The 72,089-nt window shown below is 35.8% G+C and overlaps 2 protein-coding genes across 15 annotated transcripts; one reads left to right on the forward strand and one right to left on the reverse strand.

The window, feature by feature from the left end:
* The first annotated feature begins 3,336 nt into the window (after positions 1 to 3,336).
* On the forward strand, positions 3,337 to 45,605 carry LOC131144136 (DExH-box ATP-dependent RNA helicase DExH15 chloroplastic). Of its 10 annotated transcripts, none has more exons than XR_009133718.1 (18): positions 3,337 to 3,921; positions 4,023 to 4,198; positions 4,404 to 4,517; positions 19,015 to 19,123; positions 19,202 to 19,288; positions 20,602 to 20,720; positions 30,454 to 30,634; positions 30,783 to 31,382; positions 31,465 to 31,743; positions 32,108 to 32,314; positions 40,912 to 41,277; positions 42,608 to 42,838; positions 43,224 to 43,444; positions 44,134 to 44,233; positions 44,326 to 44,472; positions 44,575 to 44,695; positions 44,784 to 45,011; positions 45,210 to 45,605. XR_009133718.1 is itself a non-coding variant. In XM_058092551.1 (18 exons), exons 1-16 carry the CDS (start codon positions 3,424 to 3,426, stop codon positions 44,671 to 44,673), a joined length of 3,534 nt encoding a protein of 1,177 aa, XP_057948534.1. In that variant the 5' UTR covers positions 3,360 to 3,423; the 3' UTR covers positions 44,674 to 44,695; positions 44,784 to 44,802; positions 44,904 to 45,203. The 10 variants fall into 10 exon arrangements, 4 of the variants coding, with proteins under 4 accessions (XP_057948533.1, XP_057948534.1, XP_057948536.1 ...); XR_009133715.1 differs by having other exon boundaries at positions 3,360 to 3,921; positions 44,784 to 45,025; XR_009133719.1 differs by having other exon boundaries at positions 3,360 to 3,921; positions 44,784 to 45,025; positions 45,342 to 45,605.
* Positions 45,606 to 57,339: 11,734 nt separating this feature from the next.
* LOC131144137 (paired amphipathic helix protein Sin3-like 4) lies at positions 57,340 to 70,177 on the reverse strand. Of its 5 annotated transcripts, none has more exons than XM_058092554.1 (24): positions 69,857 to 70,177; positions 69,436 to 69,560; positions 68,901 to 69,056; positions 68,623 to 68,809; positions 68,440 to 68,538; positions 68,128 to 68,295; positions 67,690 to 68,038; positions 66,753 to 66,889; positions 66,292 to 66,367; positions 66,177 to 66,206; positions 65,561 to 65,832; positions 65,310 to 65,464; positions 64,884 to 65,011; positions 64,536 to 64,790; positions 63,674 to 64,348; positions 63,449 to 63,540; positions 61,928 to 62,566; positions 61,715 to 61,815; positions 61,485 to 61,623; positions 58,761 to 58,913; positions 58,395 to 58,558; positions 58,206 to 58,317; positions 57,856 to 58,045; positions 57,340 to 57,662 (listed from the first exon to the last, which is right to left on the reverse strand). In XM_058092554.1, the coding sequence occupies exons 2-23, from the start codon at positions 69,507 to 69,509 to the stop codon at positions 57,890 to 57,892; spliced, it is 4,317 nt and encodes a 1,438-aa protein (XP_057948537.1). In that variant the 5' UTR covers positions 69,510 to 69,560; positions 69,857 to 70,177; the 3' UTR covers positions 57,340 to 57,662; positions 57,856 to 57,889. The 5 variants fall into 5 exon arrangements, with proteins under 5 accessions (XP_057948537.1, XP_057948541.1, XP_057948539.1 ...); XM_058092558.1 differs by having other exon boundaries at positions 68,901 to 69,053; positions 69,857 to 70,175; XM_058092556.1 differs by having other exon boundaries at positions 69,721 to 70,149.
* Positions 70,178 to 72,089: the final 1,912 nt, after the last annotated feature.

Below are 72,089 nucleotides of genomic sequence, written 5' to 3' on the forward strand. Positions count from 1 at the left end.
AAGGAAAAGCGGGTGCCATTGGGAGTTGCAGGAGGCAAAACTTCTCCATTTTTTTTCTTTTCTCTCTAGCTTTCTCCCACTCTCCCACGACCTCTGCTCTTTGCCCAACAACCATCACCGCAGCTCACTCCCACTCTCTCGCAGCCACTCTCTCCATCTCCTCACTTTCTTCTTTTATCACTCTCCCGCCAACCACCTCGGCAGCCTCACAACCTCCTGCCGCCCTCTGCAGCTTCGGGCCGACCCACCAAACATGAACAACCCCCCCTCACATCCTCTCCACCTCGGATCACCAACCCTCAGGCATGGCTTACGGCCACCACGCTCAACTCGCAACCCCCGTTATATAGATCCTCCCTCGTAGATTCGTCGCCCTCGCCAATCTTCTCTTAAAACCGTGACCTCACCTCAATCTCTTGGCCGTGAACTTGCACCAGCTACCCCTGTCATCACACATTGCCGTCACAATCCTTCATCTCTTTTCCATCTGTCTCAGACCCATCGCTAGAACCACCCTAGGCTGTGAAGCCACCACACCGCCACTTCTGCCTCCCTCACAACTTCCATCCGAGCCTCACAGTTGATGGAATAGAGTATGAGTTCAGATCTCTTGGTTGGAATTTTATTTGAGGATCGAGGGTGTTGTTTGGTTTTCTCAGTGGATTTAGATCTTAGTAGTGAGACAAACTCTCACTCCGACATTGGGATTGGTTCGGGTCTCACCACGTCTTCATCATAATTTGCGGTTGCTTGGGTGAGGATGTAACGACCTGCTACTTATATAAGATTTATTTTTCTGTATATCATAAATACCATCTGTCTGGAATACTACTGAAACTATCTCAGACTCAAAGGAGCATTGAGAAACTTCTGAATGTCATACACACCTAAGCGGCAATATACAAAAACTGGGAACTGTCATATACAATACCAAAAAACTATAATATTTTGAAGTATATTTATAGTACAAAAATACCCAGTGACATCACCAAATTTGGAAATTACCCCAAAACTCTGACACCAAAGAAACACCTACCCTATCAATAAGGGTAGTGTAGGCTGTCCCCTACCTGCGAGCCTGATCTGCTCGCCTAGCCGGAGCTCATGAAAAATAGTAAGTCACTGGGACGAGACAACGCTCAGAAGTGGAAATATGCTATTACTAGCGTGTGGTGTTTGAGTTACACATTTAACATACTGAAATAATACTGATATTGTAAAATGAATAAGCTGATAAACTGTATAAAGCACATGTAATGTAGTTTAAAATATAACTGTGTATCTGAGCTTACTATCTATTCATACTGCTAATGTAATAATATAACTATTGCTGTGTGGTATATCTATACATAGAAACTTCTGCTATACCCTGAGATTTGTATCATAATATATCCCCTCATGATAAGGTTGTGCGGCCCGTAGGCTGGACTTACTCTGGTTGGCCTACCAGGCAAGTCAATCTGTATCTCTAACATCCGCCAATCTGTATCAATCTGGCCCACTGCAATTTCTCCGGGCAATCTCCAACTCTATCTCATCTAACTGGCTACCTCAGCTCAGCATGTTGGGGAGGCTGCAATCTCTCATTACATGGTTAGACGGAATCCACATACTATCTAAGTTATATGGTTGCACGTGTTTGTAATAGCAACAGTACTGTGCTCTGCTGTATATCTTTGTTTGTAATATCCACAAGGATTTGATATTGTGTAACACTATATATATAAATATACTTATCTTGCTGTTTTAACATGATTTCAAAGCATTCATAACACTATAAATCTGAACTATAATAGCTGTATTTTCTGTCTGGTATATCTGTAATATCTATACTATTTATCTGAAATCTCTGTAATGTCTGTCTGAGATATTTGTATATCTGTTCGAGTGTTATGATTTAGAAATCATGTTATTTTGAAAAGTACTGTAAATCATATCTCCTACAAACAATCTGTATAACTGAATATCTGTAAAGTTATATAGAGAAATCATACTGAACTATAATAAACTCAAGCCACACAACTTATCAACCCTACTCACTTTGATTCTTAATAAAACACATACATCAATTTGAAACCAATAATTTCAATCGGTCAAAATGTTCAGAATATCCAGTACTTCAATCCAATAATCTCATATTTAAATTTAATCAGTTGGTTTCAAAAATAATATTTATTAACCGAACCCTAGGCTTGAAAACCTTAGTTTGAACGACTGGATTGGAAACTAAAAGCCGTAATCATATGTACGTAAACATATATTGCATTTTAATTGGTCCATAATTCAAAAACAACTGACATAATATAATCCCCTTAACTGTTTTCCCGAAAATGACCGGAAACGAACGAACACCCAAAACCCTAGCTTTCTGAATCGACCAAAAACGAGATCCTACGAGCCGAAAGAAGGGAGAGAGGATCGAAGAGCACCCAAAGATGATCCGGGAGGCCTAGGAGAGAGAGAGATGAGAGAGAACCTTCCAAAACCTAGGTCAGAGAGAGAGAGGAGTTGTGAGAGTTATGAAATAAAACACATAACTTAACCCTTAAGTAAACAAACCCATAGGAAAATCGTCGCCGGTTTTTTTGGGCTTGACCAAACTGGCGACGATTTGGCCTTAAACCTGCTCTCGGTTGTTTACTTGCAAGAAAATCGTCAACATTTTTTCTGATCCTTACAAAAACCAGTGCCAATTTTCTCTTGGCCAAACCGGCGATGTTTTTTCATATATCAAATGGAATTTGTAATTTAGTATTGTTATTATTATTTTTTTATATCAAAATTATAGATTTACATTTGTAAATGTTCAACTTGGTATAAAACTTGGCCTAAAAATAAAGATCAACTTCCTTATTAGTCTTTGGATTTGTGAACAAAGAAAAGAAAATAACATTAAAAGAAATAAAGTGAGAAAAGAGAGGTAAACTGATATTTTATGATAGGGCAATCAAATTTTAAAATTATAAAATTGAATTAAATCAAATATATTCCACATGAATAGAATTGAACACAGTCATTTTTTGGAATTTTATTCTCCACTAGTGTAATAGAATTGATAAAAGTAGATTTGTGCGTGAATAGTACAAGTATAATTTTTTTATTTATGTTTATTTTCTTATCTTATTATAATTTCACTCTAATTAATAATGGAATATAATAGATAAATAATAAAAAAAGAAAAAAAAGGTAATTAATAATGGAATATAATAGACAAATCATAAAAAAAGAGAGAAAAAAAAGGTGATAATCTCCCAAAGCGCTCTGTTTTGCTTACGCCATTTGCGTCCAATTTGAAATACGGTTGGCTTAATATTTTCTTTAGACGACGTCGTACAAAGGGTCCTGTGGACCTGGCCGACCAATTGCTTCGGATAATTGCAAATTTGTGAATGCTCCACGGCCCTGGTGCGAAGCTCTCCCGCCATGAATGTTCTCACAATCTCCCTCTCTCCAACGGAAGTAGCCTCGCTCATCTCTCCGGCCTGTCCCAAACGCATCTCCCTTCTGCTTTTCCAAGCGAACACTCGTATCCGATACCTAGGGTTTTGTTGTCCGAAAGCACTTCGCAAATCAGCGACAGGTTCATCTCAGTTTCAAGTCTCCTACAAGCCTTCAGGGTCACTCTTTCCGGTAGAACCTCAACTTTCTGATGCCGAAGAAGATGACTACGATGAAGACGACGACGACGACGAAGCTGCTGACGAGTACGATGACGTGTCAGCGGGGGTTTCGGACGGACTTGAAGAGAGCGAGGATGAAATTGAAGCGTCGATGGCTGCTGAGAACGTACCGTATCGACTTGAGGAATTCAGATGGCAGAGAGTCGAGAAACTTCTCAACGAAGTCAGAGAGTTCGGTGAAGAAATCATTGACGTGGATGAACTCGCTTCCGTTTACGATTTCCGCATCGATAAATTTCAGGTTTGATTTCTTTGCAGTCGTATAATTCAAGTTTCAATTTGAATCGTAAAGGTTTTCAGTTTTGCAAATTTCTTTTGGTTGGGCTTTATCTCTGTGTTTAGCGGCTGGCGATACAAGCGTTTTTGAGAGGTTCATCCGTTGTGGTCTCTGCACCTACGAGCAGTGGAAAGACTTTGATAGCTGAAGCTGCAGCTGTTGCCACAGTAGCCAGGGGAAGGAGAATATTCTACACAACGCCGCTTAAGGCACTATCAAATCAGAAATTCCGCGAGTTCCGGTAATGTAGTTTATTACTTACGATTTTGACACATCTATTATTTATTTTAGCAAGATTCTATATTCTTCAAGGCTAACTCAAATTGTACTGTTAATATTAAGTGGTTCAAGTCTTCCATAAAAAGGTTAGGTAGTTCAAATTTTTTGTTTTGTCTTGCTTTTTTTTTATTGACACATGTAACTTAGGGATTTTTTGGTTATTCCAGGGAGACCTTCGGTGATAGCCTTGTTGGCCTTCTTACAGGAGATTCTGCAGTCAACAGAGATGCTCAGGTCTTAATTATGACCACAGAGATTCTACGGAACATGATGTATCAGAGGTACTTTGTTAAGTGATTTAGGGCCTGTGCAGTTGTGGGAACAGTCTCATTTCAAACTTCCCTAAAAATTGTTTAAAATGTTACCTTAGTTTCCAATTTTCTTACATTTGTACGAAAAATCTTAGAAAGCAATAGAATGACGTTTTTCAACTTTTCTATACAAATGTTTAAAAACTAGAAAGTGGCATTTTTCCAATTATTTGTAAATCTGAAACTGAAGAATGTAAATTGTTTTCTATAATTAAGCAAGCTGTTAGTTTCTGATTGTTATGATTATTAGTTGTAGTGCTTCTAACTTGTTATTTGTATGTCATTTGTGTTCCATGTTTGCTATACTGAGAATTGAGCTGTTATGTTATTAAAAAGCTATGACATAAAAGCATGGGTGCTAAAATAGAAATCCATGGTCATATTTGAAGTGCAGAATGTTAAACATCATACAAATCTTGATCAAATAATGTTTAAATTCCAAATAATATAATTCTAATTTAGAACCCATAGAACGATACACACACAATCAGATGCTAAATAAAGTACAACATTTTGTTTTGATAGAATAAGCAGATTTACTAAAATGAGAGCAAAGAGGCAAGGAAGTAGACAACACATCTTCCAGAGAGTTGGATCTTAAAATTTCCAGAGGGGGTCAAAATATGTGTATTGTATTATATTCTTAAATTTCAAATTTATCTTTATGCTACAACATAAAGGAAATGCAAGGAAATGAAAAATTCATTAGGCTTTCAAAAATTTTTCTATATACATTTTTGGCCAAAGTTGATGTGGCAACCTACTAAAGAGGCATCTCTTCAAGTATATTTACATTTAAAATCTTTCATTGCCATTGAAGTGGGGCTTGTTATTCAACATAAAATTTCTATGAGGACATATATTGATTAAATCTTTTTGGGGGCAGTTATTTAAAGATGGCTGCTAATAGGGCAATGTTAAAGGATTTTTTAATTGATAAAAGGATTGTTTAGAATTGAGGGGTCACTGACCCTATGGGGATCTCCTGGTCCCACAACTGATCCTCCACACACAAAGAACAAAAATTACAAAAGTTTTGCCCTCCCATCCTGTTGCCATTCAAGAAATGCTCCGAGAAGCACCTGAGAAGAAGCCTAAACAGAAGCTAAGAAGCTGATATTGTCCCAACGTAAAGCCGAAACAGTGAACCAGTCTTGAAAAATCCTAGCATTGTGATTCACCCACAAAACCCAAACAAAAGTAAAGCAAATATTCCTGCCAACCCCCCTTAAGTTTGTAATGAAAAAGCCTCTCATGTAGAACTTCTTGTAAAAGAAGTATTGTCAATATTTTCTAATGAAATAATGCTTACAAATACATGAACAATGAGAGTACTGACAAAAATATTAGGAAGCAAGGCTGTTAAAATTGGTTTAATAAATAAAAATAGCAAACATGAGTAGCCGCCCCCTGAACTTATATGGTGCATGCAGATACATCTGTAGATGTTGGATGGTCATCAATCTCATTGACTATTCCTTCTTTTCACCACCAAACAATTGCTTCCTTGCCATATATTAGCAAGTAACAGTTAAGATGTACTCTTCAAAGAAAGTTTCAGGCTAACTGTGAATTCTAGTTGGTCAAAGAAAGCCAAATGGTACCTGATGAAATTAATAACTTGCTTAAAAGTACAATTTTTTTTGACATAAAAAAGAAAGAGATACTACAAAGAGGACAAGGAATCCTCATACACAGGGAAAACGAAAAAAGAAATACGATAAGCTTAATAAAGCCTTCCTATTGCGCTTAACATCCTCAAAGTACCTTTAAAATAGCCTGCACTAAAAATGCAAAGACATGCCACATACTGTTTCTTATCCCAAAAGACAATTTCTTAGCAGAAAAGATATGGAGCTTATAGGAAATGGATGATCCTGAAAAGGAATGAATGGAGAAAGCAACATGTCATATCAATAGAGAATTTTGAGAATATTTTGTTCTTATGGATCGGCACAAAACGCTGTTTGAGAATGGACAAAACATAATGAATAGTTGGGTCTATTGAATAAATGGGTAGAGTCTTGTGGTTCCAATTCCATTACAGGGAAGGAACACTCAATTCCGATCAAATCCTTAGCAAAACAGCCAATAGAACATACCACCACAAATTATCAGTATACTTACTCTTCGAGAATCCTGTAGCTCCTCCACCTGCTTTTTACACACTCAAACCTAACCAAATAACCCAAATAATCTATTCCACGTGCCCCAAGTAATGAACAATGCAAAGATGAATGGGAAACAGTCTCTGAACAGTTTTCCCCCCCCTTCAACATAGAAAAAGAAGAGCTTTTATTGTAGAAAAAAGAGAGTACAAAAGGAGCATAAGAAATCTTCTCTAGAGGATATAAGAACAAAAAAGATAAGATATTAAATAGCACTGCCTTCTAATGACACTGTAAGTCTGAAAAAGACAATCCTCTAAAACAACTAGCTGCAAAAGCCCTGAACAAGGGCACGTATTGAATCCTATCCCAGAGCATAGGCGAAGACATCTTCTTTTCCATGAACAATGTGCATTATTCTCTTACGGTAGTGATGATTAATAAATGAATTGCTTTGATAAAACATGGAATCTTGTCAAGGAAAAGGATAAAAATAAAGTGAAATAAACTAGTAAGAGGGGAAAACTTTATCTAATGTTCAAATCATCTAAAAAAATAAAATGATAATCAAACAGATCATTTGATTGAAATATATTCAAAACTAACGTAACGGATTTCTTCATAGCTAATCATAAATGCAAATGGAAAAGAAAGAAAGAAATAAATGGGCATGATCTGATATAAAGAAACAAATGTTTTGTTGAGGAAAGAGTGATCTTGATCATGCGAATCTGTGCCTATGATTTTTCCATCCAATGCTCAGTTTGCTTAACAATTGCATATATTTGGTTTATTTGGTGGGGAAATGGTTATGTTTCTTTCTTTTAGAATCTAATTCTCTTTGGCACAGGGTAATTTGCAGTAAATTTGGTCTACTACAAAATGATTGGGATGCTAAAGTGGGGGTTAAAATTATTTATTCAAGTCCTTGGGAGTTTGTTTCTCAGATTTATGATTATTTCCTTCCAAAATTCCAGTTTATGGCGGGTATTGGGGAATGAATCTTTTTGGGGAGGTTCATTAGGTGGGGATATGCCTTTGGTTATTACTTTTCCTTATCTTTTTTGAGTACCTATTCATCATGATACCCCTGTTTCTGCTTTTTTTATTTTGCGAGGGGATGATCTTTTTTGGAACTTCCATTTTGGGAGAAATCTTAGTGTGTGTGTGTTTGTGTGAGAAAGAGAGAGAGAGAGAGATTAATTAATGAGTTAACTCTCTTAACTTGTTTGCTTGACTCATTGCATGTTCATTTGGGGAATGATAAAAGGGTTTGGAGTTTAGACCCTTTTGGGGAATTCTTTTGTATATCTTTTTCCTTCTACTATTTGTGACCCTAATGTGGAACCTTTTGGTTTGAATTCTTTGATCTGGAAAGCTAAAGCTCCCTAGAAAATAGAAGCTTTTATTTAGACTGGCAATACTTGAAAGAATCATCACCAATGATTTGCTACAAAAAAAAAAAGGCTTAATAAGGCCCTGTCACCTGATGTCTGTGCCCTTTGTTTGAGTGTAGAGACTTGTTCACATCTGTTTCTTCACTGCCCTTTCACTTGGGTTGTTTGGAACAAATTATTTGGTATATTTGGCAAATACTTTGTTTGCTCCCCCACTTTGAAGGTTTTTTGTGCTATCACTTTTTGGGGTTTTAGCAAGGGAAAGGATAGGAAAGCCTTGTGGCGATGCACTGTTATGGCTATTATTTGGTGCGCTTGGTTGGAGAGAACGCTAGAATTTTCAAAGGTGTGGATACTGCTAGTAACTTGCCTTGAAGAAGAGTGGTTTATCTTGTGTCACTGTGGCTGTTGGCTAATGGCTTTTTTCGTTATATTTCTTTAGAAGACCTGCAATGGGATTGGTTGGCTTTGCTTCATTGAGTTGGTTTTTTGTTTATGCTGTTTTTCCTTTGTAACTTATTGCTATTATGTAAAGGGAGGACTCTGTATTCTCCCTAATCTTTATTTTTTATTTTTTATTTTTTATTTTTTCCCGCTGCTATACATTCTTCTCTCCTCTAATAAAAGTCTTTCTTTATGAAAAAAAGAAAAGAAAAAAGAATTAGTCACATTTCTTCCAAAATCATGCCTGCGAAATCAGAAATTAAATGTGTAAGCAAAGTCATAACAACTACAAAATTTTCGAATAGAAATGCTATGTTAACTGTTAATTGTTAATTGTTAATTTAGGTGTAATCTCAAGAGGGGCGGTGAATTGGGTATTTTTAAATTCTTTCAGATTAATTACCACTTAATCCCGATTTCTATGTTTAACAAATTAAATGCAGGAGTTTGAGGTTGTTTTAAATTTATTTTATCAATGAATTCTTTTTACCCAATTAAGTGCGTGTGAGGTTATTCAAACATACACACATGAAATACAAGTAATAAAATGCAGTGCGGAAAATAAAAAGATAAGGGAAGAGAGAAGGCAAACACGATTTTACGAGGTTCAGCCAACCCGGCCTACGTCCTCGCTTTAAGCAACCTCCTCAAGGATTCTACTATATCCCTGCTCCTTTAATCGGGACGGAGTTTCCCTTACATCCGCTGCTTACAAAAGGCACAACTTCCTCCTCACTCGGTTCACAACCTGAACTGTGATTACAATATAATATCAAATCTGCAAAACAACTCAAGATTCGCTTCTAACAAAGCTAGTGAGTACAATTGAAACCTATCACATATACATATGATGAAACTTGAAGTTCAGTATGTATGAGACGATACAATCGTTATATGAATGAAATGCTTCAACCAATTTCCCTTTTATCAAATCTACCAAATAATGATATAAGTAAAAGTTTTGGAGAAAATTAGGGTTCTAGTTCACTTTGCAAAAATGCACGAATATAAAATGTGAACTTATCAGAAGCTTTGTCTTGAATATTATGTCGATCAAAATCAAAAAGTTTTCTATCAAATATTCAACCACAATTCTATCTTTGTAATATACAAAATTATATATATATATATATATATAATATGATTTCCAAAGATAAAAAACTGAATATAATGTTTTCCATAAAATATCCCTAAATAAAATATATAGTTATGAACACTAAGGATATTTAATCAAGTGGTTTTAAGATATCTAAAATATAGAGCATTTAACTGAATACACACTTGAATCAAAACTGTTTAACCAATGGCGAAAACCTTTCTTAAGTAGTGATCTTATCTAGATAATCTATAAGTAAACACACTCAAGTTCAATCACTCAGCTTATATTCAATAATGGATTTTGAGATGAAAAGTTCTTTGAAAAATATATATCAAGAAGTAAATCAGTTTAGATGAAAAACTCTATGAGAATAAATATTAACGTGTAGATTGATTTACCAAACCTCAATACCAAAATGATTCCACAATGATTGCTAGATTGTCTTTTGAAAATTGAGATAGCCTTAGCTAAGATTCGACGTAAAAATTTCTAAATCCCAGGCAAAAGTTTCAGCATTGTGTTCAAAGTTTTGCTAACCGTGTAATCTCTTCAATCGTATGCCAAAGGTTTGTTCTCTTCTCTTCTCTTCTCATTTGGCACTAGGGTTTAGATGTTCATTATATGGGCATCTTGCCCTTAGAATGAATCTTAACCGTTGGATCAAAAATGAACTCACGTGTTCTCTCATTAAAAATTAAATTTTTTAAACTTTCTTGCAGGTTCAAACGTCTGAGGGTTAAGGCTCAGACGACTGAAGTTCCTTGGAACTTCGAAAAATTAACCTGGACACAGGGTTGGACGATTGAAGTTGAGATTCAGTCTTCTGAAGTGACGGGTTCAGACGACTGAAGTCTGAGTTCAGTCTTCTCAGGTGTTTCTGCCAAGTTCTATGTTTCACCATAAATTCATCAGACGACTGAACTTAATCTTCGATCTTTAGAAGAAATTCTTTAGACGACTGAACTTAACTTCGGTCTTTTGAAGTTCAATCTTCAGACGACTAAACGTGGAGTTCAGTCTTCTGAACTAACCAATTCCTGGATTTTTTATTTTTAATTTAAAAAATCTATTTTGCTCTCTTTCTTGACTCTTTTATAAAACATTTTCCAGGGTTTTAAAAATATCTCTAAGTCCATGAATGTCCCCTAATGATGTTTTTGAGATGCATGAGTCCTAAGGTTAGTTTAGAGTATGATTTGAGGCTCAAATTAAATCATATGAAAGATGCGAGTACATTTAATTCTAAATACCCATTCCCATGATGATCTTGAACTTGCCACTTGCATCTTCATTCTTCAACTCTTTTAGTTCCATGGATTTTGCCAAGATGTGTATGCTTTAATTTTCATGGCTTCCATGACTTGTTATCCTTCCGTGCATGCTAAATATTGTTCCTGTTCACAATTTTAATGCACAGATCAAATACCAAGTGATTTGTCATTATCAAAACCGGATTGGACTCATAGAGTCAACATTTATGAAGAGTGGTACCTTAGCATTTGATGGGGGAAGGACACGAGGAGCCAAAAAAACCCTTTGCATGTCGCTTTCTTCAAATCATTTTCCCTTGAATTGCAATCCAGGCTTTTACAACTTGTGATGGAACTACTTGCAACCTGGCCACTAGTGCAACAAACCCTAGTACTCATTAGATCCATTTTGTTTAATGAGTAAGATGTTTTGTATAACTGGCCACCAAGGTGTGCCAACCCCAAGTACAGATATGGAACTATTAACAGACTATCCTTTCAAAGAAATTCCATCCGAGAGAGGAAGTCTGGCGCAAAAATACCAGAGCTTCAAAAGAAAAGGGTCTGTTCTAATTTCTAAATAATCCTTCAGAGCCTGAGTAGGAAGCTCTTTCCTCTTGAAAGCCTTCCTATAACTCATTAGGAAACCTGACCTCAAATAATCCTTAGTATTTTTGGTTAACCAAAAATAGAAATGACAAGAAGCGAAAGGCCCATTCATAAAAAACCATGCTCAATTGATATCCTTCCATACTCAGATAATTGGGACTGGCATTAGAGAGCTTGGCAAAGAGTGACAACCTCTTGACGACGACGGCGTCAGAGATCTGTTGGTTGTGAAAGGGAGAGACGGATTTGCCGTCCCCATTGCAACGAGAGACGACGACGACGGCATCGGAGCTTTGTTGGTTGTGAAAGGGAGAATCGGGACGTATTGGGTGGAGTGAGGACTTTGGCGAGGAGAGTTTTTGTGAAACCCTATCGCCGGCGTGACGAGAGACGATGAGAGCGAGGACTTAGGCGAGGGGAGTCACTGGTTGCGTTGCCGTTGCCGCTGTCCGTCGCCCTAGACGGCGTTGGGAGGTTGTGTTTTGGTAGCCAGTGGTGGCGTTGGGACTGGTCTCGTCCAAGGAGGAGGTCTGTCTTCTCCAGCCCTGCATCCACCGCGTCGAAGAACTTGTCTCCAGTGCGCCATCTAGCAGTGGCAGTGTTGCTCGTCGGGGAGCAGCAGCGTTTTTCGCCTTCGGTGTTGGCAGCGATCGGCTCTGGCATTGCTGCGAGGAGGGTTGGGGAAAATACGAAGTGGTGGCAGCGTTGCTTGTTGAGGAGCAGAAGCATTTTCGCCTCCGGCATTGGCAGCGATCAGCTCCGGCGTTGCTGCGAGGAGGGTTGGGGAAAAGACGAAGTGGTGACGGCGAATCCGCGTGAGCGACATATGGTGACGGCAGACTTAGGTCTACGGGACTGCAGGTTTGGTTTTTTTTTTTTTTATTTATTATTTATTATTTTTATTTGCTTTTTGGTGGTCAATATGGAAAACAAGTAATTTTTTTAGACATGACTGAGCCATCTTTGGTAGCTGTTACCGGAGGGTTGAGGGGAGGTGTCGATGCTAGTATACGGGAGACAGGGAGTGGTTCGGGGGATGTTAAGGTTGAAAAGGGGGAAGGTTTCGCTGGGGGAAAATCGTTTGCGGAAGCCTTGAAGAGGCCAATTCCATCTTCAAAATTCAAAATCCCATTGAGGAAACCGGAACTAATTAATGGGGAATTAGGTTTTGTTTTCTTAGATGTGGAGATGGAAAAGGCTACGGAAGATCTGAAGTTCGCATTGGTGCTTAAATTTCTTTCTGCAAGGCCGTCTATCGATGTCCTTTGGAGGCATATTATCCAATCCTGGGGCCTCTCTGAAGTTCCCATGATAAGTTTTATGGATAACTACCATGTTCTGTTGCATTTGGTAAACGAAAAGGACTACATTCATGCATGGGCACGAGAAGGAAGATGGGTGGCAGGGTGCCAATTTCGGATTTTTAACTGGTTCGTTAATTTTGATGTCAACAAGGAGCCATCAATCGCACCTCAGTGAATTTTCTTACCAGGTTTGCCTTTACATTTATATAGAATGGACTGTTTACAGAGTTTGACCACTAGATTTGGTAGATTCTTGGGAACGGATAATGCCACGTTATATAGAACACGAGCCACAGGTGCGAGATTATGTGTTGAAGTGGATTTGCAGAAGGATCCTGTGGAGGGTTTTCCGTTGGTGGTAGGACAAAAACAGAATTGGCAAAGGGTAATATATGTGAAGAGGAGTTTCTATTGTAACAAATGTTGTAGACAAGGTTACACTGAAGTAGTATGCCGGTTTGGAGTTAAGCCTAAGGATAAAAGGAAGGTAGGTATGAGGAAGGAGGTAGATGGGATGGTTTGGAAAGAAGTGGGTAGAATAGAGAATAGGATAGTTGAAGATGAAGGTCCTGTTTTGAAGAGTCAGGAACAACGAGTGGAGGAGAAGAAGGATGGAAACGTGAATGGTCCGTCGAAAGTGATTGAGAAAAATAAAGAAATTGTGAATAAGGTTAATAATGTGGGTACTAAAAAAGTGGAGGAAGTTAATTTAGTAGAGAAGAATAGTGGAGAGAAAGCCGATCGTTGTAAAGACCAGAAGTCAGGGGTGGTAGGGGTGCAGGTTGAACTGGGAGATTGTTCTAGGTCTGCTCAGGAAATCGGAGTTGTTTATGAAGGGGGGAGGGGAAAAGTTGAAAAGGATAAGGATGGAGAGTTGATTTTAGTGGAGGAGGTGGATGAGAGAGAGGGGGAAGTGGAAGGTGGAGTGTGGAGGGATAATTATGATATGTTATCTGAGAGAGATTTGGAGGTTTGCATTGATACTCAAAAAGAATATTATTCTGATCCAGGTAATGTGACAGTGGTTGAATCGGAAGGAAGAAATAAAGATGATGGACAAGTGAGAAAGTCTAAGAGGTCTAAGGCAGTCCCTCAAAAGTTGAACCTATGATTGACAAAATTATGTTTTGGAATATAAGAGGGTTGGGCATGTCGAAGAGAAGATTGAAACAAATTGTGAAGGATCAGAAAGTTTCGATTTTGGCAGTCTCAGAACCTTTTCAAGATATAGAAAAGATACGAAGGTGGGTGATGTATTTGCAATTTACCAACTTTTGCTCTAATGTAGAGGAAGGTGGGAAGATTTGGTTGTTCTGGAAAGATGATGTTCAAGTAGATTAGGTGGGTACCTTAAATCAATATGTGACAGTTTTGTTAACAGAGGATAGAAGCTCCCTGCTTCTTACTTTTGTATATGCTAAATGTTATCATATTGAGAGAAGAGATTTATGGGAACAACTTCAGGGGATGTCGAGTGTTGATGTGACTTGGGTTGTTATGGGAGATTTTAATGTAATTCGGTCAGATGAGGAAAGGGTGGGAAGTAGACCTCGCTTGGGTTCGTCTATGGCTGAATTCAATGGTTGTATTAATAGTTGTGGGTTATGGGACCTCAAATTCGAAGGAAGCCAATTTTCATGGTGTAACGGCTAACAAGGTTTGAGAAGAAGTTGGGCGAAACTGGACAGGGTGCTAATTAATAATGTTTTTTCTATAAAATACGGTGAAGCTAAGACTTCTTTGTTGAAAAGAAATACTTCAGATCATTCTCCTATCTTATTACAACTGTGTGCGAGTATGGAGAGGTATGAGCCAGCGCCTTTTAGGTTTCAAAACATGTGGATGTCACATGGGGATTTTTTGGAAATGGTTGAATCATCTTGGAGAGAACACATTGTGGCGGATTCAGGATTGTGTAAATTGGCGGGTAAATTAAAAAGGCTAAAACAAAGGTTTAGGGTGTGGAATAAATAGACTTTCGGTCGTGTTGGTAGTTTTATTCGAGAGTTGGAGGAAAGGATGGAAAAATATGAGAATTTACTGCAGACAGAATACTCGAAATCAGTTGAAGAAGAGTTCCTTGTTTCTAAGGTTGAATTGGAGGTTTGGTATAGAAGGGAAGAGACTAGATTGGCGCAACAAGCAAAGATGAAATGGTTGATAGATGGGGATCAGAATTCAAAGTTTTTCCATACTGTGATTACGCAAAAAAGGCGAAATTCTTGTGTAAATTCAATAACGCTTCCTAATGGTTCGGTGTTGGAAAATATGCAGATGGTCCATGATGAGGCTATGAAGTATTTTGAGCAATTCTTGGGGCAAAATAGTTCAATGCAAAGGTCAAAATTGGAAGATATCATCCATTCGGTAGTTTCTGAGGAGTCTATAGGTCAGCTGAGGGAAGAACCAACCGAGGAGGAGGTTTATGAAGCTGTTTCGTCTATTTTTGTGAATAGTAGCCCGGGATTGGATGGGTTTGAGTCTTCTTTCTATATTACCTATTAGAAGATTATTAAAAATGATGTGATGGATGCGGTAAGAGAATTCTTCAGAGGTGATATGTTGCCTCGGTATTTTTGTTCCTCTTACATAGTGCTTATTCCTAAGGTAAATGATCCTTAGTCTTTTGATAAATTTCGGCTGCTAAGCCTTTGTAACGTAATCTATAAAATTTTCTCCAAAATCCTTGTTGGTAAGCTTTCGTTGGTGATGGGTGATTTAATATCTTTAGAACAAGGTGCTTTTGTGAGAGGGAGGAGTATTTTTGAAAATATAACGCTTACTCAAGAGAAGACAAAATTATTACATAGGTGAGTGAGAGGAGGTAATATAATGCTAAAGCTTGATATTAGCAAAGCGTATGATCGAGTGGAGTGGCAGGTGGTAGATCAGATTTTTCGGGCTCTTGATTTTCCAGATTGGTTTTGTAAGTTGATTTAGAATTGGATTTCCACTCTATGGTTTTCTGTCATGATGCATGGCACTTATAAAGGTTTCTTCAAGTCAAAAAGGGGCTTGAGGCAAGGGGATTCATTATCGCCGTATATTTTCATCATCATGGAAGAAATTCTTTCTAAATTAATTCAAAAAAAGTTGTCTGAGAAGCGGATTTTACCATTTGCACACCTGTGTGGTACATCTATTATATCGCTTTTAATGTACGTGGATGATGTTGTCATTTTTGCTAATGCTGGAAAAAAATTTGTTAGTCAGTTAATGGAGGTGATTAAGGAGTATGAAAACTGGACTGGCCAAAGGGTGAATAAAGATAAATCAGTTATTTCTCAAACAAGTTGGGTGTTCAGAGGAAAGGAGAAATTCTTCAAGAGACTGGTTTTATTGAGGGTAAATTTCCTTTTACGTATTTGGGGGTGCAGTTAGTGGGTGGTAAATTGAAAGGCTGTCATTTTGATCCTTTAATCCAAAAAATCAGTAATAGAATTGAGGGCTTGAAAAGTAGACTGTTGTCTCAAGGATGTCGTATTGTTTTGTTGAGACATGTGCTTTCAAGTATGTCATTGTATCTGTTAGCTGTTCTAAATGTACCGAAACTGGTGATTAAAAAGATACAAGGTATGTTTGCTTCTTTTTTCTGGGGATTTAAGGATGGAAAAGAAAAAAATGAAATGGAGGGCTTGGAAGAAATTGTGTGTTCTTGTGGAGGAGGGGGGCATAGGAGTAAGGGACATTTTGGAAGTGCAACGGTCTTTGTTCATGAAGTTTGGTTGACATTTATTAATGCAAAATTCTTTATGGGCTAGATTTTTTAAAGTTAAATATGTGAAAGGAGGACATATTGCTCTTTGCAGATCGCATGGATCGGATTCTTCCCTTTGGAGGAAAGTTCTGCAGGATATACCTGAACTGTTAAGTAAATCTAAGTAGAAGGTTAGAGAAGGAGATGTAAAATTGTGGTATGATAAGTTTCTAGATTCGGGACCTTTGTTTGCTGATTGTCCAAATGGTGCACAATCTTATATCAAATTAAAAGATTTGGTTATCAATAATGCGTGGGATGTGGAAAATTTGCAGAGGATTCTGGGGTTTGGTAAAGCGGATGAAGTGATGGAAAATGTGGGAAATCTTAGAAATTCTTCGGACATTCTGTTATGGCTCCCGAAAAAGAATGGTTGCTTTAATACAAAATCCGCATGGGATGTTATCAGAGTTAGAGCCCCAATATTTGATTGGGCTAAGTGGTTTGGAACAAATGGTTACCGAAGAAAATTTCTATCTATATGTGGGAGGCTGCTTTTGAGTGCCTAAGTGTTGATGAAAAGGTGAGAAAGGTGGGGGTTTCACTTGTTTCGGCGTGTAATTGTTGTGAGATGAGGCAATCAGAATATTTAGAGCATGTGTTAAATAAGGGAGACCTTGCGTCTGAGGTTTGGAGGAAGGTTTCGGTGGAGGTAGGTGTTCCTTTCCTTAGGCAACAAAGTTGGAAAAAAAGAGTCCAAATGTGGTTTAACAGAGCTTCCAGGTTCTCTCAACTGGGTTCATTGATGGGTTTGATTCCTTGTTTAGTAGTTTGGAGGCTGTGGAGAAGGAGATGTGTGGCTAGAATGAGAGGAAAATTAGAGAGTAGTACTGATGTGTGGCTCTCCATTAAGTATTGGGTGGGGGTTTTGAGTAGGAACATGATAGAAATGGTTCAGTTAAAGGATGCTGATTTTCGGGTATTGCAGAATCTGGAAGTGCAAATTGTGAATAAAAGAATTAAAACTATGTAAAGTGTGAGATGGCTAAAATCGAGGCAAGGGAGGTTGAAACTAAATTTGGATGGGAGCAGCCTGGGGAACCCAGGGCCGATGGGTGGTGGTGGCATCCTTAGAGACCATACAAGTTCTTTTGTGATTGGTTTTTCAAAATATTTTGGTTCTTGTTCAAATAATGAAGCTGAATTGAGAGTTGTGTTGGAGGGAATAAAGATTTGCAAACATTTGGGCCATACCTGTATCGATATTGAATGTGATTCGAATATTGTAGTTAATTGGATAAGAGCCAGGAAGTGCTCCTTGTGGTATTTGTGGGATTTTTGGGAGCAGCTTATTGGTTTATTGGAGGGAGTAGATTTTTCGATAAATCATTGGTATAGCGAAGAAAACAAAGTGGCAGAGGCCTTGGTTCGACAAGGTACTATGGGGAGGAATAGTTTGTTTACAAATAGTAGTCAACTCCCTAGAGTTAGCAATGGTTTGTACAAATTGGAGAAGATTGGTACGGCTTATATGAGGTATGTTTAGCTGATTTCCTTTTGGTTTAGCTTATGCTTTATGTTGTTTATCTTTTGTTTTGTTTTGTCACGTGAGGTTTGTTTTGTAGGTCCTGTTTTGTTTTGTTTTGTTTGGATTTGTAACTCGATTTTTGGCTGGATGTTGGTGTTGTTCTTTGGAAGGTTTTTAACGTTTGTCTTTTGTTATCTCCCATTTATTGTCTTGTAACCATGGTTTTTCTCCGCCAAAAGTGAGGGGTTATCAATAAATAAATGGAGGTGCCACCCTTCTTTAAAAAAAAAAAAGAAAAAGAAAAGAAAAAGAGAAAAGCTGGCTGAGAAAGGTTCAAATCAAAAGTTTGTCAAGCTGATCAATCAAATATTAAAAGATCAGATACATGTGATGTGGTTGTTCAAATATTAAAAGTATGACTGCACGTGGATCAAATATGATTTTGTTGCATCACAGGCAAACCCATTAACGTTTAACTTGGTCGGGTAAAAAATTATCTTTAAGGGCATCGAAGAAAGCCCTTGTCTGATGAGGCAATGAAGACATGCCTCTTCTGTTGTGGAATATAGATGTGGTTCAGAGACTATTTTTGCATAAAAAAAGGATAAAAGATTTGATATAGAATTAAATTATAATTATTTACAGCAAATAACTTCATTTAGGAGGCTAATAGATGTATAGAAATTTTCATTAGAAATAATAATGAAGTTTATTTTTAACAACAGTACTGGTTTTTTGTACCACAGTTGGCATCCCTTTGATGCATTCCTAATATAATTTTCTTTTGCTGATCATTAAAAAAAAAAAAAAAACAGTACTGGTTATTAGTTGGCAGATAACCGCATCAAATGGACAAAAATAAAAATAAAAATTTCTCTCTATTTATAATACAGGGTGGAGCTATTTTGAAAGAAGAAATTTATTTTTATTTAATTTTCATTTGATGCCTCTATGACTTTATGATGTCTATGTTTTCTTTATCATTGGTTAAATTGATGGTCTAGACGAAGACTACTGGTTTGCTCTTGCAGTGTTGGAATGCCTTCATCTGGGAATGGACTTCTCCACGTTGATGTTGTAGTCTTGGATGAAGTGCATTATCTTAGTGACATATGTCGTGGTACAGTTTGGGAGGAGATAGTATGTACTTTCTTCCATCCTGATTCACACTTATTGTTTCCTAAAACATAATCTGATTTTTTTTGCCACTGTGTATAGGTTATTTACTGCCCTAAAGAAGTTCAACTCATATGTTTGTCAGCAACAGTTGCAAATCCAGATGAGTTGGCTGGTTGGATTGGTCAGGTATTATTTATTTATTTTTATCAGTGGACTGGTCAGGTATTATGTTTTTATCTTATATGATATGGTGCTATACAATGCTTGAACATTCCTTGAAATTGTAGATTTTAATGCTTGCATGATTTAAATTCTTTTTCATAGAAAGTTTTTCGTTCCAACTTATCTTTTTGGTCTTATTACTAGTTTTTGCTGTCTATATTATTGCTGAAGTTGTTGGGTATTTGTTTTTCAAGAACTCAATCAATTGAACCCACTGGTTTGTCAGTTGGCTTGTTACATAATGCTTCCCCTTATTATTGTTATTATTAGTCTAATTTCAGGGTTTCCTTCTATTGTCATATCTAACAAAAACTTCCAAAATTTTTTCTTTCTTAGAGGACAGGATGAGATATATTAAATTGTGTTGATGGCAGTGGTGATTGAAGCAATTGCTCACCATTTAAAATAATGTGCTTAAAAATTACCAGAATAAGAATATTTCTATCTCTTTCAAGATAAATAAAATGTTTTAATTTATATTAACTTCAGTCATTAAAATTTAACATGACAGAAGAATTTTCTTTGTAGTTTTTAGGGGATAACATATCATTGTAAAGAATAAGCTTAATTAGAGTATTTGATAGACATTATCCCTCATTATGGGGCCATCTTTGTTTTTTTTTAATACAATGAATATTCGTGTTTAATTATTGTTTTAATGGTAGCTTTTGGCTTTGGGAAACTCTCAAGCAAAACAGGTCTTTGGTTTAACTTTTACTCCTGAAGGCAGAACCATCAGTTTCACCTTTCCTGTACTCTTTGTTTGTTGGGATTTTGATTCACCAAAATTTAGCACTTTTTGTTGCTAATATTGAAGCATTCTTTGAGTGGTTGTTTTGCACATGGTTAACCATAACATTCAGGTTCATTCTCGTGCACGATGCTGGCTTTGATTTGTTTAGATCTCTTCTTGTTTTTCAGTCATGGTTTTAACCCTCCATTCTGTGTTCTATATTGTTCTGGGATTCCTTTGGAAATCATGGCAGATTTATTTATCCTCATTGATTATGTTGAGCGACAAAATTAAATCCTTCTACTTTGATAGCTCAAGGGCATGTTGTGTTGGATTTAGTATAAATGCTAATTTCCCCTTCAATTTTTCAAAAGGAGTAGATCGTTGGACCTATAATAGCTATGATTATCACCATTTGTTATCTTTTAGTTTTGCTCATTTACAATTGCAGCGTTATGAATTGTCTTGGTATGGTGAGCTCAGATTATCAATTGGATGACATATACGTATCATTATTTTTTTTTGGCTTTCATCTGACTTCTAGATTCATGGTAAGACTGAGTTGGTAACATCATCAAAGCGTCCAGTTCCATTGAATTGGCACTTCTCTACAAGGAGATCTTTGTTACCTTTACTTGATGAGAAAGGAACAGGCATGAATAGGTATTCCATCTTGGCCTTTGGGTTATCCTTATTTAGTTTAATTCTTTAGTCTTCCTAATATTAAACCTTAAAGATTGTAGATGCTTTTAGTGATTTGGTTCTCTATACCTGGACATAGCTGCATAAAACGTTAATCTTGCTGTCATGTAATTTTGTTTAGGGCAAAAGACACTAACCTCCCTTTAGGTTTGACAAAAAAGACAAGGACCTCCCCTGAGGTAAAAATGCCTCAAACCTCCTCTAAGATTTGCCAAAAAGACGCAAACCTTGCCTATAAAGACTTGTTTTTTTTGGCAAAATACGAGGGGAGATTTATGTCTTTTTTGACAAACCTCAGGAGAGGTTCTTGGAAGTTTTGAAATCTCAAGGGGAGGTCAGTGTCTTTCTGCCAAACCTTTGGGAGGTTAGTGTCTTTTGCCCTTTCATTTATCTCGATGGTGATAATACCCGAGAGTTTTATCATAGGGGAACTGGGGAAATTTAAAGGTGGAAAATAGAAAGAGAAAATATGGTTGATCACTTTGAGGTGATTTGCCTCCAAATTAGCCAAAGGCTATGATTATGTTATTGGTTGAATGAAAAATCCCCATAGGGTTACATATACAGGGTAGGAACCCTACTCCTATTAGGAATGTAAAATATCCCAATCTAAGTCTCTAATGGACTCAATTCTAATTGATTTGGGAATTCTAACACATTAAATAAAAATCCCAACATTAAATAGATTCCCAATTGATTTGGGAATCATAACATATTAACTAGAAGTCCTAATTGATTTGGGAATCTTAACATTAAATAGAACCCCCAATTGATTTGGGAATCCTAACATATTAATTAGAAATCCTAATTGATCGAGAATTCTAACATGACCTTCTTGAAAACCCTACAAAAGCTAAAAAGTAGCCCTACTCTCCTTTTCCCATTAATGCCCCCACACGGCCAACTCAGCGCATGCCTCTTCACTCACATGCACACGGCTCCAGGTTCATGAAGCCCAGCTCACATTCCTTCAAGGCACATATGCATGGGCCGGTCTTGTCACATGCAGGCTCCAACACGGCCGCCTAGCCTCCTCTTCACGTGTGGGCCCCTCTCATGCATGCCTTCTACATGCATGCATGGGTCAGCCTTCCTTCAAGAAGCACACGGTCTCCCCTTCAACAGTCCATTTGTTTTCCTTTTTTCTTGCTTTCCCAACTGGCCTCTAGCCTTTTACAATGGGCTCCTTATTGTGGCACATGGGACCTACGGCCTTTTCAATAAAATGCATGGTCCTCTCTCCAAGTATTGCACATTTAATGCTCACGCATGCATGGCCCGGTCTCTTCAAATTCACACACGCACACAGCTTCAAGCAAATAATTCCTCCCATGCTCACGTGCTCCAATTCCGGGCTCTCCTCATGTGTGTGGCCTTCATCTTTAATTCCCAAAAATGCCGAAAGCTTTGATATGCATTTTAATTTCAACCTTAATTTCTGAAAAATTACTTGCAATAATAAAACATGGATATATGTAAGTTTACGGCAAAAATAGGATAATTATCTTAAAATTATCAAATGAGCTCAATGATTAAAATATTGGACATAATTAAGTATTTAATTAAAATGGTAACATTTAATTAATGCATTTAAATACTTAATTACTCAACTTTGATGCGTAATCACTCTCCTAAACTAACGTTTCACTAATCTCTAACAAATAATGTGAATGTATTCATACCAAGGGAGTAGCTATCATAATTCCAATACTCATGAAAATTACATGCCATGAAATATGCTTAATGTGTTGAGGAACATAGGAAACAGATTAACCCAAGTTGAGCATCAACTGAGAGATTTATGCACCATTTAGTAAATCAACCAAGGTAATGGAGTGTAACAAAGCTCATGTGCATGAGAATAAGGCTAGAATTCCCAGATTGACTACCAATAGACATCAATGGTTTCAATCACAACAATTAATCTGAGACAACCGCTCGTTCTTACTCTAATTCAAAACCATTGTAGTGACGACTTTCACGCTATTACACTTTAAAAGGCACCCACTTTTTTTTGTTTAGTTAGGACTCTAGTAGTAGGTAGTCGTTTCCAGCAGTGTTTTAAAAGGCGTAAGGCGTAAGGCGAGGTTTTTTACCCTCCGTGAGGCAAGGCATAAGCCTTAAGGCGTTGAAACGTAAGCCTTTTGGGACTGTATTTTTTAAAATAAGTAATAAATAAAAAATTATATATATAATATTAAAATGAGAAAAATGTTAGAATAATGGAGAATCTTTTATGTATTTACTATTTCCAAACAAAATCTTTTTTTTTTTGCCCCTTGAATCAGCTTCAGACATTTCAGCAGGCGCAACAAGATTAAATTTAAACAATTAAAATATGAAACAAAAACCTGAGAGACGAATAAAGAACTCAGACACGTGAGACTTCGAAAGAGAGAGAGCAGATGCTGAGAGAGAGAGAGAGAGAGAGAGAGAGAGAGAGAGAGAGAGAGAGAGAGAGAGAGCACAAGCTTCGAGAGAGAGAGAGAGTAGATGCTGAGAGAGAGAGCCGAGGCTTCGAGAGAAAGAGAGAGAGCGGATGCGAGAGGCTTCGAGAGAGAGAGAGCCGAGGCTTCGAGAGAAAGAGAGAGAGCGGATGCGAGAGGCTTCGAGAGAGAGAGAGAGAGCATATGCGAGAGGCTTCGAGAGAGAGCAGAGGCTTCGTCGAGCTTCGTCCAGGCTTCGAAAGAGAGAGCAAAGGGTTCACCAAGCTTCGTCCAGGCTTCGAAAGAGAGAGCAGAGGGTTCGCCGAGCTTCGTCGAGTCTTTGAAAAAGAGAGTAGAGGCTTCCTCGAGCTTTGTCCAAGCTTCAAAGAGAGAGCAAAGGCTTCATCAGGCTTCGGCGACAGAGTAGAGGAGAAGAAGCTTCATGGGAGACTGAAAGGCGTACGCATGGCTTATGAGGCGAAAAAATTGTGGTTTTTTGGCTGAGGCGTACACTTTGTTGGCTGAAGCGAACACTTTCTTGGATTTACGCCTTTACACATACGCCTTGAGGCGCGCCTCAAAAAGGCCTTTCGAAACACTGGTTTCCAGTACATGAATGTACAATGGTAGTTTTCACGCTACTACACTTTAGAAGGCATCCACTTTTTTATTTAGTTAGGACCCCTGAATAGGTAGCCCTTTTCAAAACACAATTGTTTCCTTTTCGTATTTCTTTTCTTGTTCTTTTCTTTCTTTTTCTTCTTTTCTTTTTGCAATTGATCCCTAACTTGTTTCTTATTTTCATTTGCTTCAAAATTTTTTTTTTTCCTCTTTTTCCTCAGCCATTAGGATATGGTTCATTAGAGTTCTAAACAATTGAAGTATACATCAACCAAAAATGATCTAAGGTAGTCCTTGTAAGTCTTCTGACTTGTGTAGTGTGTGTAGCTCAACATCCTTCCCTTGGTTGCAACTAAGTGAAATGAATAAAGTTCTCTTTTGATTTAAACTCGGGTTTGCACTACATTCTACATGTTCCATATCCTCAAAAAGAAAAGAAAATTTTTTTTGGCATGTAACGTTCAAAAATAAGGAATTCAGCATGCTCTGAGTTCAATAACACTACTTTCCCAAAAAGGACCAAACTGACATGCAAACATCATATGCAAATAACACATTAAGACTCATCAAATGGCATCACACAATTGCACACAATATCACATACAAATGCTCTGCCCCAAACTAAAATGTAGCATTGTCCTCAATGATTGAAAAGAGAAGCAAAAGAATGATACTGAGGGAAGTAGAGGCATACTTGGGTAGAGAAGTAAGGGAAAAGAAAAATTGAAACTAAAGGAAAATATACCTGCCAATAAACTAAATATAAGACAAAATAAAACAAAATGAAAAGAAAGGAAAGAAAAACATCGCAGTATGTCTGGAGGAGGCTCGGGAGGAATTTCATCTGGTGGGTGCAGGTTTATAAATTGAATTGGCGGGTCTCCAAATTTGAGTCGCCACAATGAATCAGTTTTGTTACCTGCACAAAAGTTAGCCTCAAATAAATCTTTGCTCTTCAAAGTCGCAGACAAAACAAATGTAGATTGACTTCCTTGTTTTAACAAGAAAGGATCTTTATTCAGTATGTTTTCCAGGGAATTCAATTCTTTAAGAACCGGTCTTTAAGGCAAAGGTATCGGAATAGTTACCTTTGGTTCTTCAGAAATATCAACATTAAAATTTTTACCTAGTTCTTTGAAAATGGAACTCTCACCATTCTGCTCAACCTCCCTATTTGGTGTACTAGTCACCTTACCACTATGGAGATTTGTTTCGGCATTGCAATCCTTGACATTTACTTTAGTAAAGGATGACTCCACGATTGCAGACTGCACTTAAGTATCTGGCTGGGCTTGAAATGTTGAAATATCTATCTCTAATGCACTCAATGTTGTGTTCATCCTAGTCAAATCAGTCATAATCTCGTTGATGGCTTGAGAAGTCTGCATATTGGTTATGGTCAGACTTTGCATAAATTGCTGAAGTGTATTTGCCATTTGTGCCATACTATCCTCAAGGGACTTCTTCGGTGGAGCGGGTGCCGCTAAAGAATATATCTGAGAAATCTGATGTGGTTGATACTGATGATGAAAGACAACGTGATGATATGTCGGTTGAGAAGGTGGTGCATAGGACTGGGGAGGTTGATTCCAAGGTTGCTCTGTACTATTCCCCTTTTCCATCTCCATAGCATCCAGTCTTTTGGTGATTGCAGCCATACGTGCCTGAACATCAACATCATCCTTCAGTTCATATCACCCTCCACCAGGTATTGCTCTCAATGGTTGAGCTGCAATTGATCTTCTGTCAATCCTAGTGTTCCACTGTTGAGCATTTTCAGTTAAATAATCTAGAAAATCTAGTGCGTCATCAGGCTCCTTGTCGAAGAAATCTCCTGAACACATCGTATGGACGAACTGTTTCGATTCAGGAGTCAACGCAGTGTACAAATAGTTGACCAGGCTCCATGATTCAAATCTATGGCAGGAACACATGTTAACCAAATCTCTAATCTTTCCCAACTTGCATGAAGTGTCTTATCAGCTCTTTGCATGAATCGATTGATCTGCTCTTGCACAAATTGAGTTCTCTGAAAAGGGAAAAAATTACGTAAGAATTTACGTTCCATACTAGTCCAATTAGAGATAGAATTAGGCTTCAAAGGATTAAACTACATCTTTGCTTTATCCTGTAAAGAGAAAGGAAATAAATGAAGTTTAGTAAACTCATCAGTGTCAGCTCTAGTAATAAGTGTAGTGCAAGCCAACTCAAAGTCCGTCAGGTGCTAGTAAGGGCTCTCAAAATCCTTCTCGTAGAATTGAGGTATCACTGATAACCTCCCATGCTTAATCGTGAAATTAGGTGCATCATTAGGTGAAACAATGCATGATGGTGTAGTGGTTCGTGTGAGCTGCAAAAAATACATAAGAGTGCGTGGTGCAGGTGCAGTTATATTTTCTTCAAAACTATTTTTTTTTTCATGGGAAAAATTAAAAATAACGGGAAAAAACACTAGTTTGAAACTAAATCAGACATTCCCTGGCAATAGCGCCAAAAACTTGACTCACTCTAAAAATGAGCAGCGCAAAGGCTATCTCAAGTATAGGAGTTATGTTATGTAATAATTAGCCCAGAATACCAGATCATTTCCTCAGGGAATGCAGATCGGTTTCAGACTCACGTAAAATAGAAAGAAGAAAATGAGGAAACAATTTACTGAACATAGTTCAGATTTGTATTTCTGGATTTTTGAGAGTTTGTGACTAAATTAAAATAGCGTGAAACATAAACTAAGAACCTAACACGCATAAAATAAATGACAAGAAAAGAATAACGATAAATAAACGCCTGTAAGTAAACGACAAAAACTCAATAACTAGACTCAACAACAATAATAAACTAATTCAACACAATAATAGCTTAAATAAAATAAATAGATCCAACAATATCTAAACATAAACTGAACTTAACAATGGCTCAACTAAATGAAAATAAACTAAACTTAAAAATAAATAAAACTCAACTAAATAAATAAATTAAACTTAACGATAAATAAACTCAACAAATTCTTAAATAAAAATAACTGAATTTAAACTAATGAAAAGCTCCAACAAGATATTTAAATGCATTAAAGTAGAATAATCAATAACAAAGTTCCAGCAGAGTATTTAAAATGACATTAAATTAAAATAAAACAAAATAACAATAAAAGAAAGAGAGAGATTGAAAGAGAGAGAGAGAGATGGAGAGAAATCTGTAGGTAGCTGCTGTGCAGAGGAGAAGAAGACACCCTCCTGCCGCGGCGCGCTCCCCAAGAGACCACCCTGCTCTGGCTGCTTTTTCAATCTCTCCAAAAAAAAGACCTTCCTGAAAACCCTACAAAAGCTAGCTAAAAGCAGCCCTACTCCCCTTTTTCCCATTAATGCCCCCACACGGCCAACTCAGCGCATGCCTCTTCACTCACATGCGCATGGCTCGAGGTTCATGAAGCCCAGCTCACATTCCTTCAAGGCACGTATGCATGGGCCGGTCTTGTCACATGCGGGCTCCAACACGTCCGCCTAGCCTCCTCTTCACGTGTGGGCCTCTCTCACGCATGCCTTCTACGTGCATGCATGGGCCGGCCATCCTTCAAGAAGCACACGGTCTCCCTTTTAACTGCCCATTTGTTTTCCTTTTTTCTTGCTTTCCCAACCGGCCTCTAGCCTTTTACAATGGTAGTTGCCAGCTCCTTATTGTGGCGCATGGGACCTACAGCCTTTTCAATAAAATGCATGGTCCTCTCTCTAAGTATTGCACGTGGCGCGGCCCAGCTGTGCTCTTTAATGCTCACGCATGCATGGCCCGGTCTCTTCAATTTCACACATGCACACAGCTTCAAGCAAATAATTCCTCCCATGCTCACGTGCTCCAATTCCGGGCTCTCCTCATGTGTGTGGCCTTCATCTTTAATTCCTGAAAATGCCGAAAGCTTTCATATGCATTTTAATTTCAACCTTAATTTCTGCAAAATTACCTGCAATAATAAAACATGAATATATGTAAGTTTGCGGCGAAAATAGGATAATTATCTTAAAATTGTCAAATGAGCTCAATGATTAAAATATTGGACATAATTAAGTATTTAATTAAAATGGTAACACTTAATTAATGCATTTAAATACTTAGTTACGCAACTTTGATGCGTAATCATGCCCTTTATGCCACTTCTCATCACGATGCCAGCACAAACCCATTGTCGTTCGCTTTTTAAGTTCCTCCTGAGTCAATTGTTTGGCAGGAGGATTATGAGGAGCAAGTGATGTGATGGTGCTGTTAACATTTTGCTTGCTAATGGTCTTGCTGGAGAGATGTTGTTCTTCTCCCAACTTCTCTTCCTTTAACCTTGCAAAAAGGAAATTGCAGCGGTCATTGCCCGTGGCCAACGCACTTTGACCTCCTGCCAAATGTCAGGCAGGTGACCTTCAATAAAAGTACCAACAAGTTGGCCTTCATTCCAATCTTTAGTCCTATTTGATAGCCGCTCAAATCGTGTCTGGTACTCCAAGACACTGTTGGTTTGGCTTATTTTGGCAAGCTATCAATATTCTCATATCCAGTGAGCCCAAATCAGACAATTAATCCAGAAACAAATTCTGCCTATGAAGGCATCCCATAACAAGCTTTAAACCCGTCATACCATTGAATAGCATCGCCATCTAGATTAATAGCAGCAATCTCAACTTTAGGTGTTTCTGGAGTATGGTGAAAGCAAAAGTATTTTTTAGCCCTAAAAACCAACCAATAGGGTCATCATTGTCCCACCAAGGAAATTCCACTGTTATATGAGAAGGACCATGATCGCACTCTCCTTGGTAATCTCCTTTGCACACGCACGACTGCTCCCTTTGATTAGCTAACTTAGAGGCATCATTTTCTCTCTCTTTATAGGAAGATGCAATGAGCAGTTTAGAGTGGATCTCTTCAAATTGAGGCTCAAACATATTGCTAAGTTCAACTTTTAGCGTAGCTTCTATCTGGGGCTTGACTGAATTTTCTGAGGCAATTGTGTATGAGTGAAGATCAAAATTCCAAGATCTTGCTTTTGTTGGTGGATTAATGGCATTCACAAGAACCTAGCTCTGATACCAAATGATAAGACCCTAGGGTTTTATCATAGAGAAATTGGGGAAATTGATAAGTGGAAAATATAAAGAGAAAATAGGGTTGATCACCTTCGAGGGAATTTGCCTCTAGATTTGCCAAAGGCTTGAATTATGTTATTTCTTGAATGAAAAAGCCCCATAGGGTTACGTATAAAGGGTAGAGAACCCTATTCTTATTAGGAATGTAAAATATCCCAATCCAAGTCCTTAATGGACTCAATTCCTAATTGATTTAGGAATTCTAACACATTAAATAAAAATCGCAACATTAAATAGAATCCCAATTGATTTGGGAATCATAACACATTAATTAGAAATCGCAATTGATATGGGAATCTTAACAATAAATAGAAATCCCAATTGATTTGAGAACCCTAACACTTTAATTAGAATCCTAATTGAGTTGGGAATCCTAACGTATGCGTGATATACGGTTGCTGTAGAAATGCATAGCTGATCTTTTAGTGACTAATAATATAGAGTCCTTGGTCTTTGTCATATTGCAACATTATTGTTTTGTAAATGTTTATATAGATGTAGTCTTCAAAAGCATACTTGACTCAGTGCCTTGGTGCATGCTATACAAATGCTTCCTTACATGGCTTGCTTTTGTAGCAGTTACGTAGCTATTACACACAGCAGAATTTCCATATATGTTACATTTGGCATACACATACATATGCATGTTTTGCATGCATACATGTGTACATTTTTTTTTAAAAAAAATTTAAATTTAAGACTTTCTGGCTGTAAGTTTGAAAAAAATCTTCAGATAATAGTGTATATGTATACATACATCCATTTATTAGAGAGAGCTTTCTTGCAGCTACTGGAAAACACACATCCAATGTCTAGTTTGTCGTATATATGTTGATATGGCACATGCATACATATATAGAAAGAGTTGGGTATGATCTTGCTACCAGTAGGAATAGACAATCAATATTTGACTGATGTTTTCGAATCAGGAAATTAAACCTTAAAAGATCCTTCTCATGGATTGGGTAGTTCAATTTTTTGGATCATCAACAAGCTCAAACTAGCTTAATCCGATTACTTGGGATCTGCTGCACGAATCCTTTTCCCTCCTTTTTGTGTTATAAAGAGCCTCATTTTTATTTATGAAAAAAGTAATTTAGGAAATTGAATAATAAAATTTAAAATAAGCAATTAAAAGTTAAGCAGTGCTATTTAATGGTAGAGTAATCTTAAATATTAATATAATGGCTGCCCAGGAGGCTTCCAAGATGAGACGCAAAAAACCAGAATAGTGTCTGGCAGATGGTTTGGAAGTATCAACCTTTTCCTTGAGTTTGTTTTCAAAACAACTTGCTTAATATATCTTGTGGGAGTACCATGTGCATTAATTCAAAATGTCGCCGACTCGCCATACATATCTGCTGTACCCGAAAGGATGAGTCACAGGCTTGTGAACATTGTTGCTTTTTGTTAACTTTTTTTCTTTATTATTTAAATGATTGATTATACAGGTTTCCTCTCTCTGTGTTTTTACTCAGAACATACAGTGAGTTATATTGACGTCTGTCTCTCGCACTGGAACAGGAAGCTGTCACTCAAATATTTACAACTTCATGCTTCGGGAGCTAAATCTTACAAGGATGATAAATCTAGACGAAGAAATTTTAAAAAACGTGATTATGAGTTGAACTACAGCAGTAATGATAGCTTGTCTGGACAATCTCCTCTTTCAAAAAATGACGTTAATACAATTCGCCGTTCACAAGTATGGACCTAAATTAGCTTTCCTCAGTTAACTATTTTTGTTCATGAATTGATTGCCTATATGTTGTTTCTCTTTACCCCTGATCCGTATCCTCCTTAAATAAGGGGAAAAGTCATGTAATTGTAAGTTTTGATGTTTTTATTTTCAGGTTCCTCAGGTTAGGGATACATTGTGGCACCTCAAGGCAGGGGATATGCTGCCGGCGATATGGTTTATTTTTAGCAGGAAAGGATGTGATGCTGCTGTTCAATATCTTGAAGATAGCAACCTCCTAGATGAGTGTGAGAAGAGTGAGGTTGAGCTTGCATTGAAGAGGTTTCGTATTCAGTACCCTGACGCTGTCAGGGATTCTGCTCTTAAAAGCCTTCTGCAGGGGGTTGCAGCACATCATGCTGGCTGTTTACCTCTATGGAAATCCTTTATTGAAGAACTGTTTCAAAAAGGACTTGTCAAGATTGTCTTCGCTACAGAAACACTTGCTGCAGGAATCAACATGCCTGCTAGGACAGCTGTTATTGCATCTCTTAGCAAAAGGGGTGAAAGTGGTCACATTTGTTTAAGCCCAAATGAACTGCTTCAAATGGCTGGGCGTGCTGGACGTAGAGGCACTGATGAAAGGGGAAATGTAGTGCTTGTTCAAACTCCTTTTGAAGGTGCTGAACAGTGTTGTAAGCTTCTGTTTGCTGGGGTTGAACCTCTTGTTTCACAATTCACTGCTTCATATGGAATGGTGCTGAATCTTCTTGCGGTATGCTCCTTCATTTATCACTTCATGTGATTTTCTTGATGCTGATGTATTGCACTAAATTATTAGTTTTAGGACTCCACAGGGTGCAAAAGTAACTTGCAGGTCTAATGAACCAGATGACAAGGATGTTTTTCGAGCTCGACGAACACTGGAAGAAGCTAGGAAGTTGGTTGATCAAAGTTTTGGAAACTATGTTGGAAGCAATGTTTTGCTTGCTTCAAAAGAGGAGCTAAATAAAATACAGAAAGAGGTTGAGTTGCTGACTATGGAGGTTGGTGATGATGCAATTGATAGGAAGAGCCGGAAGCTATTATCAGGTAAGGCATACAAGGAGATTGCTGATCTGCAGGAAGAATTAAGGGTGGGTACTTTGCTAATCTTTACTTTTAGCTGGTCCATTGACTTTGGCAATATAAATAGGAATCCTTTTTGGTTGGTATGAAACTTTATATCCTTCATGGTTGTCTGTGGTTCATAATTTTATGTCTACCTGAGGTACTCATGCAATTATTTTATTGTCTGCATGAGGTAGTTATGTACTCTTTATCTGCTTAAAAAACCCTGGAGTTTCGTTAAGTTAACTGCTTGTACCAGTCCTGTTATTCTACCATTTACAAGTCAAGTTAATTAGAAATTATGTTCATCTGATTACAACTTCTTGTATATTAACACTCTCCTTCTGCGTGCATGCTTGTGAAAATAATCTATTTTGAAATTTTTCTCAGGCAGAAAAGCGATTACGGAGTGAAATGCGAAGGAGGATGGAATTGATGAGAATATCTACTTTGAAACCTTTGTTGAATGAATTGGAAAATGGGAATTTACCTTTTGTATGCTTGCAATATAGAGATACAAAAGGAGTTCAACACAAAGTCGCTGCTGTATATTTGGGCAAGGTTGATTCATTCAATGGTTCAAAAGTCAAGAAAATGGTGAGGTTTCTATGCCTTTCTTTGTTGGTGCAAGCTGCCAAAGGTGTTGAATATGTTGCTTAAAATGATTATTAGTTCTTATAATTTTAGAAGTGCTACTATTTTGGGTTGACTTCTCTGCTTGATTAAAAAAGGGCCTCATCACAAATTGCACAGTGCTGAGGATGCTATCTTCAAACCTAGAGGCAGTCGTTGATCTAAGTATTTGTGAAATAGGGGGAGGGGGATTAGAGTTGTTCAAAAAAAATTATAATGTCTAATGTTTATATTTTTCTTGCATTTCATTTGCAATTTAGTGATTTAATAAATATTTTATGCTAATCTTAAATTTCATTTATTAAAAATATAAATATGACTATAAATGACAAAGAGTTGTATTATATCACTTATTTTTGTATGTATGTGTACTATTTTTTTCATTTGCAATAATTTGGAGACACTTCATCCTTGTGAAATTGATGTTTGAACGCCTAATTTTTTTTTAAGAAAAAGCCTTTATATCCCAAAAGAGAAATGAATATATTTATTACACACACAAAAGGAATGTATATATAAAATAAAATAAAATAAAATAAAAAATATTTAATAAAGAAAAAATTACATCAAAGCGTTGAGCAAAATATCATCAAAATATAGCTTTATCAATGTTATAACCAATTTCTAGAATGAGAGGAAGGCATCACTATGAGATATCTGGAGTTTGCTTCTTTACCCCGTCTAATTATAGGCATGATACAACTTGACAGAATTGGTCTTTCTAATTTAAGAGTCTAATGTGTTGTTTTGTCTTTGTTTCATTTTCGTTTCGTTAAGTTTCTATCTGTTTGTAGTTTGTTTTGTTGGAACCACGGTATTCCTCTGCCATAAGTGAGGGGTTTTCTAATAAAGAAAGGAGGTGCCGCCCTCTTTTAGGGAAAAAAAAAAAAAAAAAACCAGTTTCTAGAATCCAGTCTTTGATTAGGAAGAAAAAGAAAGTTGAATATTTATTAGAAATTATCCTTTAAGTGTTGGATTTTCATCTGTTTAATTGTAGTGTATGGTGATGACATTATAGTGTGTTTTTTTGGAAAAAGAGGTTAACTGAAGTATTAAAGTTTAGGTAAATGAGAAGTTCAAGCATATTTCAAAGTTCGTAGAAGGATTTGGGTTTTTGTATTGAATGTAAGACATGAGTACAAGATATTTTAAATGATTTTTGTAAGATACTGTAGTCATATCCTTCCCTTATAATTTAGTGGAGCCTAGAGGAACAGCACGCACCCATTGATCGTTAGAGGCTTTTAGAATTTAGTAGGATAGGATATGGAGCGATTTTAAAAGGAAGATAAACTTCTATTGTACTGTCGAATCTCAATAAGCATCTAAATAATTTAGGGAATAATGGTAAAGGGCAGCCCTGTGCACAAAGCTCCGGCATATGCAGGGTCTGTGGAAGTGGCAGACCTCAATATTAAAAAAGAATATATAACATTAAAAAGAACATTAAATTTACAACAATATTTTATAAATTTGGATGTTGGGGATCCCGCCCCTTCTTGCAGCAGTAGATCCGCTACTGCCTACAGAACATGTGCTCAAATTATGCCATGCCTTTTCCAAACCCCAAATGTGGCATGGGAGCCTTGTACACTGGTTGGTATGTTGTTATTTTTTGTTTTTCTTAAAATTGACTCAACTTCTGAAAAAGAATCTCTGTAGACATTGGCATTTTGGAGGAAGATTGAATAGAGATTTTGTGCATTTTATAATTTTATTTTTGAACTTTTCTTAATTAATTCACATAAACTGAAAAAGAATCTCCGCGGACATTGTCCTTTTAACAAGTTTGGATAGAGATGTTGTGCATTTATAATTTTTTTAAAATGGGAAAAAAAAAAACACAGTTGACATTGTCTTTAGGAGGAGTTTGAACGCATCATTGGGCTTCTTTGATTTGTGGCATTTCGTAATTGGAAAATAAAAGTCAGCCTCACTAATTTGAAGAGGGATAGTCTAAAGGCAGCGAAAATGTAAACTACTTCTGTCAGGGGTTCCTTAGCTAGCTTTCCATATTCACAACCTCCTGTCTTTCTGAGGCTAGCTTAATTTCTTGTTGCCTATCCCATCTTATTTGCACAAGAAGCTGGGGAAGCTGCAGATTGACAACCTTGTAAAGTGGGGGAAGGGGAACATTTTTTGTCATCTCACATTGTCATTAATGAAGCTCCTTACCAGAGAGTTTTTGACTTTTGTTAGGGAAGATGAAGATACTTATTGGAAAAGGATTATTATGACCAGTTATTGAGCAACGCTTGTCATTGGGAAGTTGTCTCATACATTAGTTATATTTTGGGTGAAGGTGCTTTTTCTGCTGCACCCTAGGTTGAGTTAGAATCTGCAGAGCAACTGCTTCCTCATTTTTTCAATTTTTTTTGTCCATTATAGGTGCAGGTCTTTGTTGAATTTTATTTGCTTTGGACCAAGCAGGATCAATATAAGAGTGTAAGATGGGTGTTAACTTATTATCTACTAACTAGAATGTTTGGGAGTTGCCTTTTTGTTTCTTTTTGTTTTTTTTTTAAATCTTATTTGGTTTTTATTTAATTTTATTTATTTATTTTGTTTCTTTTAGACTGTAGCTAAGAGTAGAAGTATAGAACCACCACATCTTGAAGGCTATGCGGCCTCTGCTGTTGGGGATATGGTCTCTATGCCGTGTTTGCTTCATTCTTTTGTGCCCTGATTTTGTTACTGAAGAGCAGTGATATAGAAGCCCAAACAATTTGTTGTTAAATGTATCTTTGGGTACACGTGTAATTTGTTGTCTTAAATGCTTAGCAGGGGGGAAGAAATTGGTTCTGTAACTTGTGTTGAATAGCTTGAATGCTTGATATACAGTGTCGGGCCTAATCCTAAGAGCTTTTACTTTTTCGGGATAATTTATGGTGTCTGACATGGTATTGGACCATTGAATTTGGTGGACTTGCTTTCAGGTCTCTTGACCTATGTTTATTCCACCATTATGCTTGTTACAGTGCACATCATTTCTTTGTATTTCTGCTTCTCTTCAACTTGGACTTGTTCAAATGTCCATGAACGGGAGGGGGGTTGCATTTTTTCTTGAAAGAGGCAGGGGGGTACGTAACAGCTTTAGCTTTTGGGATAAATTGGTGTTTTAATAGGTTGCAATATTTGAAAAGTTTGATGTACCAAATATGGGGATTGTGGTGCTGGTTTGTTGTAACCATGGTTTTAAATTTCCATGAATTTGTCGAAATTTCTGTCGAAGTTTCGGGTTTCCATCCCCCTTGAAATCGAAATGGCAGTCGATTTCCACCTTACATAATGTCCATTGAAATTTCTATAAATTATCCAAAATTTATCGAAATATGGAAATCTTAGCAATGCTTGTCAAAATTTAACTATATAATGAAATTTCCTCGGAATTAAAATCAGGGACTTAGGAGTAAAGTGAAATTTCTCTCTTAATTTAATTTTTTTTTTCGAAACAAAAGATTATTAAAAGGGCATTTGAAATTATATGAAAAAATAAATTTACAACAACATTTTATTACAACAACATTTTATTTAGCCATTCATGTCTAAATTATCATTATCTGTATAACAAATAATATTTAAATTATTTATGTATTTCATTTGTATTAACTGAATATGTTTGATACACGTATTATATGACAACTTTTCCACCTCATACACAACATAGGTGTATTTAACTTGTAATATTTAGTCTTAAAACTTATAATATTATGTCTATTAATCGTTTCTAAAGTTTCAAAAAAAGAATTCCATGTTTTACTACTGATTTCCGTTATTTTTTCAAATCAAAATCAAAATTTCCATCAAAATTTCCGTACTTTTGGAGTTTTGAAATTTGAGTTGAAATCAAAATTTAAGACCTTGGTTGTAACATGCTAGGTGGTTATTGTCATCCAACTGCTATTCCCAGATGAGCATGCACACTTATGAAGAACTGTTTTAAATGAGAGATTTTGATACAGAATGAATCTTTTGGATTATTTTTTTAAACAGTGAGAAGAAAATTTTTTTTGGGGGCTGGAATTGAATATATGATTTAACTTGTGGCAATCTGTTAGTTAGCACCATCTTTAATTCACATTAATTCATTTTCAATAGATGATGAGGCATTCCTGAACATAATGCTTCTGTCATGAAAAAGAGAAGACCAAATTGAAAAGCTGATGGAGTTAGTTAAAAGTTGGTCAGATATTGGACTTTCGGTATTTCATGTTTGCTGGACTACACAGGAAATTGTTTACTGGGTTCCTTATTAGATTTGGCTTATGAACTTGCTCAAAATCTTATGTAGACTGATTAAACAAATCTTTCACCGAAGTATTGTCCAGAATCCAGGCATTATAATTTGTTGTCCATCAGTTGTTTTGGGGATATCATGGAGAATCGCTGTTTTTCTCTCCATTCATTGAAACCCTTGTTTTCTGAAATAAGGGGTTTCTACTCATAGTACAACAACAAATAACAAACCAAGCCTAGATTGGGTTGGCTACATGAATCCTTTTCTTCCAATTTACACAATTGGCAGGATTTCTTCCTGACAACTTAAGGGCTATTAAATTCTTAAGGGTATATAAGCTAATTACTTGCGTTCTAATGTTCTGCCCAACCAACATGTATATGTCTTATATGCAAATACACGCGCCTTGTGTTATTTGTCTATACCTTTGTTGAGATTTGCCTTGTGCCTCAGGCATCATAAAAGGATATTTAGATTCCTAATTTTCATCTGACTGCCATCTGTATCTTGAAGCTGAAACCACTCTAACTAGGAACATTCAATGCCAATTACATTTGTTCTAGTGATCTGCCTAACCACCGTGTATGTCTTACTCATATGCAAATACACATCTAGTGGTATTACTATTTGTATATACCTTTGAGATTTGCCTTGTTTTTCACCTCAGACATCATCGTAGAAGGAGATTCAGATTGCCTAATTTTTTTTCTTTTTGCCATTTTCTATCTTGAAGCTGAAGTCACTCAAACTAGGAACATTTATGAGTTAAGTGGAGATGTTACTGTTTATCTGGACGAATAATGAATGTTGGACCTATTTGCCATTGCTGTCAACTTGGAAGTTGTAACTGTTCAATGAGTACTTCTGAGGCATCCAAATTTGACTTTTGGGTTATCCTGAATTACTTGTTTCTTGGAACTTTTAATTTTTTCTTCCATGCCTGGGTATGCCCTTACATGGTCAATTTCATAGTCATTGTACTATTTTATGGCAGTTTAGATGTGTTGTTATGGCAAGTGTCATGGTTTCTTGTTTAGGAAAGAAGTATGTTAAAATTTTGAGGAAAATAAGCAAGAAAACTATGACACTTGGAGTCAACAACATATCTAGAGTTATGGATTACCACAAAATACACATGCTTTATCCTCTTGTACATCAGGGTTTTGCCTTGAGTTATGGATGAATTTACTAGACATATCCAAAATGAGATTTTGTGATGCATGTTGTTTCACATGTTTGTAGATGACATCTTGGTTGATGAAACTAGGGGTGGAGTAGAATCAAAATTAGCATCATGCAGAAAAGCTTTAGAATTTAGAAGTTCCACGATAAGTAAAAATGAGACAGAATATGTCAAATGCAGTTTTAGTCATTTTAGGAGAAATAATGAAGAAAAGATTAAACTTGATGATCAAGAAATCCCTAGTATGAGTAGATTTTGGTACACCATGGATAATGGATTTGTTATGCAGGTTGATGGAGAAATTGAGGAAAATGTGGTAGGGTTAAAAGCTGGTTGAGTAGAATGGATAAGTGCTTTGGGTGTCTCTGTGATTATAGAATACCTTTAGAATCAAAATAAAAGTTCAGTTGGACTCTATGGATCAAAATATTAGTAACTAAGAAACAGAACATCCAAGAAGTAGAAATTGCAAAAATGAGACTGCTAAAGATGGATGGTGTCACCGTGTCTAAGTTCTCACAGCACATCATGATTCTGGCTACCAGGTCTCACTTGGTTAAGTCAACGACACACAATTCTTTGGTTGATCCTGCAAGAGTGTAAAGTGAATATAACATATACAAGGCAACAAAATTTACAGGAGCAACACCTCCTAACCTTTATTCTCATTCAAGACGAGGATTACACGCTGAAGACATGTGCAGGAACACCATGGATGAATTTCCTCTCTTGTCCCATGCCGCCGCCAACATGTCATATTTTCACAGTTGACAACCACAACTGCCTAAATTGTGTTGGACGCTGCCAGCATTTGCCAAGAAGGCATAACTGACTATGTCTACAAATAGGTAGCTTGGAACATTGCGATATGTCAACCCTCAAATTATCCTTTAGACAAGCATGCATGTCAGTTCCTACAAGGAAAACTGCCAAGTTACTGTCCTATCTGGTCAACATGTCAACATTGCAGTCTTTGTCATTGACACTGCACGGAGCTTGTGGTTCAACACCTTGTGTCATGTAAGATTTTCTCTTTAACCATGATTTATCCCACACGCAAACAAAGACCATATGTCAATGAGGCACTTGAGATACCCGAGTTAACCATCTGGCAACACTAACCATAACCAGTCATTGCAGCAACTCTATCAAAGGCCATGGCCTGAACCATGTCCATCTCTGACCATGTGAGTATGTTCTCAAACAACTCTGCATCTCTGTGCTCTCTCCTTATCAACATAAGTGTCAATTCACTGAATCCCACAAGATAACCCATGACAAGTACCTTCTGCTATTGCCTTGGCACTTGGATTGACAAGAGTCACAACACCACATGCCTTGGCAATATCAAAGTAATCAAAGGTTTGACTGGTGGGCAGTATAATTTTAACAAATAATGAGTTGAACGAACACATCTATGGTAAGCTGATCTTGGACAATGGCAGAAACGGTTTCATATGGCAACCCTTGTGAGACCTAAGGGAAGGCTTGGTTATTGTTGTAGTTTTTTTCTTTTTGCTAAAAGAGGGCGACACCTCCATTTATTTATTAATAAACCCTCACTTTTGGCGGAGGAATACCGTGGTTACAAGTTAAAACCAACCAACCAAACTAAGGCAAACAAAATTAAACATAACTAACAAAGGAGATAAAAACATAAAAACAACCAAAAACAAAATGAAATACACCAAACTAAACTTTAGAGATGAACTAACGACGAACGGAAACAAGACCCCACCTACATCCAAAGGATATCTTTCAGATAACGTGGTAGAAGGTGTTGTTCTTCGTAGATTACATTGTTTCCCATTTCTCCTTCTTTAACAAGAAAATCCGCCGCACTATTGCCTTCCCTATATTGATGCATCACCATGACATTCACTCCTTTTAACTCTGCCACGAGCTCCTCCCAAAATTCCCAAAGATACCACAAAGTACATCTACCTTTCCGAAACCAATCAACTATAATTCACGAGTCACTTTTAATAATCACATTAACATAATGCAAATATTTACATAAACGAATTTCTTCCCTAATTACTTTTAATTCCGCACTATTATTCGTACCATTGCCAAAATAACTTGAAAAAGTTGCTTTTACCATGCCATGGCAATCCCGAATAATTCCTCCACCTGAAGTATCCGGATTGCCCCTACAACTTCCATCACAATTAAGTTTTATCCATCCTATTGGAGGTTTAACCCATGAAATAATTTTTTCAGGCTTATCGCAAACTCCCTGATGCTTAATTTGAAACTCATTCAAAATCTTAATGTCCGACTTCTTCAATTTTTGAAAAGAAATGGTGCTCTCAGCAATAAAACTAACCCAGAATCGAACACTTCTCCACATCTAATCTGCACTTTGATAAACTCCCATTCTCGCTTTACATCTTCGATTCCAGAGGCACCACGTAATCAAACATGGAATCAGCCCGATTAAAATACCTTTAATAGACGATTTTTTTGCATAGTGGAACCAATTTGCCATTTTATTTTTTCAAGGAAGAGATCGTTGGAAAGAAATCCCCAATGCCACACTAGCCCAACGCCAAACCTCTGAAGCCACCTCTCCTAAAGAAAGAATATGATCAATGTTTTCCTGACTTCTCTGAACGCAGCAATCACAAGCCGAAGCCATTGATATTCCTTTGGTCTGAATTTTATCATCTACAGCCAAGCATCTACACCAGGCTTTGTCCATAAACACATTGAGATTCTTCTGGGCAATAAAGAATGCCAAAACTAGTCATTCCACAAAAAATTATCACTTCTGCTCCTCACTGCCTCCCAAGCCGTTTTTGTAGAAAAATTACCGTCTGGGGCAGACTTCCAAAAAAAAATATCCTGCCCACTTTTACCCGCCGGCACCTGTTGCAAAATTTCCCTTGTTTTATCAGTACCAACCAATTCCCGTACTAAATCAGATTTCCAATTATTGTTGTAGTTGTTGGCAGCATTATTTAACTTTTTGAAGCCTTTCTTTAAAATTTGTTCTCTTGATTGACACCATAATTTAACTTTTTTCGATCCTCATTCTACAAGCACATGCACACACGTATCAGGGTTCTGGTTTATACCATATATATTCTCTTGATTTATTGCATAATGTAATTTTTTTAATCCTTGTTTTATTGTCAGGTTTGCACAAATAACCTCTTCACAGTAGATGTAGTGAGAACAGAGTTGAATGTTGGTGAGATTGAAAAGCAACAGGACATTCTACCATCTTATTATGTGGCTCTTGGTTCAGATAACTCTTGGTATTTATTTACAGAGAAGTGGATTAAAATAATTTATAGGACTGGCTTTCCAGATGTTGCATTAGCTGAAGGCGATTCTTTGCCTCGGGAAATTATGAAGATGCTTCTTGATAAAGAGGAAATACAGTGGGAGAAGCTTGCTGATTCTGAACTTGGGGGTTTATGGAGCATGGAAGGTTCTCTGGAGACATGGTCTTGGAGTTTGAATGTTCCAGTTTTGAATAGTCTTTCTGAAGATGATGAGGTAATCCATAGACTAGACTGATACACAGTTCAGAAGTTATCAATGCCAACTAAAGCTCTGAGTTAGCTCACAGTAATTCTCCCAGCTACTTTGGGTTAGCTACATAAATCATTTCTCTCCATTCAGCTCTATTTTAGGTCATAAATTTGATTAAGTAATAGGCACTCATGTCTCATTTTTTTTTTCCCCCATGTTGTCCTCACTGGTAGCTATCCTAAATTTCCTTTAATTCATCAATTCCTTTTTTATCTATTCTAATATTGCCACTCATCTATCTCAGTCTTCATTTCAATTATGCTTCTTTCCCCCCTGGAGAATGCCCAGAATTTCTTGTCATAAAGCAAGCACAGTTGGCTTCGTAGCTGTCTTGTTGAAATTTACTCTCTCAGGAGTTACGCACACTACATCCTGGAGTATTTCTCCTCCTTATCTGTCTTGGCTTACTTTCTCTTCACCACCCCCCATCGGTTTTGGTACAATATAATGAAGCTGATCACTTTTCAATATATTTGTAAACTTTCACAATGCTACTCATGGTTTTGCATGCCATTCATTTTATTGTAAAATTGTTCGCAGTGAGAAAATCTTTATGTTAAAAATGTTTTTGTAGTAGTTCTAATTTAAAATAACTTTCAGATCTATATTCGATAGCTAAAACTATAGCATGTTAGATGGAACAAGTACCATGAGCTCTCGTCTTGAAATTTCTGAGTAAATTTTTCATAATTAGCCAAAACCATCATAGCTTAGTGCTGACAGCCAGTGTAAGCTCATTGTTATTGGAAATTCACTTACTGCTCTTTTTATTGCTCTCACCATAGTAAATAAAAGAAAATGGATTATCATTTTTTTTTTTGCAAGTCGATCCATTCCTGTTCAGTTCCACATATTCCCCCACCCATCTTTCCATAAGGCCCTATCATATGCTTTCTATAAGTCAATGAATATAAATATGGAAGACTTCCTTATTGAGGAAGAAAATGGTTTCTTTAACTTTAGGTTCCTTGGTTCGTATTTTTTGCTTAATTAAATATTTAGTTTGTAGACTAGCAGGGATAATGAATCTATGTTGTATAGTGGCAAAAAAACGAATTCTAGTAGCCCTTAAATAGTTGGTTGGTTTTGTTGCTGCTGCTACTGTTACCACTATTCGTTCGCTATTAATGGTAAATTTTCCCCCTCTATGCTAGAGTTGCAGAAGAAGAAAAAAATCTTTTTGAGCCCAAAGTATTAGGGCATGGCACTTATATTTAATTAATATGATTACAATTAAAAGGACCCACAATTATGGTATTTAATATATGGCTCCCCTTTTTACCCTTATTGACAGGCCTTACAAATGTCACAAGCGTATGCTGTGGAATGTTACAAGGAACAGAGAAACAAAGTTTCACGTTTAAAGAAGAGGATTGCACGCACAGAAGGCTTTAAAGAATATAAGAAAATTATAGATATGACTAAATTAATTGAAGAAAAGATTAAACGGTTGAAGGCTAGATCAAACCGTTTGATTAGTAGAATGGAGCAAATTGAACCATCTGGTTGGAAAGAATTTCTGCAGGTAATATTAGTGTACCTAGCTGTTCATTTCTCGGCATTCTAAAATATTTTTTTATACTGTTATTTATTTGTTGATTGGATGTGCAATTGACATATTAATCCAGTCAGCTACATTTACTCAATAGAAAACATATTGATATAGAGTGATATATTACATTCACGTATATACTTTGACTAATTAATGAAAGAAAAAAACATAGTTGATGTGTTTTGTATGCCTCGTTTAGATCAATTGGATGAATATTTTCTTGTCTCGATTTTATATAAGCACAATACCTCCTTTTTTTAGTTCTGTTCATGTTCTTTTTATTCAACAAAGGAGTTGAGTCGATGCATTTTTTTTCTCTTCCTACATAATTTGACATCACTGTTCTTTGTTCTTTTAGATCAGCAATGTTATACATGAAACTAGGGCATTGGATATCAATTCTCATGTAATATTTCCTCTTGGTGAAACTGCTGCTGCAATTCGAGGAGAAAATGAACTTTGGCTTGCAATGGTTCTTCGGAATAAAATCTTACTAGATCTGAAGCCTGCACAGCTTGCTGCTGTCTGTGGAAGTCTAGTTTCTGAAGGGATTAAAGTTCGGCCTTGGAAGAATAACAGGTATGGTTCAAATTTTCCCGATGTGTGGACCTGTCCTTTTCTGGTGAGTGAGCTGAGAAGACATCATTTTGGTTGTAACAAGGGACTCATGATGTGAAATGCATGCTCAAATTTGAAGGATCATATTTATTTATTTATAAATAAGTATTCTTTTGAGTTTGTTGGTTTATAGCTTCTTACTTTTGACCACTTTTCTTTGACTATATGGGATGTTACATTATCGAATTGTTTGGTATTTGGTTTTCATGGGTATTGAATATGCCGGATAAGCTGTAAACCTGATTTTTAAATGAGTCTAGTTTTTTAATGGATATTTTGCTAAATCTATTTGTTGTGGGGATATTTTGATGTTTCAATAGGCAATCTCATATTTACTTTGTCTAGCAACAAAAAAAATATTTGTCCATCTCTAGTACCTGACATTGTCTCTGGCGATTTAAACTAATTGCAACTGACAATAGACTAGTTTAGCCATCATGGGATGGTCAAACATCGTCTTACTCTATTGTAATAATTGAAATTTTTACACTCTTAAAAACATGCCATGCACTGCTAGCTGCACTTTAAAAAAAGAGAAAAATTAAATAAGCAAATACAGATGGATATGGCTTCAGTGATCAGCTTAAAATCTCTCAAGTGAATGTGGAGAGTAGTTAAAATGGCCTGAGACCTTAGTTTCTTTCTTGCAGCTATATTTATGAACCATCCACCACTGTATTGGATGTAATCAGTTTTTTGGATGAACAAAGAAGCTCGCTATTTGAAATTCAAGAAAAACATGGGGTAAAGGTGAGCTTATTAGAGAAATAGTGAATTGTCTTCTTACATCATATGGTCCACATTGGAGTTGATAAACAAGATGTAGCATTCTTTGCATACAGATACTTTGTGGTTTGGATAGCCAATTTTCTGGTATGGTTGAAGCCTGGGGCTCTGGTCTAACCTGGAGGGAAATTATGATGGATTGTGCAATGGACGAGGGAGATCTAGCTCGTCTCTTACGGCGAACAATTGATTTACTAGCTCAGGTAACCCAATTTCAGCAGATACCACTTCTCTAATGATTGATTTCTGATCAGAGGGTGCATGGCCAAGTCATCTCACCGTTTTCTTTGGGTATGTGACGGCAGATTCCTAAATTGCCTGATATTGATCCTCTGCTGCAAAGCACTGCAATGACTGCTTCCAACGTCATGGACCGTCCACCAATAAGTGAGCTGGCTGGATGAAGTTAGACCACCATTCTTACAGGTGAATTCCTAGAATCCCAAACATATGTGCAAATAAAAAATTTTAAATTCCTGTTTAATTTAATTGTAACGGTTTCAAATTTCTACAGGGTCCGGTTGTAAATTTGTGTACACACCAACTCCATGTTTATCTTTGTTCTCTGTTGTGGACCGAGATAAGATTACCTTTTTCTGCGAAAAATTATTCAGAGATTACTTGCTTTCTGCAGTTGGTCTTGAAGTAGTCCAATTTCAGGCCCTCCAGAACAGTTGGAACGCTTGGCTTCGCCGCCACCCCCGACATGGCTGTGACCGAGCCTCGGGATTTATTTCAGAAGGTATTTCCGCATTGGTAAGATGCTAACAGCAGTGAATTTGTGTACTGTTAATTCTGTCAAATGAGTAACACGGCATTTACAGGTCACTGATGGTGCTCAGTTAAATTACAGTCTGGCAGTGTCTTTTGGCATGCTTGTATTTTTTATTTTATGTATATTATAATATTTGATAGCTGATTTTACCTCGTGGGACATAAGGTGTAGGTATTTTTTATTTTTATTTTCCGAGATGTCTGCAATGAAGTGGTGCTCAAGAGGCAGCTTCAGGTGAAATGGAGGCTGTCTTAGAAAGTCAAGAGCTGATGGTGATGTAATTTTTCTTGTTGCGAGATGGGGCCACGTGTGATGGTGGGATGAAGAAAGGTTCCCATGTTAATGGATGAACTATTGCTCACCGAGGCCATAAATGCATTTTAAGTACGGTTGAAATCTACAAAGAGATATGGAAGAGACGAAGCAATGAATTAAAATGTTGTCTCTGTAATTTAATTACTACTCAGAGAGAGAGGGAGAGTGTCTGTCCTTGTTGAGGAAGAGACTTTGTATGTCCTGTTGCGTTGAACTAAAGTAGATACAAACCTTGCCTCTCCAAAATTTTAGAAGTCTTTATTTTAAAATTTTTTAAAAATGGAATTGTTGTAAAAATTTGTTCTCAGTTGATACTAAAAAAGACTTGGGAGTGAAACATTTTTGTTTTGTTTGACAAAAAAAAAATCTTAAAAAAATTTATTTTTATTTTTAAATAACTGAGAAACAGAAAATGTATATTCTGCAATTGAAGAAAAATTGAGAATAAGATGGATTCAAGATTCAAACGCATGAATTTGGCAATGTCAGATTTAGGTTTTTAAAATGCAAATCTCAATTTTTGTTCTACTTTTAGAGGATTTTAAGTGAATTTTTTTTTTCCTTTTTCCACAATCAAATTGTAATACTTATGCATAATTTTGTACTAAATACTTAAAAGAAAAATAATTTAGTATTATAGAATTAACGGTTTTGTGAAATCAATTAATACTATTTCATATTAACAATACTTGAAAAATTAATAAATACAAGGCACAACGCCTATGTGTGCCAGATTTTAAATTAGCTGTGGGCACATGTACATGTGTAGGTCAACCCAAAAATAAGTTTTCGTAATCATGTGGATATTACTTATGAGCACATCTTTTATGTGTGGTGGTGTTCCGAAAATTTCGTTCAATTTCTCTAATATCACTTGTAATAATCTGAATATTTCATATTATAATAATCACTGAAACAGTTAGCGGAAGGTCTTAAATGCAAAGCACCAGAGTAGTAACTATCATAATATAACAATATCAATCTCATTATTACAATAAAATTTGAACTCATTACAACATAAATAAAATAAATACAATTCTAAACACGACCTTCTATCCTACTCACGCTTAACTATGCTGCTCGATCACTGTTGTACTCCACATGACATCTGAAAAATATTGGATAATCATAGGGTGAGACACCTCTCAGTAAGATAGAATAAATTATTATCAGTGTATGACAACATGAGTTTTAGTGTATCAAAAATACATCCATTAAATAATTAACTTTAACTTGAGAAATCATGTAAAATTGTACTCACAGCTGTATATATATATATATATATATTTGATAATACATACTTTTCTCAAAAACATGCTTTTGGCTTAATAAATTTCTCTGTGTTCATAAATCAACATATATAATCATGAAGAACCTCCCTAAATGGACAATTATATAACTATCATGTAATAACCCCACATGATCGGGTTGTGCGGCCCGATGGTTAGACTTAGCATTGGCTGGCCTACCAAGTTAAGTCAAATTATACGCGTCTGTAAGTACGATTTGCTCCGGACTGCCAAGGGGTACTCTACACTCCTCTAGGCTTAATTGACTATCCAATGACCAATACTCTTGCTATAGTGTGGTTGCACTGATATAATATACTAGCAATGATACCATGTTCTAAACATAATTAGTCCATCAGGGTTCTCATTTTCGTAAGTCTGTATAAAATCTGGCATGTTCATGATTATGTATAAAACTGTCATATCATGGTTTTGTGTAGTACTGTCATACCATGATTTTGAATAATACTGTCATATTATGAATCTGAATAACACTGTCACATCATAAATCTAAATAATATTGTGTTGGAATTGGTGTATTCCAATAGGGGTAAATTGGGTATTTAAAAATTATTCTTCCTAGGATTGGTTCAAATCGCAGTCAGTAGTACACAACCTAAGGTCTTTCTAAAATAGTCTCAATTTCCCAAGCAATTAACAGAGTAAATATTCAAAGCATATATAGCACACTAAGTAATTTATAATCATACAAAATAATAAAACATAAACATTCAAGTGCAGGAATTTAAATTGCGGAAATTAAAATCAGACACAAGAAATGTTACTAGGTTTCAGCCAACAATGCCTATGTCCCTGCCTCAAGCTCACAAGTAAGAGGATTCACTAAATTTGCTTACCTCCCTCTCCTTATTGGGCAAGGAAATACCCAAAGTCAAATTAACAGGGCTAACCCAAATCTTTACAACACCTTAACATGATGGTGCACCTAATTCTCTTAACCGTGTCTGAGCCAGTCCGGTGCTCTCCTAACCGAGTCTGAGCAATTCGGGACTATTCATAGGGCTAGTCTCCTTCTTTCGACCACCCGTCGGGAATACAACAGATAATCAAATAATTGTGTACAAATGTAATGCTTCTAATACAAGTAGATAATGTACAACAATATGTTCAATACATTCACGTATGATGTGAAAATAAGCTCAATGTAAGAATGTGTTTTTACCAAAAATAATTTTTGAATAAAAATGTGTATAATGAGTGCTCAAAGATTTTATGCCCAAATAAAACTTTTTCTCCAAAAATATTTTTCCAAATGAAGTGTTTGAGAGTTTAGGGTTATGGCTCAAAATATTTTTGCAAGCACAAACACGTGAGCCTTTGAATCTTGCAATGAGTGTGTAAGATTCACAAGCAAAGAATAATTTACTCCCAAAGATATTTATCAAATAAAATATGTGGGAGAAACTATAGACTCTCAAAAGATATGATTTGAAAAATGAATGCAAAATGAGAGTAAAACAATATGGTCAAGATAAATAAAACACTCTCTTTGAAAATGATTTTCTAAATAAACAACTAAGAGAGGATAAAAATCTAGCTTGAAGGGATAAAAATAAGGTATAAAAATTTGAGAGAATTTTTAGACTAATTACCTTACTAATTATGAGTTATGAGGGGGTATATATAGACTCTGGCCAAAATATGGTCGTTGGGGACACACTCATCATTTTTAAAATTATTTAATAAATTTTTAAGTGTGCTTAAGAATTTTAAAAATGGCCTAACCCGAGAGGTTCGGTTGACCAAGGTTCGAGCTGGTTGACCGAACATGGGAGTTTGGTTGACCGAGGAGAACCGGTGGTCGGTTGAGCACTCTGTTGGAATTGATGTAATCCCAAATGGATGGGTAAATTGGGTTTTAAAAACTTTTTGACTAATTTAAATATTTCATCAATTCACTACAATTCATATCCCATTCGAAATAAAACATATATGTAAAGTAAGTGAGCATTGTGTGCTGCATATCTCATTTAAATTAATTTTGTGTGCATGCAAGATGATTATAACAAAACAAGAACAAATATACACATATAGAAATTAAAGTGCAGAGTAAATGAGATAGGGAGAGAGCGACACACGATATTTGTTATCGACGTTCGGCCAAACCAGCCTAGGTCCCCGCCTTGGGCATATCCCCCAAGGATTACACTAAACCTACTCATTTAAACGAATGGAGTAGAAGTTGTTTACATCCTCTCTTTACGGGGCGATGAAAATCCCAACTCAATTACAAGGTTGAGCCCAACTTGTCTCACTTACGGGACTGAGATTCCTTAGTTTAATTAATGAGATGAATCCAACTGGTACAAAAAAAAAACTATTTTTGTACAAGATAATGCTTTTAAAAATACAAACAAAACTGTACATGTTTAAGCTCTACAATGTACTCTCTAATATGATATGAAATATGCTCAATAGAGTAAGAGTGTTTTTCATATTGTTAATGCACAAATAAAATATATGTGAATATTATAAATGTGTTCTCCAATAAGGATTTTTGAAAATAAAAACATTTGGAGAATCTGGAGCTTAAGTTCAAGAAATCATTTATGCAATAAATAACTTCTCCCTATAAAATTTATCAAAGGAATAGTTGGAAGAAACTCAAGGCTTTGCTCTCAAAAATATTTTTAAAAAATGCAAGCTAAGAGAGAGTTACAAGCACTTGAATGAAATAAATGCCCAAATAAAAATACTCTCTTGTAAAAATGATTTATAATAATAAATGAAAGAGAGTTTTGGAGAGTAAAAGATTTTCCCAAAGAAATAGTTTTTGGAATAAAAAATAAGTTGGGAGAACTTTGATTAATAAGAGGTTAAAAATATTAGAGAGAAAATATTTGTTAATCAAAATTGCTAATCAAAACAAATGAGGGGGTATTTATAGTTTTTCAACAAAATATGACCGTTGGGGAAAAATTAGGAATTTTGGAGATGTTTTAATTGAGTTTTAACCCTAATTACCCAGGTAAAAAATTGGCAACCCGAGAGTTTGGTCACTCGATCCTTAGGTACGCTCACTCGAACAGACACAGATAGAAAAGTTGATTTTTCAAGTTTCGATGCCTGAGGGAAAGTTCGGGTGGTTGGGCCTGTAACAACCCGGCCCTTTATACGGACCCAGGTATCACTCACACATAAAAATACTTGTACCTGTTCAAGATACGTAAACACCCCGCCCTAACCAGGGATAAACGGGTATAAATCATACATGATTACGATGTCAATGTTGCTAACCAGGGATAAACGGGTATAAATCATACATGATTACGATGTCAATGTTGTGGAAAAACATAAACATCCATTGGGATTTCTATCAGTCTTATACCAGAGTTTACTAATACATCCACAATTACATAAGACCAGACATAGAATAAATCTTGTTATTATAACCCTCAAAAAAGGAACTTCATCGTTTAATACAAGATTCAAATGCTTACGTAAGCTAACCAAAAATAATCTCCCTAGTCCCTTTAGCTATTAGGACCGACACACTGATGGACCTGAAAACAAAGGTTGTATGATAGGGTGAGACACCTCTTAGTAAGGAAGAAAGTGTTACAACAGTATGTGACTGCATATGTGCACATTTTCATACAAACTCATACGTTTGAAACATTTGTTTATAATACTGTATCATATAACATTTATCAGCACATCAAATATTTAAATCATGCATATGAATATTAGAACGACTCCAGTTTGGTATGACAATTTGCCTATTTACCCCATGGCACGGGTTGTGCACTAATTGCTTCTGACAGTGTCCTGTTCGTGCAGACAAAGCCGAGCATCTTTTATGATCCGACCGCCCCCTGGTTTATTTTTACCAGCAGCTTACTAACTCCTCGCAGGTCGACCATCTAATATATCCATACTGATTTTACACATGTATGGTTGCACTGCCAACATCAGTACCTAGCCCTAGGAGTTTATTTCAACCCCCAAACTGAAGTATTTTTCAACCCCTTTTACTGAAGTTTCTTTCAACCTCTTTTGGTCACAAGCTATGGTTCCAGTATCATACATACAATTTATAGCAAAACAGTAACCTGTGCAATTTCAGTATTTTTCACAATTTTCGATAATCACATTGGGTTCAAACCGGCGCCTTTCCACTCAGTTTACCCCTCGTTGTTTACTGATTCAGCTCGTTGTATCACCGGCCTCCATTCATCACATTCTTAGTATAACAAATTGGAACTTCATTTCCATATTCTATATCAATAGTATAAAAATCCTTTTGTTTCCATTTCAACATATATCACACAAGTTTAATCCGAAAGCCCGCTAAATGATAGAAATCAAGTAAACATCATTTAAATGAATAAGTAAAGGATTCAATCATCTCCTACTAAAGTATAAATGCAAATAAATGATTTTCATAAGATTTGGAGATCATACGCCAAAATCCTCGTTTTCACCAAAAACCGTAAAATCGTAAAACCGGCATTTCTACTAGGTAGAATTTAGCAAATAAGCACTTAAATCATACATATAAATATAAACTAGCTTTTTAGTGGTTTAGTTTTCCAAAAATGCTGTTGTAATCAAATTCCCCTTACCTTATACTCGAAATGAAAGTTCGTGTGAACACAGTCCAAATCGACAACCCGGGATCTCAAAAACCTAAAACCACAAAACATAATCTTACTATGTTTTTTATTTCTATCCAAATATCCAATCAAAACTAAGATCAGATCCATACCTCAACTTTTGGGAAAAACCCGAAAATCTCCGAAACGACTATCCGATCCGCTAAACTTGTAGAGTTTTCTTTTTTGCTCCACGCAGTATCCTCCGTTTTTGGAACGGACGACAAATGGCCAAGAATCCTAGAGAGAGAGAGAGATATTCGCAAGTTAGAGAGAGAGAGAGAGAGAGAGAACTCTTGGGTGAAACTTAACTCTTAAGCAACTCAAATGGGATATTATAGGGCCTTTGACTCGGTCCAACTCGTCGACGAGGCGGCGTCTTCGTTGACGAATCCACCACAAAAATCGTTGACGAGGATTTCCGGAGAACCTCCCAAAACCCCTCGGCATTCTCTTGTTGACGAGGCTCTGAAGGACTTCGTCGACGAACATGATCCTTCGTCGACGAATCCATCTTATAAAGGTTTGGGTCTCTACAGGGCCAAGGTGATTTTCCAAACGTTCAAGGTTCGGTCGCTCGGTGAACGGGCCGGTCTGTCGAAATTCATAATTCGGTCGCCCAAGGTGATTTTGAACTACTGGTACGGGCGCCCGGGGACAGTGAAAAAAGTGACTTTAGGAGTTCAGTTGCCTGGTGACATTTAGTTCAAAACTGGGATGGTCACCCGAGCCTTTGTCAACAAATTGACCTCCAGTTAGTTCGGTCGCCCGAAACCCGATTTTTGACCTTAAATCATTTAAACCTTTTGTATGATTTTGGCTTTTATGAAAAGGTTTGTTTTCCAAAATTTTAGGTCTCCTAAAGTCAATCTATGGGCAACTGAGTTAACCCAAAAAATTTGACGTCGGTCGACTTCGGTCAATCGAAGATGAACCCTAAGGTCAGTCTACAGTCTTGAGGCTCCCTATGGTCAATCTATGGTCTTGTCTGAACAAATAGCCATATCATATAGATGTATGCATTATTACAGACTAAATAATAAAAATAAATGCAATTACAAAAGAAATATTATGTCTTCTTCTTCTCCTTTACTCTTTGACATCATGGAATACGCCAGATTTGAGCTTTAAGTCCTGTCTTGGCTTCCATGTTCTTTTGATCTTATGTGTGACCTGAATTATACTTGTTCAGCACTTAAACACACACATAAAAGACACTTGTATTTGTCAACATCAAAATAGAGATCAAACTCAAAAAGCCAACACACTCACAGGGAATTCAAAATTTAAACGGTTCGGTTGACCAGGGAAATCAACGGTCGACCATTGCTGGGCGATCGGAACCCTTCGTAGGTTTGGTTGACCAAGACAAAAGGCTAGTCGACTACTCATACGGTCGACCAAGACTATTTTGAACTATAAGTTCAGTCGACCAAGTAGTTGGAAAAAGTAAATTCGTATAGGCTAGTCGACCGAGGAAGGTTAGTTCAAAAACAGTTCGATCGATCAAAACATGGTCAACACTTTGACTACGAGGTGAACAGTGGTTCGGTCAACCGTTGGGTTATAAGACAATAGTGGTCGGTCGATCGAGGGTATTGAAATTTACTGTTTTGCCCTCAATTTGACCCCAAGGTTATTCTAAAACTTTTATAAGTTTTAAGTAATTTTGAAAAGTTCTTAGGCAAAAAGTTTGGTTGACTGAAGCTTTTTAATTAAGCCCAAAAAACCAACGTCGGTCGATCGAAGGTCGACTGAAGTCTGCCTAAGGTATTTTGATTTCCCTATGGTTAGACTATGGTATTTGAGCTCATTCATATCATGCATGCCATGCATTATTACATATCCAATTAAACACAATAATGCATTTACAATAAAGAACAAATGCCTTTTTCTTCTTCTTTTGCTCCTTGGATTCGTCATGGAATACGTCAAATGATATGGTCTTTTTGTTCCTCTTGACTTCCATCTCTTCCTTATGTGTGCGCTAAAGTATTAAGTTTGCTTCAAACATTGAATACATACATAAGTAACTTGCGGTTTGTCATTATCAAAATCAGGGATCGAAATCAAAAAATCAACATACTGTCATATTATAAATCTAAATAATATTGTCATTTTCATATCATAACTCTGTATAAATCTGTCATATATGCTTTGTTGTACATTTTCGTAAAATATTCTAACATGTTTACTTATGTAGAAATATATTCATTACTCATGTCACACAATTTCAGTAAATATTTCATAATATAATAATCTGCCTGGAAAAAATATATTTTTGCTGAAAACAGGGGTATGATTAATTTCGCCTATTTAATTTAATTCCAAAATATTCTCAAAAATCCAATATAATCAAATCCCTGCAATTTAATTTAACACAAGCATATTTTTAAAATAAAATCTGAACATAAATGTAATTATTTCACATGCTCAATTAAAATCGGACATATTTTAATTAACATAATTTTAATTAAATTCACGTTCTCAAATTTAATCGGGAATATTTTAAAAATGAACTAACATAATTTATTTCTCTTACCTTAGTCCTAGAGTGGTGTCTACGACATCCCAACAACGAATTTACTTCGGTTAAAATATTCAGGAGATCAACTGGGACCTAGATATGATGTTTGTTTTTCAATTTAACTTACCGACGGAGAGAAATTGAAGAGAGAGAGAGAGCTTGATGAGAGAGAAAATGGAGAGAGAATGAAAGAGAGAGATGAGCGTCTAGGGGTCCTTACAATCTCAATTTGAGATTTCAAATTTGAATCCTGGATGTTCTCAATCCTTCCGGATGTTTATGTATATTATTAATATATTATTTATTAAATTAATTAATTAATTTTATTATTATAATTATAATAATTATTATTATTATTTTCACTTCCACGCATATAATTCTTTTTTTCTTTGGGGTCATTACATGTGTACCTAAAACCCTAAAGCCCCTATTTTATGCATGCTCTATGAATGTTGAAACTAAAATATAACTTGCTCGCTAAAAAGTTTTTAAAGAAATTTGGTTGTAAAAAATCAATTAAAAAACTACTTCCTTTAATTAAAAATAGATTATATATATATATATATATTATTATTATTATTATTGAGCTGGGCAAGTACTATATTAGTGTATATATATATATAAACAGCTATTCACCAATTGTAGTGTATGAATGAATATTTTTCAATATTTATAACCAAAATATAGAAAAGTGAATTTTAACATGGTGCCTTTTTTTCTTTTTTTCAAATATTCAGGGTTATAATATTTAAAATTTTGAACTTTTTTTTTCACATTTTATTTATAGTATGAGGAGTTAATTAGTCTATAAGATTTACTTAAGCCATAAATTTTTTGTGTTAATAATAGTTTAAAAGTTTTATATTTAAAAATATAAATGTAATTACATATGGTGAACAGTATTAATCATATGCATGCACTCTTTTCTTTTCTTTTTTTCCAATATTTTGAAGATGCTAAGCTTTTAAAAAATTTGTTGACTTGACGTATAATTTTTTTAGAAAAAACATAATAAAAGTTCATGTAAATATGTCGGGCAATGGACCATTGAGAATAAAACAAATGTATGTATACTGTCAAAAAAAAAAAAAAAATTACATGCACGCCTGCTCACTTTTAAAAAAAAAAAAAAATTATATGAAAATATGGAATAAACATTTTGTAAAAATATTATTATTTTTATCTAGATATAAAGAACTTTTTTAAGCTCAATATTTTAATAGAGGAAAGATAAATATTTTTTAGAAATAATTTTAAAAAAAATATTTTTTCATCTATCTTATTAAAATAGTCTATAGCAAAGGAAAAGTAAGAGCAAATATAAAGTTTACATATTGGAGATGGGCGCGTTTTTTACGATTTGGTTGATTGGAGGCATATGTCAGATTTAGGTTACACAACAAAACATGATTATTCTTTTATTCTAAATGTTTTCTTTACTACTTGCAATTTTTTTATGAAGATATTTATGAGTTCATATTGTAATATTAAGAGTGAAAATTATCAAGTTTTGTTTTTAAGATACGTATTTGAATTACATTCTTACCCTCTTATTTAATATAAAATTACTTGTTTCTTAATATGCACAGACAAAATCTTAGGTTAAAATTTTGAAATGAGGAAGGTTGGGTTTGGACCATGGTTTCAAAAGTTAGATAAGATTGACTGGTGGACGCAATTCAATTGGAACCGGTTATTAAGCAAATCCGATCACTATCTCAAAATCGAATTTGATGTGAGGTGGGGTTGACTTGGTTGACCTAGTAGAAAGTATGCTAAATTGAACTAACCTGGAGTTGGAGACTGGTAAAACCGGTCCTTCAGCGTGGGAGTTGTTCTTCGAGTGGCTATAATTTTGAGATGAAAAACGACAGCGACTTATTTTTATAGTAAATTTCTACATGACCATCATCTCTTCCATCATTGGTAGCGCTTGGAGTAGCATGATAGCATCTTCTCTTCTTAGATCTCTTTCACAGTAAATGGCTTTTATAGTTTGAGACTCTGAATTGAAAGAGAACTTATTTTAGGGGTTTGACAAAACCGAAAGAGCATAATTTTATATTTATCTGAGGGAAGGGAATTGTTTTCTAGATGATAACGGACCCCATATTTTTTCAATTTCTTATTTCTTATATTTTATGTAATGTAAATATATTATATAAGTTTATCTTAATTATTTGTAAAAAGATAAGTGGTGACATTTTAATTTTGTTTTATCTAAAATATAATAATTTTTTTAAAAAAATTAAATATATTTTAGAAAAAAGGAATAATGGATGAAATTTTATTATTTTGACTTGGATGCTAATATATATGAGTTTGGTCAATATTTTTCTAATATCTGCATAGAATTTTGTTTTATTAACCGATTCAACCCATCGATTGTATGTAGCCAAATATCAGTGTACCAAAAGCAGAGGGAAGGGGGCAATGGTTTAAAAAAAATACTGCTATACTACTATTGGGATGTGGGAGGTGACTTCACTGACTTGTCATTCCCACCTTTCACGGGCCATTTAATTTCCCAGAAATATAATTGATTTATAGGAATACAAATGATTCTTTTTTCAGGACAAAAAATGATTTCTGTGGAACTTGCCACTATAAGCAAGAATTCCTGAGGTGGGTTCCTTTAACGACGTTGGAGCAGCAATCCTAGTCGAAAGATTTGGATTTATATTCTGAATGACACAACATATATATATATATATATTATTATAGTTTCATAATTAGTCTAAATAATTTAAATGCATGAATATTCATCATTTCAAGAATTGCATGATAAGAAATACTTTTTCTTTCATTCTATAATCTTTTCTACACATTAAGAATTTGAGTTTAAAATTTTTACACTGTAGAGACTTCTTAAAAGATATTTCGATTTTTGTTTTAAAACGTGTACAAATTATTTGACTTTAGAAAGTAGAATAAGATATGAACATAAAATGGATCAATACCCCGTTGGCGTAGCCCATTTTGAACACGCAAAAAGAAAGGGGAGGAGGTGGAGGCCATGACTTTTGGCGACGACCAAAACATTTAAAAAGGTTTTCCCTTGGTTTATATATATATATATATATATAGGCACATTTTCCTTCACGAAACCCTTTTAAACTATCGCATGACTTAGATCTGAATTTTGCAGAATAAAAGTTTAATTGATGTCAGAATCATTGTGCTGCCATCGCAGAAATGTGAGAAAATCACTTCTGATTTGCGGTGGGCTTTGGTGAAACTTCCACTGCTCCACCTTTATCTACTCTGCAGCTTATGGACCAATTATGAATTAGTTTCAATTTTTAAGCGCCTTGTTTTGCTCCATCTCTTGACTGACGTTATATTTTGGTAACGCCCAAATCCTGTTCTTCTCATAAAGGATAGAAGAAACTAAAAGGGGGAAAAACTTGTCTTTACCCAATCTATATCCAGATTAAGGTAAGTGTGCTCCAATGCTTCAGATATATATATATATATATATATATATATATATATATATATATATATAGCCAATTGAAATGAGATGCAAGTGCAGTAGAAGCCAAGGATAGAGAAAAAAGGACCTTCTCTTTGCTGTAACTTACAAAAAAAATGTTTAAATTTTTTGACAAAAAGTAGATGAATGGAATGAACATATATGAAAGGTTTTTACATAACAAATTGCCTCTATTTACAGTGGTGGCTCAAAATGCCACAAGGATCACAGTATGCTACAATGCTTTTAGCCATTTCAGCTTTCCTCGATTATTTTATTTGGTTGGAGGGAGAAAAATGAAAACATGCAAGAGAAAATTCCATGAAATCGTTTTTGCTTGCGGCGCCATGATTCTTCCATTCCTGGCGTCCCGTGTGTCTTAACTCTTGAGAAACACTACAGAAAAACATTTTTAAAAAAAATACATATAATAGATGCACCAAACAATTTGTTGTTCGATAAAAAAATGCATGCATGTCATAACAAGGGATGTGTGTGCCTGCCCGTGGGCTCTATTAAATTGGGTCTTCATTATGACAACGATGGTAAAACCAGATTTTGTAACAATTAAAAAAGATGAATCACATACCATATGTACTTGATGTCATGGATGGCCTGCCATGTTATGAGCCAGAAAGAAATCTGTGAAATCTTTGCACTCTATGGAACCAACCATTTGAAGCCTTTGCCTGATCCTGGCAAGAACCATTCCAGCGCGACATTTTCCTTCTCTTTCTTATTCGGAACAAGAAGTCCTCTGTGTCAAGAACATAGGAGACCTACCACAGCCCAAATTTGCAAAAACTAAGATAAAGCAACAGTTCAAAATTCAAATATGCATACCCAATAAACATTCAAATATATTACATATTCAACAAAACTGCAGAGCTTTCCATCTTATCGATAAAAATTGATTAAAACAATTAAATTTTAACAAACCTTGGATGAATTGCAAGCTATCTTACACTCTAGACCATTGACAACTTTAAGACCTTCCATGGCCAGGCATGTGGTAGAATATTCATCTCCTCGTGTATATTTGCGCTTATTTCTGCAAACACAAATTGCTTTTAATTTACAATTCCCAACCCATAATGGCTTAAACCACTTCATCCATGGTAAACAAACCTCCTCAAAAAAATTCCAGACTTCTCCTTCCTGTTGGGAACAACTGCGAGGAAGTCATTGTGCAGGTAAGCAGCAAAATTTGGGTCGACAGAAACAGCAGTCACCTCCGGCTTATCATGACCATAGTCCATAAGCTGAATTGATAAACAGGTTGGGGCAGATACCTGCAGTAAACATAAAGTTAAATCATAAATGCGAGAACATAAAAATATATTCCTTCTTAGCATGCATAGCAGCTACAAGTAAAATGGGAGAAAAAAAAAAAGAGGAAAGAAAATAAAAATACAGAACAAAACAAAGAGTAACAAAAAACCAAAACAAAAAACAAGGGGGAAAAACAAGAAGCATATAGGACTGAAAACCTACACATTCGATGCGATAGATGTTCTCATCATGAAGAAGAACACGCACATTTTCATGATAGACTATATCAACAAATCTCCCCGGTTTTCGAGATTTTTCATATGCATATAGCTGAAGAAGCTTGTTGTCCATCTCATCAGTTGTTACTGTTTGAAGCTGTGACAAATCCCAGAGATAAATTTCCTGGGTTAGGAAAAAAAAGAAGAAAAAAGCAAGCAACCAAGCCAAAAGTCCTACTATAGGTGGGGTACGCTACATGACTCTTCTGCCAATGTGCACAATCTAGGACAATATCTTATGAAAGTTGGAGTATGGCAAAATCCTTACCATCTCTTACCAAGATATTATTAGTCTATGCCTTTCCCTTCTACTGCTACTAAGAACAATTAGCTCACATATTCGTTCTCACATGTGCAATATTTGGACTATACAGGTGCCGAAGCCATCTTAAACACCCATTCCCCTATCTTATCTTGCAAAGTTGCTACACGTAACTTATTCTGAATTTGTTCATTCCTTAGCAATTATACCACTCAACCATCTTAGTTCCTAATTCTAATTTTTGGACGTGTTGCTTCTTAGTTACCCAATTCTGATCCATATAGCACATATGGTCTTACAAACATGCCTGGAACAGTTCTCCATTTTACCCAACTAACTTTAACCGTATGATACACAATCTTCAATTTCTCCTTCAGCTTATATAATAGATCCATCAGAATCTACCAATGTTAAGAATTCAAGTTTAATAATTTTTCCACTATTCCTTCTAAAACAACTAAAATAGCATTTTGTGGATTCTATCTTGCTTCTATTTTCCTTAAAACCTGTAAATTTTAAATCATTTGTCCATAATTCAAACTTAGGTTCTACTCCACCTCTAATTTCAGCAATTAAGACATTATCATCAATAAACAACATCGAACCTCATCTTGAGATACTCTTAGTAAGCTCATCCATAACTAAAGCAAAAGAAAAGATAAGGACTCAAACATGACTTTTGATATGCCCCTATTTTGATTGGAAATTCTCTAAATTCTCCACCAGTAGCCCAAACACTACTCATTAACCTTAGTCTTTGTTCAATGGTTATTTCTCAAAGTTCATTGTATTTTTTACAAGTTTAATTCCAAGATAAGAATTAAAATTTTGATTCCATTTATTTTCAGTGTTTTTCCTTCATCAATCTAGAAATTTCTTAGTCATTGTGAATCTTGTAAAATAACTAGTTAACTCTATGACTCTAATACCTCCTAAGCATTTTTGAACTTCAATTGGGTTCGTCTCATCCTACAAATTTTTCATTTTTCATCTTCTTTAATGCATATTTAACATTATTGACTGTAATTCTCAAAGTTTTAGGCTTTCCCTCATTTTCAATTAGAGTGTTCTACTTGGTTTCTATTAAATAGCTTATTAAGATTAAGTTCATCATATTCCTAAATAACTTTAAAATAACTTTGGTTCTATTAAATAACTTTAAAATTCTTAAATGATAAACAAGCTAGGCTCCTAGGTAAGAAGAAATCTATTGGACTTTTATTTTATTCACTTTGGTTATTAATTGTTCTTCTCGCTCCTTGAAGCGCATATTCATTGGCATAAGATCATCAAACTCTAATATCCAGAATTTATTTTTTTAATCTCTATATCCATGTCCACTATGTATCCTCTTATGATGTTATGTTTGGTTTGCAAAATTTCTATTTCTAGGAATAAGAATGCAATAACTTTTATGAATCCATAATAAGAAATAGACAAAGAATAACTATTCCAAAATTTCACTGTTGGAACAGCTTTCCCTTCCTTTTCCATCTTAGATGGGATAAATCAAGCTTTTGCTTGAGCAACCTCTTTTTAAATTAATGCATGTATTCCATCATATTTCTAGGAATAAATATTCCAAAAACCAAACATAACCTTATTGTTCTTCCCTATACATGACCATTCAAATATGTTCCTATGAATATTTTCTTAATCCCTTATATCCCTTGTATAATATATATTCCTAAAATTGCCTTCTAAGGGTTTTCTGCTAAAAGCATACTTGAGGAGCATATGTACTAATGGCATTATCTCGTCTTAAGAGCATCTTAACTTTTACGATGCCATCACCTAATCCTTTTATGTTCTTTTAAGTCTTCTTCTATTATGTTCTATACTAATGCCTACTCCGAACTTTTCAATTTCTCCAACCTATCCCCTACCTACTAGTTTCTTGAAGACAAACTATATTAACTTTTCTTTTAATCATTGAGTCAACTACCTCCATGCTTTTACTAGTAGGGTTCTTATGTTCCAAGTTGGTAGTTTAACCAAGTGAACTAGCTTAGTTTCTCAAGTAGCCTCACATCTAGAATAATGCAGGAACTCTTGCATATTTGACCCCATATTTGGACTCCAACATGTTACACCACTTCAAGGGAGATAAACTGGCCCACACTTGCTATTTTTTGTTCCACCAGGGAAATGAAGTGCAATGCATCACTAGTAGGACATATAATTTATTAAGGATTTATACCATAGTGATCTAACAAGTTTCACACTAGTCAGCTACCTAAATGGGCCCCTGCTCCTTTGCCTAGGTTTTGGATCAGTTGTGTGTGGAAATAATTAAGACACTAAGTGCAACACAAGTGGACTTGGAGGCGGAGCACAAATGAAAAAAATTAAAAATAAAAACTATGGGGCCGAAAAAAAAAGAGACAGGCCATATGGTATAATTACCTGCTTGACAAGTTTATATATTAATTTGTCTAATGTAAACAGGACATATGACTGAGTTCCGATAATAGCTCTGCAATCATCCTCAAATTTTGTGTTATCAGAAGTACCATCAAGTAAATTGTAAAGAGCATTCATGAATCTGCACCACATCCAAAAAGGAAGTTCCATATTAATATGCTCTCATCACTTTAGAGTAGCTTTTGAATACAAAGCTTATGAAGGTAAAGAACCTGGCATATTGATCAGTTGAGCTTGTATCATTGGAAGCCCTCCATTTCCTTTCAGCAGATGATGAATTGATCTTTGCTGACTGTATCCTCTCATACAATGTCTGTCAATTATCAGGGAGGAAAAAACTAGCAATTAGAGTGCAAAAAGAAAACTACACCAAAATGTCAACCATGCAGATAACCCACGAATAATTGAGAAAAAACAAACCTTACCTGATGAAGCCTAAAAAGCACATAGAAGGAATCATTTCCATAAAAGACACGTGAATTTCTCTCTTTGTCATGCATTGTCGGGACATGCTTTGCAAGAGGCTTCACAGTCTGCAGAAAACGCTCTGAAAACGGCAATAATGTTCCATCCCCTTCAACATCATGGGCATCAGCCATCCCTTCAGCCTCACCTTCGCTCTCAGCCTTATTATCATGCTCGTCATGTTCACCATCTTCCTCATGCTCTTCACGGGAGCAATCCTCCCCATCACCAGATTCACTTGCTGAAACATCACCATTCTCAGAAGCATTTTCACTGTCTTCAGACGACCTCTGAGGACTTTCTTCACCTTCATCATCAGCATCAGCATCATTTTCTCCTCCTGCCTCCCCACAGCAAATTTCTTCTACTCCATGTCTTGTCTGATACTGTCTGCTTGCAGCACTATCCTTTGATTTATGCATGGCATCCAGACCAGCATCCCCATAGACTGCAAAATTATCCTCCTCAAAGTCTCCATTTGGAGATAATTCACCTTCCTCTCTTTCAACTTTAGAGTGCCCAACAGATTCTTCATTATATCTATGAATTTTAATGGCTTCTGTCATCACCGCACTTGTGGGTCTCAAGGAATCAACACCCTGTGACATCAAAGAGGAAAACAGAGTTTATAGCAAATAACTCTAGAAACTGATGCACACAACATAAAATTGCAAAAAATTAAATGCTCAGTTTTAAGTTTGTTAAGCCATTCTCAACTTGACTTAGATTGTTTGGCAGGAGCCTGAGGACGCCAATATATTAATTATTTTGATAGTAACCTATTTTATTAAAGATACACCTTGAAGTTTAATTTTTGGGTGCATACTACATCATATATTTGAGGGCATAACCATAATTGAGGGCTGCAACAATGAAAGCAGCCATGAAGATTCTATTTATATGCCACATCAAATATTGCATCCACCCCCCTTTTATTCCTGCCCTATTTCCTCAATCGTAACATGTATAACAACAAACAGTACACCTACTCTACACTACCCAATGAAAAACCCCTACATCACACTTTTGAACCTTAACTTACACCCTGATGGCCTGAGTCAACCAATAAACCTACACTTATCATTTCTTAAGTCATTCGCACAATTTTCTCCAAGTAACTTTATATGGTATCAATCAATACAGTAAAATCATTTATGTCTGCAAACCTCCGAAAACCTTAGGATAATCAGAAAAAATTTCCACAAATCTTTCAGAGCCTACAACTTGTCCAGCCAGTTTGCTGACACATCAAACTCAAAAATTGTGGTCCAACCCCAAATTCACATGCCCATCTATTCCCAATCAATAACTTTGTGTGGGCAAATTAAATATCAGCAGACTGGCCAGTTGCAGACCCATGCCATAACATTATAATGCAGTTACTATTTGGCAAGACTAGCATGAAGTTATGACCAAGAGAAAGTGAGTTTCAAATAAATGGACATTTATAGTGGGGTTAAGGCCAAGACTGTTCTCCATACCTCTGATGAAGGCAAAATTTCACCGCTAGGCCTCAATTCAAGCCCACCATCAAGAGTGGCATTACCAGGCCTGGAAGGAATAGCACCAAGCCCTTGGGGAAAAAAAGACATGTATCAACATTCCAGCTATTGAGAAAAAAGGGGGGGAAATTGCGTTGTCTGGTTAAAAGGAGATAATCAATAAAATAAGTAGTAGCTATGTTAGTTGAAGACCATTGCACGGACCTGATGTGCTTTCCATGTTGGTTCTTCCAAGGCTTTGCCCAGGTCCAGTGGCAAGTGATGCATTAGAATTGGCTAACCGCTCGTTAGGAGTAGTTTGTTTGCTAATCACAGACATTTCGTCAGCAACAGTGGTGGTAGTTTGTACTTTCCCTTGATAAGTACTGCAGAAAGTCTCGCTCCTACGTGCTATACGATCTGCATCAAGAGAACCAACTACTTTAACCCCATTGTCCCCATTTATCATCCAAGCCCTGCACGAACTTGATTGTTCAGGAGGAATACTTTCATCTCCATTTCTGGAAGTGTTTAGTTGTTTTGAGTTCATGGGACTGCCATCGCTATCACCAACACTCACAGCACCATTTTTTATAGCATGGTTCTTAGTCTTTACCACATCTTCAGTGTCCTCTGCACCCTGAGGTCGAGAAGGAACACCGAGCATAGGTTCCAGAAAAGTGGTCCAAATCTTCATGACTTTGTTTAATTGTTCTGTTGTGCAAACTTCTCCACAGGAATACTTTATGAGCTGATATATATCTTCATGGATGTCTGGATCACTATAGTTGAACTCCATATTTGGAACAATAGGTCGTCTATTGCCAGCAGCAATAGCAAGAAGCACATCATCCTCTTTGCACTTTTTCTCACTGATTTCCTTAATCTCGGCCAACAAGGCTGTCAGGTTAAAAAGCATGACAAATAAGCCAAGAAGATTGATGCTCAGTATAGGTTACACAAACAATTAGCTCCAATAAGCATCAAAACAAACAAATAGCTGGAAACAATCAAAAGAAAGACTGCAAGAGCAAGGCATATTAACATGCCAAAATCCTTTTACCAAGATCTAAACTAGGTAAATTACCTTTTGTGCTCAAGCTCTTCGTGTCTTGTTGCTTAAAGTAGAAACTACGATGATCAAGTGATTTGTGATAGTTTTTAGCATAAATTTCAGCCCAAACTTTATTAAAGTCAGAACGACACCTTGCCCACTCTTCTTGTTTTTGCTTTAAGCGAGTTAATATAACAGGCAAAGCAAGAGTTGCATTCTTTTTTAATACATCCATCACGTCAAGTCCATGGTCACCATACAAACGTTCAATGCACCTGAGATTCAGAGCTACAGAAACAGACAAGAAAAACATATAGCACATATGAGCTCGTACTGCTTGAAAAAGTATCCTGAAAGTTAAATAGTATTTAATCATCTTACCATTAAAGTGGTCCTCAATACTGATTGGACTGTCTGTCTTGATTGTATTATCATTGATCTTGTCTAACAGTTCTTCTACACGCTTTGTCGTTACATTTACAGACTCTATCAACATGTCCAGTTCAAACCTAACAGACAATAAAATAATAAATAGTCAAATTCAAATCAGCATACACTTTGTAAACTGATTGATTACCAAAGATAATTTGAGAGAAAAATCAATATAAGTTTCATCAGCTAACAAGTGATATGTTACTGCAAAAGGTTTGATTTTGACACAACCCTAAAAAAAATTTGCTGCATGTCACATATTAACTGAAATAAATTTTTCCCTGTCGCCAAGAGAAAAAGAATTTTTTTTTTTTTTGGGGGGGTGGGGGAGAGGAGGGGAGAGAGATTATGCAAAAATATTGAGCAAACCTCTACCTGTCATCTTCACATCGAAACAAGCTTTCTTCGTACTGGTTTTTGCGCATGTGTTTAAAAGAGTAATCTTCACTTCCTGATGTAACTGATACCCAATGATCATTCAACACTTCAGCACCAAGATCCGTTCTCTGGCTTGCAGAGGGAATGGGATACTGCATGATATAAACATCAAAGCCACAAGCACACATAACTTAGAAGATGTGTATATCTTCAAACCTGAATAACATTTTGAGTGAAGAGTTGCCTACGTTCTTTGGGAGAAGTCGATAACTGGGAGTGCAACGCTCACAGTTAGAGAGGTCAAGTTCTTGAATGGGCTTCCCAATGTACTTGTCCTTGCTTGAAAATAAAGACATCTTCAGACCTGATACATCTTTGTTGCCAAAAGCAGCACTTTTGTCAAGTCTATCCCTTTCTCTTTCACGGTCTCTATCCCTGTCATCCCTTTCGCAATCTCGAACCCTATCTCTATCTTCTGCCTTTGCTGATCTGGGCAAGTGTCCGTCACTCCACAGAGATTCTGCAAGGAATTAAAAGCTTAGTGATAATATACAACCATACATTAAAAATATTTATAGGGATTGCTAAAAAAAAGACTAAGATCAGCAATTGGTAAGGCAGTAGGCAAGCACAATAATTGCTTGCCTAATTCCTGGCAACAATTATACTGCTTTTCTGGAATTAAAGCAATTCAAACTGAACTGGATTGTCCAATTGTTCATGAATCTCTATGAGTAGTTTGATATTCACGATTCTAACGAGATGGGAAAATTAAGTGAAAACAATGCAAGAATAACCCTTATAATGGGAAACTGAGAGATGCAGCTAAATTAAATACAAAAGTAAAATGAATCATTTACATACTTTTACTCATAACACCAGCAAGAAATCCATCTGCAGGACAGGTTTTAATTAGACAGAATCTTAGGAATGCAGAATCCAAAGCAGATAATTTAAAATAGTAGTTCTCAACAGTTACCAATCTTCTCACAACGAACCAAAAAATCTTCAAACCCATCCATGAGATCCGTGTCTCTTCCAAGTATATAACCCATCTGGCCCAAGGGCATAACAATGATTGTCAATAACATCTCTATCACATCAAATGCAGGTTTTAATCATAATACTTTCTTGAAAATTATCAGGATATGTTTTAAAAGGAATAGAAATCAGGATTTGTTGTAGTTGCAATGGAAGGATCTATTTGGAACATGCTCTACTCATTAATGACATTTATAATTTAATCTAAAAAATTAGCACAAATATTCTGTAAAAATTTCCTATGAAAAATAACAAATCAATCCATTACAAAGGAGCAACCAACCCCATCCTTCTATCATTCTTTGCAGTACGAGACCAATAATCAATATAATTGGGCATATTAAAATCTCCAATTGAAAATCAAAATAGAAATAGAAAAATGAAAAATGTAAACCATACCAAAGATTTCAATTCCTCTCGATTGATTATTTCCCTGCTATACATATTAAGGCACTTCAAAAATTCCTGGTATGCATCTGGATTCTGCAATGTCTCCTTCACTTTCTCACAGAAAATGAACTCTTGGTTGTACATACCTGCCATAGCATGCTATATTTAAGCATATACAATCACGAAACCACAAAGGGTGACGGAAAATTAATTATGTAGAACAAACACTTCTAAACAGCTGCCATATTCATTGTCGTATCCTATTCGGACACCATCACTGCTTGTACGCTCCTTCAATACATGTAAGACACTTGAAAAATGTGTCAAAAGTTTGTGTACACATTTCTTTGAAACTTGTGAGACACTCTTTGGACACTTTTCTCATACTTTCTTATGTGCTTGAAATACATTATGACACATTATAAAACGACTATCTTTTATTTATCCATAAAAAAAAAATCATAATAATGAAAGAAGAATAGCCAAAATGTTTGGCTTTTAAAAAAATAACGATAAACTTGTTGATATTTACAAAGAAAGAATATTAAGAATGTTATAAAATAAAAAATAAAGAGATACATATGTATATATATTGATAACTAAATATCATTTTATATGAATATTAAAATTTTAATATTTGCGATACATAACATGTTCAAACAGAATATTACATAATTATAATCAGTTTGGATGCCCAGCATTGTGTTCTTAGTTTTTAAAGATATCCTGGCCATCTCGTGGTTCACCCATGTCCCGTGTTTATGTCTGTGTTTTATAGAAACTAACCAAGAAGGCAAAAATCTATTGCGGATTTTTCATGGTTAAAATGTAAAAAAAGATATATTGGCATATCAAAAATCACAATTTGGAAAAACATTGAGTCACAAGAGTGCATAAGCATTCATTCCAGTCCAGGGCATATGAATTCTAAAAGATAAGGACTCACTTTTCAAGGCATTTTTATCATCATAAGAGGATGAACCAGGACGCATTCCAATATTTTCAGCACCTTCCCCAATGCGATGTAATTGATCATCAACAGAATCTTCAATCCTGCGGGCAGATTTCCTTTTGTGGGGAAGATGCTGCATGTTGTTGATGTCTCTACAACCATCATGCTCAAAATCTCTATCATCCCGCTCCCGTTCTCTCCGATCTCTGTCTTCTCTCCTTTCTTTTTCTTTTTCGCCACGCCTTCGTGCCTCTTTGTCTGCTCTCACCAGAGTTCTGTCGTGGTCATGATCAGGATAGTCAACACTATCACGATCAGCATGCGAAGCAGCAGTCCTTTCCTTCTGGTAACAGTGCACATGAACAAGATGTAAGCATGGTAATCAATAAAAGAAAATCAAATGAGATGTCAAGGGGTTGGAAATTATAATACCTTGTCAATATGCATTTGCCGCATTGTGGGTATGGCCGAACTCCTGTCACGAAGGATGGAATTCCTACCTGATGGAGCATGATGAGTTGTAGCAGTTGCTGATGAATCTGGTAGAAAATGGGTGAACTCATCAAGTAGGTCTGAGTGGTCATGGAAAAGTGCAGCAACCTGCACAAAGGAAGCATTTTAATTATCAAATTTACAATAAAGAAAATATTCATCAAAGATTTTTCCCTGGACTAACTTAAGTATAGAAGAACTGAGAAAACAAATTTTGGCACTAATAATACACAAGAGAAGATAACAACATACCTCTTGATAGACCTCAGAGATGGACTTGTTTTCCTTACGATACATATTCAATATGTCTAAAAATGATTTGTAAACATGATCATCACCTTGAAACCGTGTCTGCAGGTGAATGGAGACAATAAAGTGAGAATATTTGAAGCAAAATTAGAATCTCACATTCAATGCAAATATGATAAATTTCACCTTAATCTTGTTCACAAAGTTGATAGCTTCTTCAAATTCAACAGGCTTCTTAACTGGAGGCTGTTCATCCTCAGGTGGAAGGGTAATCTCATATCCCTTTGGCAAAAAGGTATTGAAACCCAAAATAAGGTCTCGATGACCTTTAAATAACTCTTTCACCCTCTCTATGACACCAGCAGTGTCAATTCTGCAAGCAATGTGACACTGGCACAAATCAAAGACAATTTCACATAAACATCACAAGAGAACATAAAATAGAACCAATCAAATGGTCAAACCTTTGAGCCTTGAAATCTTTCATGACTTCAAGAAATTCATCGTATTTATCCCTTTTGTCCTGAAATATATCCTTCACTGCCTTGAGATAGGTTAAGGCATCATTTGTTGTAAGTTTCTGTGCACCTCCTCCAATTATCTGAGCTTGCCCGGAGCTACTTTAACCCCCCAACAATGAAGAGGAGAAAAAAAGAAAAGGTGAGATCAAAAAAATAAATGGAGGAAACATTGGCTCGCAAAGACAAAAAAATAAATAGGAAAAAAAATTCAAAGCTTCCATTGAGAAACCAAACGAAAGAAAGTGAATCTAGTCAGTTAACAAACAAATAGTTAGCAAATTCACACATCTGCCAAAAAAAAAAAAATAACCACGATATGATAACGGAGCTTAATCTCATTGCCAAAAGGTAAAAATATTAACTTGCAGGAACGAACAACACATCAATCACCGGGATAATCGCAGCAAATAGTGAATAAAAATAAAATCAAACAAAACAAACAATACAAAGATTTAGAAAAGAGAGAGAAAAGACTTACGCTTCCCCGCGAGACGGAACCATGGGCCGCTTGAGTTGAGAGCCCATACAACTATCGTCTCTAGACCTTTTCATCTCTAATACACTCTTTTCTTCACCAAATCATGCTTATCGAAAATCCAATTCCTACAAACACCAGCCGCTCATTCACAATCTCTGACTAAATCACTAACGAATTTCCAGAAACAAACCACGAAACGCACAGCAGATCTAACCGCGAATAGAAAAAAACAACAACAACAACAACAAATGATAATTAAAAACACGTAGATAATTAAACCCGAACCTCAAACGAGATCACCTCCGGCGAATAAATCCAACGAGATAACCAACGGGACGGCGCCAATTACATTGCTTGCAAATAAAGGAACAAAAAAATAAAAACCGCAGAGACGCACAAAGATTAAAAGCAAGAAAATTACAGAGAAGGAGCAAGATCGTTTCAGTCTCCGGATAGCAAAAATCTTCAAGAACAAGCTTCCGTAGGACGAACGGAGAGTGAAATGGAGAGGTGGTCGGCGATATGCGATGTATAATCTGAGAAACCTGTGATGGATTGTCTGCGGGAGCGAGGGAATGCGATAATTAAAAACACACACAAACACTCTCTCTCTCTCTCTCTCTCTCTCTGAAGAAAACAGAGGACGCAATATAAAGGGGGAGAGTTTTTAACTTTTAATAGTTTTATTAATAATAATATTGTGTGTGTGTGTGTGTGTGTGTGTGTGTATTTTGCGGGATATATATGATATGCATATGGGGAGATAATAAAACGCGCAGTCCAGGGGAAAAATACGAGAGGGAGGGGCGTTTTCCGGTCACCAGAGGGATGGGTCACCGGTTGTCAGCAGTTAACCTCGTCCTACGTGGACTTAGTAGGGGGCGTGCGGGGCACGGGCCAATGGTGGATGGGGATGGTAGGGGTATGGAGGTAAAGAGAGGAGGTTGTAAAGGGTAATTTGGGAATTTTATGGGAGGTTGGGTTGGATGTTTCCCGGAATTAGGGTTAGAGAAAGTCCACGGATTTAGGCCGTTTGTGGGGGTTTAGGTAATGAACCGGGAGCCCGTGGGTGCATGGCTGTTGAAGCTTGAAAGTTGAAACCCCCCTTACATAATAGCCTAGCACATCCCACTAATAATAAAAATAATTAATATATTATTATAAGAAGTAGGGCTCGGGTCTTGGTATATTAGTTAAAATGACTAAAGTTCAAATCTTTACGGTTATAACTTTTCATTTGAAATAATAGTTTGATATTTAAACAGAAAGAGATAGAGGGATATATCTATTATTTCAGTGTGATAATATTAACTGTATTTTCTTACTTGGCTATAATTGATATTACATGTTATGTATTTTAAAAAGTTATTTAGAGATGATTTTATTTTATAAAGTTAATTACAAAAATTATGTAATGGTAAATTTTGTAGGTTTATTTATGTTGTAATGTCTTTTATTGTCATTTTCCACCTTTGATTTATTTTTTAATTTTAATTTTATATTTTGTAATGTATTTGTATCGAAATAGATAACTTTGTATATAGAAGTGTGCAGACATCGAGTTAGTGCTTGCGCATTTTCGTTAATTGATAGTGTTGCGCTATTCATATTGAATTATGCTAACATTGAATAGCGTTTGAATCAAATAATAATATGCTCTATATATCTAAATAATTTGTTTAATAATATGCTCGATGGACTAATTGCCTTGGATACGAGCTTGAATCCTCTCAATGCTTACGTAGTTTTGTGCTCGCGAGGTGCATAAATTTAAGTACGTACTCAAACACGCATGTGTGAATTTAGATTACTTTTTATTAGTGGAACACGTATTCTTAAGAATTGATTAATTATAATAGATTCGATATAATTAGTCATACAAAAAATTATATTTTCGTTATAAAGTAAATAATAATATGATATTTTTTATTAGTTTATAATAAGGAATATATAAAAAATAATTATTTCCAAAATTCACTATATATGTGTATTCTTTTTTTTTTATTGCATGTTGAATTAAATAATAAAAATAGACGTTATTTTTATTTAAAGAATGGTTATTCCATGAGCCAAATGCAATATCAATATTTATAATTATTTTAACTATCTTGATTTGTTTTTATAAACAAATGAGTATATTCGAGCATAGTATAACCTAATTTGAAGTTATTTAACTCAATTCCTACTCGACTTGATTACTATTCAAGTTTAACATGTAAATATGATTTTTTATTACAATATACTTGCGCTTATATGTGTTTTCATGGAAATTCACATTGGTCCATATTAGATAATAGGAGGTAGATTTTATATCTCTCGTCCTAATCTCTTCTCATAGCTTACAAGATTCAACCAACAATCAATATAAAAAATATAATCTTTAATTACTAAATATTCATTATAAGATGTTTATGCATACACATGCACACATTTATATAGGGGTGAGTATAATTCGGTTAAAACCGAATTAATCAAATTAATTGAGTAAATTCGGTTCCGTTCGATTAAAAATTTATTCGGTTGGGTTCGGTTTTGATTTTCGTTGAATTTCAGCTTTCGATTTTCGCTTCAATTTTTGGGTTCGGTTAATTTGATAACAGAATAGTATAAATTAATAATAAATAATTATATTATATATATATTAAAATATTTTA

The sequence above is a fragment of the Malania oleifera genome, chromosome 12 (assembly GCF_029873635.1).
Source record: "Malania oleifera isolate guangnan ecotype guangnan chromosome 12, ASM2987363v1, whole genome shotgun sequence".
Classification (NCBI taxonomy): domain Eukaryota; kingdom Viridiplantae; phylum Streptophyta; class Magnoliopsida; order Santalales; family Ximeniaceae; genus Malania; species Malania oleifera.

Bases quoted from the DNA above. Each gene is read 5' to 3' on its own strand.
- LOC131144136 (XM_058092550.1), top strand. From the start codon at position 3,424: ATGAATGTTCTCACAATCTCCCTCTCTCCAACGGAAGTAGCCTCGCTC. The intron at 4,199-4,403 runs GTAATGTAGTTT...TGGTTATTCCAG, and splicing joins CAGAAATTCCGCGAGTTCCG to GGAGACCTTCGGTGATAGCC. The intron at 20,721-30,453 runs GTATTCCATCTT...GCACTGGAACAG, and splicing joins AAAGGAACAGGCATGAATAG to GAAGCTGTCACTCAAATATT.
- LOC131144137 (XM_058092554.1), bottom strand. From the start codon at position 69,509: ATGAAAAGGTCTAGAGACGATAGTTGTATGGGCTCTCAACTCAAGCGG. The intron at 66,207-66,291 runs GTAACTGTTGAG...CCTGTCCTGCAG, and splicing joins GGTTCGTTGTGAGAAGATTG to ATGGATTTCTTGCTGGTGTT. The intron at 63,541-63,673 runs GTCCGTGCAATG...TTTTTCCCCAAG, and splicing joins CAACATGGAAAGCACATCAG to GGCTTGGTGCTATTCCTTCC.